Genomic DNA, 72,089 nt, shown 5'->3' with positions numbered 1-72,089 from the left:
CAAATGGAAATATTAAGATTTAATCACAGTGTATTTACTTACCAACTTGAAAATGGGCAAACATACCAAAAATAATGTGCCAACTTTTATCTTTTGCTTAATCAACTGAAAACGGTTCTTAGTGATACATGGCTTAGAAAAAAGTACTGGCAAAAAGAGTTGAACACTTTTAAAGAAATGCTCTTCATCAGTGCTTTTGATAGCATGGAGATGATATTCAGTGGAAAACAGCAGATCTTTGACTCTGGGTAGAAAGGCATTTAGAGCAGTACTGCCCTTCAACCCACCTGGAGGGGATCCTGTTAAAGGTCCTGCCATGTAGAGGGCTTCATAGTTGGAGCATATGGAAACTCAAACATGTTTTATTTCGTTTACATTTTGTAATAAGTTTTTGGAAAGTGTGGCAACTGTCTGAGCATTCAGGAATTGTGGTTGGTGCCCCCAAACTTCCTAGAAAAAAATGGGGTGGTTGGAGAAGATTATGGACTTCCTCTGGGAAACCAGAGAAAGAGTGGGGGCCTTGGTTCCAGTTGGTCCCTTCTCACTACGGCAGAGAAGGGTCCCAGAAAAACAGTGTGCCCTTCCTTCCCTCCACTGGGTCGTGTGCTTTGGGATGGTGCTGACAGCTACCTGGAATCCTGAGTTAGAAAAGTGAGGCTGGGGAAGGGGAACTTGTTCTTTCCAGTTCCTGGGGACCTGACCTGGTTCTGACAGGTCTGGGTCCAGTTTCTACCCTGCCCTAGCTTAGCAATTCCTCTGGTTTGCAGGAGGCAAACGTGGTCTGGAACAGGGAGTGCTCCTTCAGCTTTGGCATGAGGGTAATCCTTTTGGGAGCATTAGGTCTGGATGGTGGGTGTAGTTTATGACTTCCAACTATTTAGAAATGTGGCATTTGTACCTTCAATGCTATTTTTCTTTGAATATTTGTACTAATCCAACTGCAGATGATATTTCTCCCAATATTCCTGTTTGGTGGGATCAGTTTTCTTCTAATTTGGGGATGGGGTTAGGATACCTGAGAGCAGAGAAGTATGTAGCGCCAAGAATGTCCAAGAGTGACTGAAAAGGTATTTGGAAGGTATCAATTTTGCAATGAGTATTAAACACATCTGCAATTTCATATTTCAAGGACTGGATTTCACTGGTGGAATCCAGGCTCTGCATTTTACTGGCTGTGTAATATTCAGTAGTTTATATAACTGCTTCTTTACTTACAAAATGAAGAAAGTAATATCCACTTTAGTGGGAAAATTAAACAGGAAGACTTATGAAAACACCTAGCACAATGCCTAACATCTTGTAGGCACTCAATATGTTCATTCCTTCCTTTTTTTTCTTGCCAAAAGATGAACTGAAACAAATAGAAATCTTAACCTTTGTATGAGGCATAAGGATGGAAATATTCAACACAGCTGGGCTGTGTTGAAAGGAGATATTTGGTGTTATTATTCAAAGGAAATGTAGATCATGATGAGATTGCAATGGCTTCACTCAGTGAAGCACAGGTGTCATGAGAAAAAAAATTATTTTTATTTATGCCATAGTGAAACATTTGAGATTTTATGAGAAGGAAATTGAGTTGTTCTGTGTATTTATCAAGGACCAAATGACAGGAAATAGGATTAATGTAGTGAATATTTTGATTGGAAATAACAACAAAAAAAAGTCAGTGAATGAACAGCAAAGAGGAGTTGCATCACGTCTGACCCTTAGAGGTTTATGAGGGCAGAGAGCTCTGAGTACTGTAGGAATTTTATGATAAACTTCTTGGTTTATGAGACTTTGATTGCATTTTTTCACTGCTTAATAGCCATTGATGTCCATGATCACAATATTTAAAGGTTGGTTAATTTCTTAATATGTTCATACCCAGCAGTTCTTCCATTATTATTCCTTCTTCATTAAGAAACTGTGAAATATAGATGTAGAATAGTTCTTATTTGAATTAGGCATTTTAACATCAGATTAATGAAAGGGAGAATTGTTATCTGCGCCTTCCACACTACAGGTGCTGAAATGATAAATTCTAGCATTATACTACACGATGCCATGCACACGTGATGGAGTGTAACATGGCGCATGCTGACGGAGTGGGCTTTGTGCTTAATTTTTAGGTACAGATCAAGGCCAGAGGCTTCCTTCCAACTCACCAGTTTTGATCATTTCAGGTGACCTTCTCCTCTATCCAGCAATTCAGAAGTGGGGAAACTATAAATGTCATTATTTAAAATCAAGATATAATCATGAGGAAATAACTGTTCTCAAGAATATTTTAGTTCTGGAATTCTGTACTTAGCAGTGTGCTTGCACTTTGATATCAGTGTCTGGATTATCTTGGTTTGTTACATGGATTAAATACATTTTTTTATCCCCACATGATTTCAACTAAAAGAATTTTCAGATTTGGAGTACAATTTATGACTATAAATGTATCTCAAATCAGAAAATCAAATTAGTGAAAAATTATATATACATATACACGCATCACATAAACCTATGTATCCTTTAATTACTCTGGTATGTTAAAAAGTAATGTCCTAGTATCATAACTGAATTCTTTGTTCTTTTATTATACAAGTACTACAGGAATTGATTCTCATTATAAAATATTAAAACAATATAGAATACTTAGAAAAATGAGAATGCTCCCCTTCGCTTGCTTTTCTTCCCAGTTTCGCTTCCTTCCTAAGAGGTAACTAATGCTAAATATTTGGTATTCCTTTTTTGGGTTCCTTTTCTGTGTGTTTATACACATATATACTAACACATTTATTTATTTATTTATTTATTATTATTATTATTATTATTTGTGGTACGCGGGCCTCTCACTGTTGTGGCCTCTCCCGTTGCGGAGCACAGGCTCCGGACGCGCAGGCTCAGCGGCCATGGCTCACGGGCCTAGCCGCTCCACGACATGTGGGATCTTCCCGGACCGGGGCACGAACCCACGTCCCCTGCATCGGCAGGCGGACTCTCAACCACTGTGCCACCAGGGAAGCCCAAACACATTTATTTTTAAAGAAATTACATCATACTATATGTGTTATCCTTTGCATTGCTTATTTTTACCTAATAATGTATCTTGGAGAGTTTTTCATATCAGTACAAAAAAAATTGACCTTATTTTTTTAATGGCTCCATAGTAATAATAGTTTACTTAATCACTCCTTTACTGATAGAGGTTTAGCTTTCCTTCCTCCTAGCTTTCACTAGTACAAACAATGTTGCAGTGAATGTCGCTGTACATATATCTTAATATACATGGGTAAGAATTACTGTGGGATAACTTCTAGAAGTGGAACTGCTGGGTCAAAGGATATGCACATATTCAAGATGGAAGGATTCTGAGAAATGGCTTCACTGAAATCACCTGATTAAGTCCTTGAGTGCAGATTGTTGACATTTACTGCTGCTATCAGCGTGCATTACTCTCCCTAATGAAGATGGATTATATATGTCTGTGATGAAAGTTTAGCATGCTTAGTATCTTTAGAACTCAGGGATTTGTAACCGAATCCACTACCACTGAACTCTTAGGACAGGTGGACAACCAAATGAAAAGAGTAGTGGTGTGAAGATTACATGACAGATAGTACTGTTCACTGCCTCAAACTCTTACATCTTTCTGAGATTTCCCATTAGTTGTTAATTTCATTTTTTAGTTATTTTTAAGTATTTACTTGTCCCATAACATTCAGGTCTATTATTATTATTATTTTACTTTTAATACAATATTAGAAACACATTTTGTTTATTTGTGATTCTTGTTCACCAGTTATTTGGTGCTTTAAACTGTAGCCAAGGCTGAGCTGGGAAATACAAATGTACAAAACTGAGTTACATATTGGCAGAAGATGTCATAATCTTTGTTAACTTCAAAAAATCCTATGCAAAAGGACCTTGGGTTAGGGAGGCATTAATTACTTACCTTGTTGCTACTTAACTTTCCTCTCTATGCATATAGCATCGATCTTAATAAATATCTGTACCAGATCAACAAACTGTACAGCTTGTATGGGCAGGTTAGATCAATGATAAATGGTCATAAATACTTTAGATATTTAGGATATCTGTAGAAACCTGAGTTGACTAGAGATTATGATTCCATATCAAATTCACCCTGTCATTGGGGATGTCTTTGACAAGTTAGTCCAACTACTTACCTCATGTTATCAATGAAGGAAAAGATTTTAGAATTTACCCTGAGACTGAATGGCTGGCCTTGCTCTAAACTGCTGCAAAGAACTGAGCCCCATACGGACCAACCAGTTCACAAATGATGACTTTAGCACAAAGGGATCCTCACCTGAAATACTTTATATGTAAAGACATAGGACAGCATTGCAGGCAGACATCCCTAAGTTTAAATCCCAGCTCTGCTGCCTGCAAGCTGTGCGATCTTAGTTAAGTTACTTAACCTCTCTGAGACTCAGTTTTCACATTTGTAAAACTGGAATAATGCTATATACCTCAGTATTATTGTAGGAACTAAATTATATAAGATAAAATATGTAGAGCATCTGATATGTACCCAGCACATAACAGTCTCAATAAATGATAAAGTTATACTGAGTATAACTTCATATTTAATTCAAAAATCAGAATATTATTATTAGCTTGGATTCAACCAGAGATCCTCTTCATTCAAAATAATGAATTTTTTTTTAAGATGTTGGGGGTAGGAGTTTATTAATTAATTAATTTATTTTTGCTGTGTTGGGTCTTCGTTTCTGTGCGAGGGCTTTGTCTAGTTGTGGCAAGCGGGGGCCACTCTTCATCGCGGTGTGCGGGCCTCTCACTATCACGGCCTCTCTTGTTGCGGAGCACAGGCTCCAGATGCACAGGCTCAGTAGTTGTGGCTCACAGGCCTAGTTGCTCCGCGGCATGTGGGATCTTCCCAGACCAGGGCTCGAACCCGTGTACCCTGCATTAGCAGGCAGATTCTCAACCACTGCTCCACCAGGGAAGCCCAATAATGAATATTTTTGATTGGTTGGCTAATAAGTTTAATTATTTAGGCTTTCCAAATGATGAATTCAAATCCCCACATGACAGATATGATTAAATTATTGATTCTCTAAATTTAGTGCCAAAAATATTCACTTTAGTAATTGCCTAGAGTCACCGGGAAAGATACTATACTTATTTTTTTACACTGTTCCACTGTCTTTTTGATGTGAAAGCTGATAGAAATACCTAAATACATACTGAGTAATTATGAATGTGAAAAATGTAATGGAAATTTCTGCATATGATATAGTATTATGCAATCAATTTTTGTGTGAGTGATGAACAAAGAAAAGCATTAAAATTGAACACAAGTTATGCCAAATGAAGCTTACATTTTGTATTTTGGGGTAAGTATTAGAACCTAATCAATGAACACAAGTCAAATGGCTAATATAATTTCTCTCTGAAAAGCTGCACAATTTATGTTCAGAAAAGTTTATTTTGGGGGCTCATTTGCATCTGTAAATAACATTTTGCTCAAGCATGATTTTTCATTACTGAAACCACTAAGTTGTGACAGACTGGAAGCTCCCATATGAAGAAGCCATATTTATGAAACTCCCATTAACATTGCTATCACCTCAATGAGAACAGGGCTCTTTTGGTGCATGGGTACCAGTTTGGCATCTCATTATTTTAAAAATTAGCAAAACCTCATTAAACAGCTGCTTTTCTGTTTTTTGTTGACTTGTGTGAGACGCTAAATGACTCCATTCTTTGCCTAGCAGATTAAAAATTTTCAATCTGGTTTATATTTCAGGCTTAATTTTAATGTATAATCATCCAGGTAAATAGATCCTAGAGATTGGTGGTGTTAAAAATAATTTAAAATATGCAGAAGGAAATACATTCGTACTCAGTACTAGCAATAAAATAGTAGCCCTAAGGAATTTTGTGTTTTTCTGCAACTTATGTTAATTTTACTCTGTCTATAGTCCTTTTTTTTTTTGTGGACTAGTTTTAAGCACTTGGCAGTAACATTCAAACAGATTTTTACATATGCAAATATTTCAGGATCAATGTAAAAATAATGAAAATAGACAGAATTCTCACACTTTCAAACGTATGTATACCAAAATCTTTGTAAATCAGAGTAGCCATTGCCTTTGTACTGAGCCTTTATGAGTGAAATGGTTGTTGGGAATTTAAAGGCATTCAGTAAATGGTAACACTCTTCTCCACCTGAAGTGGGAACTATTTAATGACAGACAAGGAGCAGAGCATATGGGAGATCAAAATATCACTGTGTTACTGATAAAGTTGGTTTGGGAGTAGGTTGCCTATATTTGTGGGATTCTGAGCTTTCCAGATATGAATCTCAGAATTTGGCAGATCTGTCTTTCTAGACAGAGGCAGCATTAAACTACCAGAGGGCAGGAACTTTTTTGTAATTTTACCACACATCTTAGAGCCACCTAGATTACATGAGCTCTGCTGGCAGCCTGGATTACTGGAGAAATGCAAGGGGAAGGAACTGGAATTTGCATGCTCATTTTTTTCCTGCAAACTCACCAGTCAGATAAAGCATGCCATCCCTCTGTGATAGGATTGCATGTGGGAATAGAGCAGAGTCAGGAGTATTATATCCCTATAGGAGGAAGGAAATGTCCAGAAAGGGGGAATGTATGTGTCCTCCACCAACTGTGTTCCCCAGATCCATTCCTCTTAACACTTTGGGCTTAACCCTTAAGCCCATGGTTAACCTAGATCCATTTCCCTAGAGGAGATCAACAAGTGATCAAGGCAGTCCAGCTCCCCGTTCGTGAGGCTGCTTCACAGAACTTTGAGTGTCCTAATAGGACCAACAGGGCACAGTACACTCTGCTCACAGAAGGCACTGAGGTGAGTTTCATTAATAAACTCTACTTGAATTTAAATATAAATTCATAGGAAGATTACAATCCAAATATTAAAAATGACCACTTACCTGTGGTCAAAATTGTGTGGAAACAGACAAATTAGGAGTGTAGGATTAACAGATGCAAACTACGGTACATAAAATAGATAAGCAACAAGTATTTACTACACAGGGAATTATATTCAATATCTTGTAATAACCTATAATAGAATATAATCTGAAAAAAATATAACTGAATCACTTTGCTGTACACCTGAAACTGGTAAAATATTGTAAATCAACTACACTTCAATTTTTTAAAAATGGCATGGAAAAGCCACTTTGAACTTCGGCGACTACAATGGGAAAATAAATATCATATTTCAAGTCTTGCCAAGGCCTGAAGCCACCTGCTCCAGATGCACCAGAAACCTCAAACACATCATGCCCCCCAAGTCCATTCCTTGTCTTTATCTTGTGATTCCTGGCCAACACATCAGATGAGTGTTTGGGGGTGTCATAAATGATAAGTTTGTCTGAGTTCAGGAGACATTATACAGGGAATTACACGGGGCTTACACAGATGAGGTGCATCTGTGAACACACACTTGGCCCTCTCTGCTGTGCCATATGCCACATTCCTACCCAGGGATTGTTCTTCCATTTGAGCACTGGATTCTACCTTGTTCACCAACTCCAACAGTTCTCCTTTTTCTCTTTTGCAACACCAATTGCCTACTCTCTGTTGGACATTACAATTATTTTTGTTACCTTAAAAAAATCCAATATTTCTTGATCCTTCCAGCCACTGGCTGATTTCTTTCCTTTCCTTTATAACAAAATTTCTTGAAATAGTTGTCTGTACTCTCTGTCTCCAATTCCTTTTCTCCAGTACTCTCTTGAACATCTGAGGGATTTTGTCCTCTCTACCCCATCAGAATTGTACTTGTTGAGGTCCTCCTGGCTAATGTATTGCTAAGTCCAACTGCCACATCTTACTTTTCATCTTTTTCGATCTTCTACTAGCATTTGTCCCATTTGATTGCTGCTTTTTCGTAAAACGCTTTCTTCAAGAACACCTGATTTTTTCATTTCTCTCTTGCCTCTTCTTCTCAGCTTCTTTTTCTTGTTTCTTCTCAACTTCCTGACCTCTTAATGTTGAAGTAGCTCAAGGCACAGACCTTGGACCTCTCCTTCTCCCTATATACATTATTCCTGTGTGGTTGCATCTAGTTTCAAGACTTTAATTACCATCTATAAACTGATAATTTTTATTTCCAAGCCAGAACTCTCCTCTGAACTCTGGTCTCATATCCAGCTTCTTATTCAGCAGTTCCATTGGGAAGTCTAATAAACATCTAGAACTTAACTGTTCCAAACAAACTCTGGCAGCTCTGCAGTCCCCTGTGTCTTGGTTGATCACATCTCTATTCTTCTAGTGTCTCAGTCTTTAAAACTGTGGAGTCATCCTTGAATCTTGCTTTTCTGCCACACTCCACATCCAATCTGATAGGAAATCTTTCAGGTCATATCTTGAAATATATATTGAAGATCTAGCCACTTCTTACTACCCTCTCTGCCTCCACCCTTGTGGAAGCCCCCATCAACTCTCTACTGGATTCCTGCAGGAACTTCCTAATTGGTCTCTTTGCTTTGTACTTTGCCCCAAGCAAGAGGGAGTTCTGCAGCAGACTACAGCTGTGACATTGGCTTCTTCCTGGGTCTCCAGCCAGTCATCCCACCCTACATATTTTGGATTTGAGAGCCTTCGTAAATGCATAGGCCAGTTCTTTAAAATGAACGTCTTTCTCTGTATATACACATCCTCTAGGTCTCCTTTCTCTGAAGAACCTTGACAAAGACACCTGTGAAGCATCCACGTGAAGTGAGTAGGCAGTTGGACATAGGAGTCTGGAAATCAAGGAAGAGGTCAGGATGGAGGCATAAATTTGAGTCATCGGTGTATATGTGGCATTTAAAGATATGGAGTTAGGGACTTCCCTGGTGGTGCAGTGGTTAAGAATCCGCCTGCCAATGCAGGGGACATGGATCTGAGCCCTGGTTTGGGAAGATCCCCCATGCCGCGGAGCAGCTTAGCCTGTGCGCCACATCTACTGAGCCTGCGCTCTAGAGCCTGCGAGCCACAACTACTGAGCCTTTGTGCCTAGAGCCCGTGCTCCGCAACAAGGGAAGCCACCACAATGAGAAGCCCGCGCACCGCAACGAAGAGTAGCCCCTGCTCGCAGCAGCTAGCGAAAGCCTGTGCACAGCAATGAAGATCCAACGCAGCCAAAAATAAACTAAAATAAATAAATTTTAAAAAAATAAAAAAATAAAGATATGGAGCTAGATGAGATGTTTAGGGAGCAAGACATGGAGAAAAGAAGGGGACCTAGAACTAAGCCAAGAGGCTCATAAAGGAAACTGAGAAGACGCGATAGTTAGTCAATAGAAACATAGGGAGAGTACAGCATCCTTACAGACAAGCGAGGAAAGCCAAGAAGGAAGTCGGCCAAGAGGCTGGAGGAATATGAAGAGCAAAAACTAACCATTAAATCCAGCAAGATAATCCTTGGCAGCCTTGACCTGAATCCTTCTAGTAAAGTGACTTGGATTAAATAAATGGAGATAATGAGTGTAAGAAAGTAAGATAGCTGTAGAAAGATAGTATAGAAACCCTTATGAGGAGTTCTGCTGAAAAAATGGAGCTTGGAGGAGCATTTGGAGTCAATAAGGGTTGTTTGTTTTTTAATGTGAAAATTAGCGCATTTTTATACTGCGGGAAAGAGCATCAGGTAATTGTTAGGAGAAAGCAGGTAATCGCAGGATCAATGTCCTTGAACAGACAAGAGTGTATGCAGTATGCACTTAAATACATAAGGGGAGGTAGTGGCCATCACTAACAATAGGAGGAAGGCAGAGTTTATGGCAACTTAAATGGGTAGGTTAGTAGGTTTTCTGGTAGGAAGATGAGGTACTTTGCTTCGGATTGCTTCTACTTCCCCAGTGCAATGAAGGGCAAGGTAATCAGTTGAAATGGAAAAAAGAGAAGAGGATAATGGAGATTTGAAACAGAGAAAGAAGTATAAAGTTGTCATCTTGGATTGAGAGTGAATTTTCTAGGATTGCTGAGCAATGCTGATGTCCTACTTTAGAGTTTCAGTCATACATTTAACGTATGACCAGTCAGCCAATTGTGGTAAGTCATGGAGTAGGGGGACAATTGGGTGAAACTTGAACCTGTGTTTTGCCAGTTGAGAAAGTATAGAAAGAGAACAAGGAAATGGAGCATGTTTGCAAAGAGCAATTCTGGTGAGGCACTGCGGACTCTAAGCCAGGAAGGAGAGATATGAGAACGTGAAGTGGGGAATGGGCAGTGTAAAGTGGTGAGATCAGTGGACTCCAAATGCTGTCAGCCTCATAGAATTGCATGTCTGCATTGTAGTAAGGAGGCTGGATAAAGAGGAGAGAATGACATAGTTGGGATCTATAATGCCTGGGCTTCTTTGTATAAGGAAAAATAGTTTACTTTTTTGGGCCTTCTTGCTATTTCATCATAAATAGCATGGCCATCCAAATGACAAGGAGGTAATTTTATGCAGTGAGTTCTCCTTTCAGGACATGGGCTAATCCATTATTTGGCTTCTCACTGTTTCCCCTTCTTTTTAACTGGTTATTTTGGGATGACCCTTAGAGCAAATTATTCTTTACAACTCTTTGTACAGTTTCTAGTATTTTTGGCATTTACAGTTATCAGTTTACACCCTTTGTTTCCTACACAGATACATACAAATGTGGCTGTATTGGCTGAACCATATGACATTGCCATTTTTGTAAGTCAAAATGGCCAAAGGTTGGCAATTTCAGGTTTTAATAATGCATTTCTTAGACAAGCATATAAGTATGGAAAAAACAACATCCACGTATACAAAGGCCCAAAATTTAAAAAAAAAATTTTTTTGGAGTATAGTTGATTTACATTGTAGATGTAAATCAACTATATGTAGTTTCAGGTGTACAGCAAAGTGATTTTATGTGTGTGTATATATATATATATATATATATATATATTTATTTATTTATTTATTTAGATTCTTTTCCATTGTAGGTTATTACAAGATATTGAATATAGTTCCCTGTGCTATACAGCAGCTTCTTGTTTGCCTGTTTTATATATAGTAGTGTGTATCTGTTAATCCCAAACTCCTAATTTGTCCCTCCCCGCTGTTTTCCCCTTTGGTAACCATAAGATTGTTTTCTATGTCCATGAGTCTGTTTTAGTTTTGTAGATAAGTTCATTTGTATCATTTTTAAAAATATTCTGCATATAAGCGATATTATATCATATTTGTCTTTCTCTATCTGAATTACTTCACTTAATATGATAATCTCTAGGTCCATCCATGTTGCTGTGAATGGCATTATTTCATTCTTATTTATGGCTGAGTAATCTTCTGTTGTATATGTATATACCACATCTTCTTTGTCTATTCCTTTGTTGATGGACAGGTTGCTTCCATGTCTTGGCTATTGTAAATAATGCTGCAATGAACGTTAGGGTATGTGCACATTTTCCATTAGAGTTTTCATCCAAATTTATTAAAATTAAATTTAAAAATTAACCATGTCCTATTCTTGCCACCTTTCTTTTTATTATAACTATTTTAAAAGTATTAACTTTTTCTTTTTGAATTTCATTATAGGCTAATGGTTTTTCACAGATTTAACTTGCTCCAAACACTTATTATGATATTAAATTGTGGTAACAATCTTCAAGAGCAACTTTAAGTAGCTGCTTTGTTTAAAAAGTTTAAGCACTTTTTAAAAAGTATTCTTGATTTCTGGAAACAACAATGTATCATAGACCTATCTAGACTTATTCTTGACCCAAGACATGGATTCAGCTACTTTCACAATCGTCTGGTTCCTTTGGATGAAGAGTGGTTATTGGAGACTAAAATCTGGGAGGTAGGATGCATGTCAGATTGTTAAAAATGAAAACCAGTATTAGGGAAAATACTGCTGTTGTGAGGTCATTACTTAAGTTCTGAAGCCCTTGCTTCTATAGTCCTTAGACATCTAATTAACCACTTCTTTAGTGACAATGGAAGGTGTGACAAGATTTCTGATGTGGCACAGTACCCAGTGATATTACAGCATGAGGCATGAGTCTGGGAAAGTGTGGCTGAGGTGAGTGGAGGGTAAGATCCTTGAGATGGAAGGTTTCTATGAATGGAGAGTCCAGGGTGTTGAATAGATGATTTGTGAGACATCAAGAATGATGACAGATTAGTGGTAGATGGTGAGCCAGGAGATAAAGCTTCAGTGAGTTAAAAGGAGTGACTGGTTTTCTGTAGATGACTATAAGAAGATGGAAGAGTGAGTTGTATTGATTTGTATAATATAAGTCAAAGGATTGGGGATTATTGAGGAAGGAGGGAATAGAATGGAGCTGGGAAGAATACCTACACATCATCATCACCAATATGATGGGTGAAAACTGATATTTAATGGTTGTGCTTATACTCATTTCTTTGATTAATACTGAAGCTTAAAATATTACTTTGAAGTTTTCATCCTTTTGTGAATTGCTGGTTTATCATGTCCTTGGTCACTTATTTTTCTACTATTGATTTTTAAGAACATTTTTGTATATATTAGCATTGTTCAACTTTGTCTGCCATAATAAGTTCAAATATTTTTCTGAATTCTGTGTGTGAGTATGCACAGGAATTTGTTACTAGGATTTGACCTTATGCAATTGTGGGAACTATTTAAACTGTCTCTGTAAAGTGATTGTCTTTGGGTCTGAGCTGGAGCATGAATATGAGGTGGGACAGAGAAAGAACAAAGTAGAACTCACAAACAAACTCAGGAGCTGGCAGGGACTAACCAAACCTGAGTCAGTTCTAGCTGCATCGTACAGTGCTAGAACTAGGGTGAGGGCAGTAGGACTCCTAGAGGGCCAACTGAAGCAGGCACGCACTCTCAGTTTTGTGCAATTATAAGGCGGTACTTGCACGAATCTGAGAGTGAGCACCCCTTAACACTGGAGCCCTAGGTGCCTTGCTTTCCTCACCCTAGTCCTGTCCATCTCAGATCTTGATGGCGTGGTACCATGCAGAAGCTGGAGACCTTGGTCATGGCGAGGAAGTCACACACACCTGGCCCGGAAGTCAGAGAAACTGATGGAGGATCCGGGAGAAGGTGGAACAGTTGCAGGTCCAGCTGCCTCATACCAACAAAGGGAGTCAGCAAAGTAGTTATAAAGTATGTAAGCGTCAAAATGGTGGCTGCTTCACCTCCACCTTCTAAATCTCACCCAAGAAGCCCTCTTGTGACCCGCTCTACTAGGAAACACACAAGAAATGGAATTCTTTTTTTTTTAATATCTTTATTGGAGTATAATTGCTTTACAATGGTGTGTTGGTTTCTGCTTTATAACAAAGTGAATCAGCTATACATATACATATATCGCCATATCACTTCCCTCTTGCATCTCCCTCCCTCCCACCCTCCCTATCCCACCCCTCTAGGTGGTCACAAAGCACTGAGCTGATCTCCCTGTGCTATGCGGCTGCTTCCCCCAGCTATCAGTTTTACATTTGGTAGTGTATATATGTCCATGCCACTCTCTCCCTTTGTCCCAGCTTACCCTTCCCCCTCCCCATGTCCTCAGGTCCATTCTCTAGTAGGTCTGTTTAGTTATTCCTGTCCTGCCCCTAGGTTCTTCATGACCACTTTTTTTTTTTTTAGATTCCATAATTCAAAATGAGTCATGTACCACAATGTTTATTGCAGCTCTATTTACAATAGCCAGGACATGGAAGCAACCTAAGTGTCCATCGACAGATGAATGGATAAAGAAGATGTGGCACATATATACAATGGAATATTACTCAGCCATAAAAAGAAACGAAATTGAGTTATTTGTAGTGAGGTGGATGGACCTAGATTCTGTCATACAGAGTGAAGTAAGTCAGAAAGAGAAAAACAAATACCATATGCTAACATATATATAAAGAAATGGAATTCTTGGATATGTAGTTTGACCTACCCAAGTTGACACATCATGAGCAACCACAGAGGGCAACAGTTAATTCTACTTAAATTTATCTACTCATTCAATTAAAAGTCCAAAAATTTTTTTCAAACTTGACTAAATGTATCTATAGTTCATTTAGAAGAATACATGAGAAGAACTAGAAGTGTTCTTTAAATATAAGAAAGTGATCTTTCACTAGATGGCAAAACATATCATAAAACTATAGTAATTAAAACTGATGTTCCTGCTATAGGAAGAGACAGATTAATTGAATTATAGAGAGACTATGGAAAGATAACCATGTATATATGAGAATCTTATATATAATGAGAGGGTGTTTTAAATAATGGAGCAAGTGAATGATTTTTTTTCACTAAAGGATATTGGGACAATTGTTTTGCCATTTAAATTAAAAAAAAATCTTGATCCCAATCTTTATCCTCATATAGAATTCAATCCCTTCATAGATCCCAAAATTTAAATTCGAAAAGAAAAATCACATAAAATTATTAGGGCTGAGTATTTTTCTAAATATATCATGACACGGAAACCAGAAGTATAAAATTGACTATATAAAATTTTGACTATATTGGTTACAAATTTTGTACAGTTAAAAAATACTGTATACAAAGTCAAAAGACAAACAACAATCCAGGAAAATATTTGAACTAAACATGGTAGACAAAATTGATCATCCCTAATACATAGTTTTAGAAAAAGCTCCTTAAAATCAATACTAGAAAGTTAGGTGACCAAGGACATAATAAACTGACAATTGACAAAATTAAAAATTCAAGTTAATATTTTAAGCTTTGCTATTAATCAAATAAATTAATATAAGCAGCAGTTAACCATCATTTTCACCCAGCAAATTGACAATGATAAAAAGTTGATGGAAGTTGCTGTTTGCAACAGTAAGCTTAGTCTTAGAATAATAAATGAACTTGATCATGCATTGTTTTGAGAGTAATTAATAAAGATCTTCTGGAAAGCAGTTAGGTAATATGTACCAAAAACTTAAATGTACAGTCTTTTCATTCCAGGAAATCGACTTCAAATAAATTTTTCTTAAAGACTCAATTGCACAAATCTGCCAACACATATGCTGAAGCTTGCTTACGGAAGTCTTATTTACAATAGCCAAAAATTGAAGATAATTTAAATATCCATCAACCTAAATGTACATATTCAATAGAATTCTATGCAGCCATTAAAAATGTATTTAATAACATAAAAATATTTATACTATATTGTAGAATGAAAATATATTGCACAATATGATCCCATTTGTGTAAACTTGGACACACAATTTTACATGTACTTATGTATGTAAAGAGATAGAAGGAAGCTTACAAACAAAAAGTAGTTGTCTGAATGAAAGGCTGTCAGTGATTTTTACTTTGTTTTTTGTAATTTTCTTAACCTTTTTATTGAACAGTGAATATGTGTAATTCTTATAATGAGCAAAACAGCACATTATTTTCATTTCTAGTTAAAGTACAGCTACACTGAAGAATTATTGTTGTCATTTTTATTATTGTTGTTGTTGTTATTTAACTTCCTTCGGCAGATTTTCAAAGCTATAGATACTGTTTGGGGACTGGTAACATCTCTATTGGGTCATTTATGCCACTTCCTGGGATTCTATATATTCAATCCCTATGGCTTTCAAAGAAAATATGACCTGTCATAAACACCAAATGTACAAAGGCAGGATAGATTCTCCAGTATCTTCCATGAAAGAGCATCAAAAATAGATTTAGATTTGCCTGTCACTATCATGAAAAGTAAAATGGAAAGATTACTTGGTGTTTAACTTCAGACATCTGATATCAATTGGGCACAATCCCTCTCTCAGTTTAGAGTAGTTCTCCCTCAGCCTGCTTTCAGGACTAATCCCTTAAAAAAAATCTTAACAGTTTCCAGAGTTTGGTCTTTTTTCAATTTTCAGGGCATAAGCCTTTGGGAAAACTTTAGATCTAATCTTCCCTAGTGCCTTTCCTTTTCCAAAAAGAACAGAGAATTTCTTCACATGTGGGATTTTTGTGGTTATCATTTATCACTTTAGGCTTTCAACCACAAATTCATCCATTATTTTGTAAACTTCTTAGTCTTAATAGGAGCATTCTTAAAATAGTTTTCTAGACTGGTGCAACCTAAAAGTCATAGAAAAAGCTCTTGAATTATTAAAAATGATCCAATGATCCACTCCAATGATGTAAATAAACATAAAGTATTAGTATTAGACATGGTTCTTTGGGCATGAGTCATGTTGTAAAATATGGCATTCGTGCTATGTGAGAGGTGAGCTGCATTTAGACCCAGGAGAAGCAACAGGCATACCCGGACTGATTTTGCTAAGGGTTTAGATTCCCCCTCATCACCACCACTTACTCACCCCCTGACAGTCTTGTCTACAAGCTAAAAAGATTAAGTCTAGACCAAACTACTGTTAGTGAATACAATAATAAGACGAAAGATCACCCATTAGGAATGGCTTCTCAGGAGCCCCTCAAGGGCTGATTGTATTGGACAGCTGTGACGTGGATGAAGAAATTGAGATTTCATCATGTCTGCTCATGATACTAAATTAGCTAGGGCAAATAACACCTCCTAGAGTTTCCTTGATATATTAGAGAATGGTTTTTAGACCCCATTGCAAAACAGTTCACTTAGGGACTAAAACAAAGTCAGACAGCTCTGGGATGGAGAAAATCCACACAAATGTAGCCAAGTTCCGAGGGTCTTATCAATCACAGTGAGCACAAGGCTAGATGTAGCTTTTATGAAAAAATGCAAGGTAATATTTTAATGTATCCAGAAAGTCATTCATCATTGAACCTTGGCGCTGGTTTCTGTATTTTCTTTTCAGTGCAGGAATGAGAATGAATCTTGAAAGAGGATTCAAGTTGATTTAAAGATGAGAAAAATAGATCCTCTGAGAAGAAACTAATAATTTTGCTTTACTTGGATTAAAGACTGAGAAGATAATATCTTTGGAAGATATTCATTGTGTCAAGAGAATTTGGCTAGAATTGGGGAAAAGCATTAATCTAAATAAATACTGGAATAGGCCAAAAGGGATAATTTGGAGTATTTCTGTCCTTTGAGATCAGTTAAATGTCGAGAAGTAGTTATTTGTTTTGAGTAGCTTAGGTACCCCTAAACCGGAAGTCAAAGAGGAAATTGAAATTTTTTTCAAGTTCGTTGCCTGCTTGGAGATTCTAACAGACAATTTACTTATGATTGTATGTAAGATGGAAAAAGACAATGAATTTTTGAAAATATAATACATATTAAATTATGTTTTAGATAACATTCTTTTGACAAATCACTGGGTTTGACAGATATCTATTAATTTACAATGATCAAGACACTGTATTATTGGTTTTGTGAGCTAAGAATGTGTTAAATTCTTGGTCACTTTCCTACAGGAACTTAAAATTTAGAAGAGAACATAGGGCTTATATACCAATACTAATGTATCAAGGCAGTATGTGACAGATGTGTTATCACAAGACAATACCTAATGATATTAGAGTATAATGAAAAACAATAACTTCTTAAATGATAATGATGATATTGGGGTACGCGGGCCTCTCACTGTTGTGGCCTCTCCCGTTGCAGAGCACAGGCTCTGGCCGCACAGGCCCAGTGGCCATGGCTCACGGGCCCAGCTGCTCTGTGGCATGTGGGATTTTCCTGGACCGGGACACGAACCCGTGTCCCCTGCATCAGCAGGTGGACTCTCAACCACTGCGACACCAGGGAAGCCCACAATAAGGACTTTTAAACAGACAGGTACCCTGATAAAAACAGGGCTTTGGGCAGACAGCATTGCAGTGGAATGAAAGGAGGAGAAAAATCTGAATTACTACTAATCTATGAATAAAACTATAGAAAATTTATTCATTCCAGAGGCACATAAGGATTTTTTATAATTTGTGTAATTGTTAAGAATTAGGAGAATGGAACACAACAGAACATTATTCCAGAGATGAGAAAATAGTTTTCCTCTGTCATTCCAAATTCAATTAATTTATAGTGGATGCGGGGAGGGTTGTGTTGTGAAGGATTCTGAGGCCACATCCAGGAATAGCAGGAAAGAGTGCAGTGTCAGAGTGGAGTAAACCAGCATAAATGTCAGCTATATGTCATTCATGCTCTTTGCCTTAATGCCTAGAGTTGTGATGGGCATGGAAGATTTATGAGTCATTTTACTCAAGGCTGTGCTCAGGTCAAAGCTAACCCAAAGAGAATGCAGGACATAGAAAGATTACCACTATAATGAAAATATCACCAAACAGAGCCTCAAAAGTCCTGGATTTGAATTGAACCTTGCTGCTTACTACTTGTGTCTCAGCATAGGTACTTAACCTTCTGAGGTGCAAGAGTTGTTTTGTGAATTATCTCAAATGAGAACTACATCAAGTTTTTGTAAAATGTAAAGCACTATTGAAGTAAAAGTTTTAGATAATAATTTGCCAGATTAATTTAAATATTGTTATCAAATTTGAATTTGGGTGTTTTTGAGAATTCAGCTACTCAATAGCATGTTAGGCTTCAGCACACAAGAGTCCTCAGCTTTAGACCTCTTTTTGCAGAATTAGGTCATATAAAAGAAAAATCTATCCTTTTCCTGACAGGTAAGCCCTACATTTCCATAATTAAAAACTCTGTACCCTTCATAAACCCAATGCCTTGCCTAAGATTAGACGGCAATCTCTAGCTAAACTGCACATAGGTGACATGTTAGCATTTCACCAATAGAAATGCCCTTTTTTAGGGTCAAAGTATCCTTTGTTAATAAAACACTTGAGACTGTATCTATGTAATACCAATACCATTGGCAGTTCTGATTGGGTTTTAAAAAAATCAACTTACTAGGGGGAAAACACAAAATTGATTTGCCAGTTGAATAAACATTTAGACTAGTAACCCCAATTAAGCAAGTCCTAAGCTTATTCTCTCATTCCCAGTATAAACAAAACTGTAGTTGCTTCACTTAGTTCCTTAGCACTTGGGTAGTGATGAAAGGGTCATTTAATATCAGCAGTGACCTAGGACAGCAGAGGAATTAGCTGTTCCCTGATGCCATATTTGGCTTACTTAATGAAATATAAAGACGTGGTCCAAGTTCTAGGGGCAAATAAGATATTCAACCTGCCAAGCATGACTCATAGCTTCTGCATCTTTAATGTCTATTTGAGACGTTGTTATTAATACTCTATTTTTAGAGACTAACAAATCCTAAATAATTGTGATTTGCCTTATTTTTCTAGAGGTTTGTTACATACCCTCTAATTCTAGTATATTTTACCTGTCTGCACAAAACAGGCTTGACAGAATTTAGCCAATGAGCAGAGGCAGAATAGAACAGGGACAGTAAGATTCCATCTGTAGGCTTTTTGCCTCTAAGATCCCAACAGTTGATTAGAGTCTGACTTTTCCCCTGAACTTACTGGATTCGTGCAGGTTTAGTGTGGTAAAGGTGCAACCTAGAAAGTATGGAAATTAAACATGATTTTTAAAATCATGTATGCAAATTTTAAAAAATCTTCTAATATTGCAGCAGGATAGAGAGACAGTGATTTTCATTAAAAATGAATTCATTTCAAATATTTCTTTCTCTGTAATCCCTTCTTCACCTAATGATATTCTTTACTTCTTAACAATCTTTCCTCTTGGGAAGTAGCAACCTAACCATCATGTTTAATGACTGAATAATGTTTCATTATATGTAAATTCCATTTTATTATATTCCTTATTGTTTGTTGTTTGTGTCCAACTTTTTTGAGTCAGTAATAGTCCTGTTCCCACAGGTTTACATCAATTTCTGGGTTGTTTATGCTCCCACTGGTAGGATATGACCTTCCACACACCAACCCCAAGACTACTTGTAATCATTCTTGTTAATCTTTGCTCTTCTGGTAGATCAAAAGTAATATCTTGTTGTTTAAATTTCATTTGTTTCATTATTAATAAGAGTGTGAGCATATATTCCCGAGAATTCATTTCATTCTTGACTGTTTGCTTACTTGTTTTTTTATATGTTGGGTTGTTGATTATTTTTTCTTTAACAGTTTGTAAGGCTATGAACCCTACTTTTAGAATGTAAGCTCCATAATGGTAGAAACCTATCTGTTGCTTCTTTAGATATTCAGTGCCTAAAACAGTGTCCACCACACAGTAGGCATTCAATAAATACTTATTAAACATGTTACAAACAATTTTCCCTAATTTTTATGTTACATTTTACGTAATATTTTATGTTACATTGTTAATTGGTAACTTTGGAATTTAGAAAAGTTTTAAGTTACTGTTTCTCAACATCTTCAAACAAAATCTGCTTCTGAAAAACATGAACATCTCATTTCTACCTTTAAGATTATTTGAGAATTTCAACAAAATTTCAACAGCATAACTAATGCTTCTGAGCTCTGGCTCATGGGGGAAGGGGACATAAAGGCAGACTGGTCTCAGCTCCAGGTTACCACTTACAAACAGGTCAAATTATTCAACCTCTATGAGCCTGAGATTTCTTACCTGAATATTAGAGTAGTAATTGCTTCTACCTCATAGAATTACTGTGAGAATTAAATGAGACTCTTTAAAAGGAACTTAGCACAGTATTCAGAATATGCAAGCTGCTAATCGTGTTACTTGGTACTGATAACTTCACTAAATTTCAGTCTTCATCTGTGCAATGAAAAAAATGATGCACACTTCATATGATCATTGCCTGGCACATACTAAACACTCAGTTAATGACAGTTAAAAAAATAAAAAAGTATTTTTTATTACACAAAGTCAGAGTAATTTTAGAATTCACACACACAAAGATTCTGGTATGCTTCTATCCATGGGAAAGAGAGGACTCGCCTTTTGAACATGAATACTTCCTCTCCACTGAAAATGACAGATGATGGTTTTAAAGTTTATATGATAAAACCTACAAATTTTTTTCTTTGGAGGAATCTGCCTTTGAAGTCAAACTTACAAGTCTGTAGTCACACCAAATTAAAAATACTCACTAATCCTTCATTCTAGCTTTATAATCTTATTTTTTATATTTATCTTTAATTCAGCTAAAATACATTTGGTATAAATTATGAGGTGGAAATCTTAATGTTTCCAGTTGATTAGCAAGTTGTCCCAAATGCCTTTTTTGCCAATACTGCTTCAACTTTTCTTGAATGATTTTCAAAAATTATTGTAGTTTTTTCCCATATATTTTCTGCATTTATTAAGTTCAATTTAAGTATTTATTTTTGTGTTATTATGAATAAGGCTTTTACCCATTATATTTTGACTGATTATTTTTTATATTTAAAATATTATTGTTTATTTTTTAATCTGTTGTCTTACCCATAACTTTTAAAAAGTTAGTTCTAAACTAAATTAATTAAACATTAATTTTTTTCAATTCATTATTTGGTACTTGTCAGGTTTCTAATCATATTACTTGCAAACTACAATCACATTTACAACTTTTTTTCTTAAATGACTTTGACTTGAACTTGTAGCATTTTGTTAAATAATAATGATGATAATAAATATTCTTGATTCTCTTTTTACTGTCTTATCATTAAGCATGACATTGGCTGTTGATTATAAATGGATTTCCACCTCTCCTCTCCCCTGCATTAAGGAAATATGTCATATTCTTATTTTATTGAAAACTTTAATCATAGATAAATATTAAATGTCATCAAACATCTTTTTTGAAGTGTATCAATATCTAATTTTCCCTTTTTGTCCTTTATGTATAATGATATATTTTCACTTTGCTAACTAATGCTAATACTAAACAATGTTCACAGAACTATAATGTACCTCCTGTGGTGATACAGTTTTATTCTTTTGTTATACTGAAGGATTCTTTGCTAATATTTTGGAATTTTTACATCTATATTTAAAATACATATTTTTTGCCAATTTTTTTGATCGCACATCCTATTCAAAAGTGAGATTGGTCTCTATCTGCATCCTCTATTTGTCAGGTTTTGAAATCAAGGTTCTAATAGCTTATTTTAAAAAAAAATACTTGAAGTTTCCTTTTCCTCTCTGCTCTGGAAGTATATAAATAGTATGAGAGTTATTGTTCCTTATGGGTTTTAATGAATTTGGACAAAAAAACTATCTGAGCCTAATGCTATGTTTTTAATGTTTTTACTTCAAAAGTGTCATTTTACCCTATTATTTGTTAGTGCAAGTTATTTTCTTCTTTTTACGAACAAATTTTTATAATTTATATTTTTCTTGGAAATGTATCCCTTTCATTCAGATTTTCAAATGTAGTTGGAAACAGAATCTTAGTAGTGTGTGTGTTGGTAACTGGTTTCATTTAGCAAGGTTATACAAGAAAGAGAACACCACAGCAAGCATTAGCACGTTTGCAAGAGAAAGGATGGAATAGAGTCAGTCCAGAAATTTGGGATTTAGAGGGATTGGAAATGCCAGCTTCCTGTAGGCCCCTGAGATGGATTGAATATTTGTGCCCCCCAACCCCAAAATCATGTTTTGAAATCTAATCCCCAAGGTGATAGTATTTGGAAGTGGGGCCTTTGTGAGGTAATTAGGTCATGAGGATGGAGCCCTCATGGATGGGATTAGTGCCCATATATGAAGAGACAGGAGAGAGCTTCCTTCTTATTTCCTGTAGAAGGAGAAGATAGCCACCTGCAAACCAGGAAGCAGGCTCTCACCAGAACTTGACCTTGCTGGCACCCTGATCTTGGACTTCCAGCCTCATAGTCTGTGGTACTTTGTAATAGCAGCCTGAACTAAGACAGCCTCAAAGGGAAGAAGTAAAATTTTAAAAGTCTTTAGGTAACAAAAGCCTATTAATACTTAGCCTTGTAGAAAATATCATATTAAGGATATGCCCTTTTTTCCCAAGTCTGATGGTCTCAGGAAAGATACTTTAAGTTGAAGGGAAGAAGTGTGAGCATGAAGAAGAAAGAAGAAGAAAAATTGAGCTTGAGAAGTATGTCTAGCAATTGTGTGGGAATTATATGACCTTTCTATTGCTGTATAACAAATTACCACAAACTTAGCAGCTTGAAACTACTTTTATTATGTCACAGTTCCATAGTTGAGAAGTCTGGGCATGGCATAGCTGAATCCTCTGCCCAGGTCTCATGGCTGAAATTAAGGTATTGGCTGGTACTGCGGTCTTATTTGAGGTTCAAAGCCCACTTCCAAAAATCACTGGCAGTGGCAGAATTAAATTTTTTGAGATTGTAGGGCTTAGGTCGCCATTTCCTTACTGAGAGTCAGCTGGAAGTTGCTTTAGCTCCTAGAGGTTGCTCTCAGATCCTTGCCACACAGACCCCTCCATCTTCAAAGACAACAATGGATATTCTTATTCGCGTGGAATCTCTCTGACATTAGGAAAGGCTCCCTGCTTTTAAAGAGCTCATTTGATTAGGTCAGCCCCACGCAGATTGGCTCCCTTTTGATTAACTCAAAGTCAATTGATTAGTAATCTATTCATGGAAATGATATACCATTGTATTCACAAGTCTGCTTAAATTTAAGTTGGCATTTATACATTATACAAGGCATGTACACCATGGGGTGGGAATCTTGAGGGCCATCTTAGAATTCTGCCTACCACAGGAGCTGATGAAAATAAACAGGTTTGAAGTCAACTAAAGTTTTGAGGGAATTTTCTTGTCAAAGAAACCACAAAACAAAACAAACATTAAAAAATAACTTTTGAGCCTCCAAATTTGCATAAGCAATCAATGCTGGATGTCTATGTTGAGGACCATGCTGTTGAAGATAGCAGAGCCTCAGTCAACCTAGGTCTCCCAATGTCTGCAGGGAGCTGGTGCACAACCTCCCCCTGCACCCCTCTGGTCACCCTCCAGACTTTATGTGAGTAAGAAATGATTGTGTGGAGCCACTGAGATGCTTGTTTTATCTTCTAGATGTTAGCAGCACCTTAACCAATACAATACTGTGGGGGACCCAAAGTAGAAGGGGCTTTGGGTCCCCAGATGACCCAGTGGAACCAAAATATATATGTTCCCTGGACTGCCTTTTCTCCAAAGTCTATCCTATTTGAGCCTCTGAATTTTTAGGTCTCTCTTTCTTTCTTTTACAGTAGCTTAGTCTATTTTCCAACTAATAAATATATTCTCTCATAAATAATTTTTATACTCTTGTATTTGTACCATTCATTCAAGAAATCTTAGGAACTACCTTTATCCCTGCCTTGAACTGTTATTTACATTTTTTATACTTAATTAACTTTCTGAGTGTTTATAGCTTTCCTTTCCAAAATTATAAGCTCTTTAAAGAACTGGGACCATCTCTTATGTATTTTTGTTACATGATCCTTAATCCTGTTCCTTAGAAATAGAGAATTCAGTATATATTTGTGATTTATGGCTACTCTAGAAGGCTTGTATTCTTTTCTAGTTTCTTATAATTCAAGTTTCTGTCTCAAAGATACTCTATTTTCATTTCTTAAAACAGCAAAACAAAGCAACATGTTATTAATTGAAATTTTTAAAAAACCTCATTCTCAGTTCTCTTGGCCTCTTTATGTTATGAAAATAATATTTTTGCCTTAGGTAGTGAATATATTATAAGCTTCTCCAGCCACAAAAGTAGTATCTTGTGAGTAAAGACAATCCTAGAGAAATTCCTAACAGAGCAGCACCTAATTATTTTGAAAATATCTTTTCCTAGTCACTCAACAGGAGTGACTAGTCACTGTATACTGTAAGAGAGGGTGGGGCCTGGCAGAGGATGTTTAGGGAGGACAAACTGACCCAGAAAAATAGCACTTTTTTTTCTCTCAGATGGACAAAAACAAGCTTACATTTATTCTATGAAGTCTTTGGTCACATGAAATCAAATATTCACAGGAAGTTTTTAAAAATCCATTTTATTTCAATGTTAGGCTTGACTCTGTGGCTTTGGGAGGGAGTTGTCTAAGGCCTCCTGCTTGATATCATATGAGTAGATAGCTCTGAAGGACAGAGGACATGAATTTGGAAAGTAACCAAGAGCTCTCTGGATGGTTCTGGGTTCCCGCCAAGGTGGAGACAAATGAATCACTCACTCAGGGGACCAATACCTTCCAGGTACCCTGCCAGCATTCTTCATTTGCAACTGGTTAACAAAGACTATGCATGGTCAATAAAATGCTGCATTTATATATATAAAACTCACTTCAGGCAAAGATTCTAAATTTATAAGAGGTATAATTTACTGAGCTTATTGGATGTAAATTAGCTATGTGCCTATGATCTAAATAGAGAAAAGCAATAAACCATATACTTAACTTCTCATGTAACTTATTTTTTCATTAAGGGATATTTTGTTTTGTTTTCTGAGAAGAAAAAAATTTTTCGTTTGTAAAATTTGGTGGACAAGATGAAACCTAAATTTAGGCTTTATCTGGAATAATAAAAAAGTTTTGAATAACTATCTCTGGCTTAATGAGATGCTGCCTTCCAGTGAATACTGGTCTTATTTCAACTGGGGGGAAGAACTTATCTTTCTGATCTCTTAGGTTATATAAGTTCATTTAAAGTTAATTCATTGACTGCATAAGGTTTACTCACTTTATTTAGTAAGCACTAAAAGACTTTGGTATTTAATCTTTTCTTAAATATGGATTTATTATACTCTTTTGGTTTTCTTTTTTCTATTTTGTCATCTCTCATGAATATCTTAAGTGCCTTTTATCTGAATGTTATTTCAAGCTATAGTGCCACCTAGTGTTTATACACTTCCTTTCTTTCTAGACCTTCCTTTCTAAGAAAAAAAGTGATAAAGTTATTGTTACATTGGTGAATATTTTAAAGTAGAAAAGCAGTATCCTTTATTAATTTTTTCATACCAGTGGGATGTAAGTAAATCAAACTTATGTCCTAAATTAAACTAAACTTCTAACTTAGACTAAAGAAGCCAGTCAGTTATTTTTAGTAAGCTTCACATTGGTCATGGCTGAGATGCTTAGTATGCTACAGACTTCACTGAAATGTTTGGAATTCACAGAGCCTTACACAGTGTCAAGTCCAAAGCAGCTGCTTAACAGATGCTTAAAATCATAGACTGCTAGAGCTAGGATGTCCTAGTTGAGTGATTGGGGATAAAGGGCAATGGTGAATAACAAGGATCATTGTAAATACGCTGTAGTTTGTTTTTCTTTCATGAGTTTCCTCATCATTAGTTCACAAGATTTCAGATTCCAGAACCATAGTCAACTATTCAAAAGTTAAGGAGGACAGAATTTAAATAAAACATTTACCTGAAGCCAGGGCTGTGTCTAAGAAAATAATTGACCCTAAAGTTAGTTCCTCACACATATCATCCCTTTAGAAAGAGATGCCAGAATATTTGCTCCTGCTTTTTTAGAAGAAAATTTGTCACTTAGAATTGATAACAACCTTCAGCTCAATTTTAAATGTCATCTAAAGCCATAAGATTAGTTTGGAAACGTCTGACTATAGTTTTGGTAACTCCCACCTTCCTTGAGGTCGATCATTCTTGACGTTGTTTCTGTTGGTGTGTTTTTGTGGCAAGTGTAGAAAATCTGTTGTCCATACAGTAAAAATCCACAGAGTTGGTTTGATTGTGGCTCTGGTTATGTTCCTCTAAATTCTCTCAGCCTTGTTGTAAGCTTTGTCCTCCAACTGGTTTCCCTCATGGTGGTAATACAATCAATCTATCAGACCTGCCATCGCTGAGTACCCAGGAATCAGAAAGCTTCTCTTTCCTTTTCCCTGAACAAAGCTCAGGCAGGGCTTCATTCTGGTTGGACCAAATCAGATCATGCCTTTTATTCTGGGACAAGGTCAAGAGAATGGGATTATGCTGAATGGTTTGAGCCAATCAGAAGCTGTCCTTGGAGTAGAACTGGGGTCAATTATAACCAAAATTCATGCCCAAGAGACTCAAGGTTCTGTTGGGAAGAGGGACATGTACTCCACTCCTTTCAAAATCTCTGACAGTCCTACTGAACTGTAGATAGCTCATTAGTTCAATCACGGCTCCAATATATATATATATTGGAGTATAGTTGATTAACAATGTTGTGTTAGTTTCAGGTGTACAGCAAAGTGATTGAGTTATACATGTACATGTATCTATTCTTTTTACGGTTTGTTCACTTTGGTAATCCCAACACAGGGCATCATATAAGGTAGGCATTCAATAAATGTATATTTTAAGGTTAAAGAGAAGTTAAGAATGAATTCAATAATGGCTTATTTATATGATTTTAAATAAACAATAAACATGTTGGTTTGAAAATACCTTCCTAAATTAATGGATTGAGCAAGTGGTCATGTTGGAAATGGAGCATTTGGGGGTTATTTTTGCTATTGATTGTGTCAATAGCTACCATATGTTGTTATTACCCTATGCAACCAAACAGAAAGTTAGAAGGTTGATGCACGGAAGAAGCTGTGCCCTCAATATGGAGATTAAAGTATAGGAAGTGGAAGACAGCATAAAGTGTTCATGTCATTACTTTTCAAAATTTGTTTCAGATGTCATCACAAGAAGTCAAAACAGTAAATCTGGATATATTCATTGAAAATATGGGACTGAAAACATGTAGTCGATATCATTTAGCTGAGTCAGTGTCAATAAGTAAGATAGGAACCCAGGACTTTTCAGATTTTTGCTATAAGTCATTGCCTTTTTGGCAAGCTGCAGTGAATAAAACCAACCACATCTTTTCATTCCAGTCCAATGATAGGGCCACATAAAAGAGACTTTCTGTTAAGTCCCCATCTAAAATATCATACAGTCCATGTCCTCAGACACAAGACATTCTCTTCATCAACTGTTCTCATTCTAACCACCAACCAACACTTTCCCCACTGAAGTGTCTTTTGGCCCTTTAAATATGAGGGAAGTACACATTTGGGTAAAGATCAGAGTTTAGTTTTCTCAAGAAAGGAGATATCCATCTGTGTAGGTGGAGCCCTGAAGTGGTTTCCAAATTTGTTCTTCAGAGACCCAGGGTTTTGCATGGCCTCAGGGAGAGACATGATGAGGAAGTTACTAGTAAGATGTGCTTCCAATTCCTTACCTCTTTTATCTGTTTATAAATTGGGATTTTATATATCGAGAGTCTGTGTTTGGTTTTATTTGAAAAAAGAAATTTGTGGCTAAAAAGTTGGGACAGCCCTTGCCATTAATGGTAGTGGCCTGGAGGGCATAGCTGCAAACACTGATGAGATCATGAGATCTGAGTGACCCATGGATGCTACCGTCTGTCTGCATGCTAGCAAAACATCTGACTGAAAGAGCAATTTCAGCTCATTATCTAGATGGGTTATTTACCACTCAGATATATAACTGTATATTACTCTAAATTCCCAAATAAACAAATAGAATATTAAGTGATTTCTAATATGCAAAGCCATATGGAGAAATATATTATTACAGATCTGCCAGTGATTTCTGTGGAGGACAACAGAACTTCTCAAAAGAGCTGAATGTATGGGAAGGTGATTCTCTGTGGCATTGTGATTTAGGAGATTTAAGTTCTAGTTACTTGCGATTGTTACCAGAAATTCTTTCCGTTAAAAATCCACTTTTCTAGATTAGGGCGTTGTCTTCTGTTAAAATGAAAATAATTCCATGTAGAAGATATGATCTTTTACAAAATACACAATCCAGTTTCAAAAATATACTTTAAAAATATCTGGAATTACATTCATTTTAGTACACAAGTCCCCCCCTCCTTTCCCTTCAACAGCAGAAAATTGAATTTTGCCAAATCAAGGAAACTCAGTCACTTCCGGTTTTAAACTCAGTCTTTTGGGGAGCTCCCTAGTCAGCCATTCAGGATTCTTCACCCCCTGCTTCTTCCTTTCTCTTCGGAAGAATCTGGGTTTATGGAGGTTTATTTAAGAAAATGGAGGTGCATTTGAAGGATGCATGTCTGGTTGATGATCTCCGCCCTGAGAGGCCCTCACGGAGGTGTAACCATCTCACCAGGTCTTGAATATTGACTTCTACCTCTTCTCCATCTGCCGCTGATGCTTGCCATCCTGCCACCTCCTTCACTTGTCTGTTCCGTGCTCACTGCATCTCCTTGATTCAAGCAGAAGGGTTTTTTAGTCTTTCCGTCTCCTCAAACATTTTTCTGCCTTTTAGGGACCAGGAAGCCCTGACTAGTTTCCCCACCCCAAATGAAACTGAGTAGGACTCTGGATGGCTAACCTCAGGCTTATGGCTTTGACCAATGCTCTAAAAAGCGTGGTATATGGACGTGGTAATATACATAAATTATTAAAATTATTTGTAACTAGTTCTCAATGAGATAGGTACAGAAATTGGGAGTAAGAGTTTAGAAACTTCTTGTAGCCATTTGAATTTAATAATGAAAACTTGGGGCTTTACTTTTCATGTCTTTGGATTTTTTCATTTCGTATATCTAGCGATTCATTTTTATCATTTTACTTTGTTATTTTACGTATAATATTTTATTTTTATTACAAAAGTAACTGCTCCTTCACCACAGAGTTTGAAAAGCCTCGGCCTGGACCATTGCTTTTTCCTGCTCAAGCACCATGTTGAGCCTGACATGGGGCTTCTCTGTGAGACCTGGGATGCTGTGTCTGCCCACACAACCCGAGGCTGAGAGTGCCACTGACACACTAAGGGGAGAGCCACAAGCAAACCGAGAAGGTATCTTAAAATAGTACCTACCTCACCATCTGGATTTCCCTTGACAGAAACTACCTGAAAGTAGAAAGAGCTACATAACCTTGAAAAGTCATTTAACCTCTAGGGAGCCTCATTTTCCTCAATAGTAAAAAGAGTAAAGGAAATCTCATCTCGCTGATTGTAGTAAGACGTAAATGAGGAAACATATGTAAAATTCTTAACTCAGGGCCTGGCACAGAAATGTTAACTTCTTGTAAGTAGAATTTCTAGAACATATTGCATGTCAGCAGTTAAGTTCTCTACCTATGTATAAATATCCATTCTTATTAATCTTTATGTTATTTAAGAACATTTAAAATTGATTAATTACACAGGGCTATAATTGTAAGAATCAGAATAGTCACTAGAACTATATGAACAAAGTAGGAGAAAAAATGTACAGTAGTAGTTAAGCCAAGTGCCTTGTGTATAGTAGGTATTTAATTAATGATAGTGCCCCCGTACACACACACACACACACACACACACACACACACACGCATGCACACACACACATTCATTCACCAACACATGTATACACATAACTACACATTCATACACATCTACCATACTCGATACAAGATTCAGAAGCTGTTTATATTCACTCAGCAAAATAAAAATGCAGCAGACCTGGGCATCTACTGTGGATATTTTATTGATATATTTGATTTATGAATTTATTAAGTTGAAACAAGGCAAAAAAATGGCTGCTGCTTCCTGACGATTTTGTTCTTCAGCTTTCAGAGAGTGACTCCACAATTGCATCTGCTTCGGTTTTTTCCTGTCTTGCCACAGTGTGATTTTTGCAAAGTAATTATACTAACAAAGGATGGTTTAGACCTGAGAAGTGAAATATTTCTCTTAATGACTGCTGTTTTAATTAAATGTAACCCTAGGAGAACAGTGTTTAGTTGCACAAATGAAATGGGCTGAGCCTCGGAGCACTCTGAATCCAGTAGAGGAAATTGAACAGCAGAGTCAATTGGGCACAAGCTATGAGAAGAGTGAAACAATTTAGCAGGCAGACTGGAAGTTAATTATTTAGTGAAAATATAATACGTCATAATATGCCAAGTGCCCAAGCCACGTGGGACAAATACGTAAATGCGGTGACTATTGATTACTGCCAAATTAATGCTTTGGTTATTTAATCAGTTCTGTGTTTGTTTTTAGCACTTTAAAATCAGTTAAATCCCCTACAGTGAAAAAAAAAAGGTTGGAATTAATACAGACCAGAGCCATAATCAAATTTCAAAGTAAAAGATTAAATTTGGGTCGTAAAGTCCTAGAAAGCATGGATTTACAATTACTATTTGGGTTAAGTTTTTCTCAGTGGCATAAATAAGGTCCACACACAAAGTAACAAGGAGAGTAATCATCTTCCCTTTATACATCTCTTGAGCCTCAGATCCAAACGTGGTTCTGGACAAAATATACTTTCACATAATTCTGGGAATAAAGTGTACGAGGAAATGAAAATGATGGAGACAAGAGAGTCTTACATTATTAGAAACCTGTTTTAAAATGTTCCCAGGAACTGTTTTGATTTGTTTTATGGTGAGACATGCAGATATGGAGATGACTAGCATGAAGGAACAAGTTTTCTACTTACAGATCCTTAGAAGCAGGAGGCCAGGCATGCCATGCAGGGCCACATGAGGAAGCACCAGGGTCACTCAGGAGGCAGAGGGAAAGCAAGGAGAAAGTGTGGGCCAAAACCTTTGTTATGGTGTCTATAGAAGGGAATGGGCAAGGCAAGGTAAGCAGGCTTAGGATTAGCTACTTTGAATAATTTCAGTGGTCTCTGGGGTGTATGGGATGTCCTGAGTTGTCTGATGCCTGGTCCTGAGGTGATTAGGGCAGGGAGGGTAGTAGCTTGATATGTGAGAGTCTGGAAAAGGAGGTAGTTGGGGAGCAAGGGTTCTGGATGTTGGTTTGTATATGAAAGTCACACTTGCAGGCAAGTTCTTTACAATCTCTAGGAATTGGCCAGCCGGGGAGGGCCAGTCCCTCCATGGCAAGTGAGGCCCCAGAGCATTAAGAAATAGAGAAAATACAAAAATATGGTTAACACAGGACCTTTCATCCTCTGTGTTCTGGGGATATTCAGACTCATAAAAGTATTGAAAACACCAGGACTGGCATCCCTCAGTACGTCACTCAACGGTGCTAAGGGCTGTCTTTATTTTTTATGCTCTGCTAACCGTTCAAATATGCTATCTGAGCTGTGCTGATCCTGACCACGCATTCTTCTAAACTGCAGATTATTTTGCAGCACTTCTGCTAATCATGTTTTTTCCAACAGCAAGAAGCCTTCAAAAGTTAAATAATGAGAAAATGGCTCTTTAGACACCAGTGATTCTGCTGAAGTTCTCTTAAAAACTCTTCATTTATGGAGAAATGCCTAGGAAGGCTGTCCACTGAGGGTGTCGGTAAAGGTATTAAGAGATCAAGCATTGTTGAGGAAAGATGAACATCCCATTGTGACACAAACAGAATACATTCTAGAAATTAAGGTCTTCACACTTCAAAGAACTGAAGAAGTAATATCTTTAGATTGAAATAGGTGGAAATGGTTTTCAGATCACTGTTTTATACTTCACACATGGAATAAATTATGAGCCAAACTGTTACTCAATTTATAATATCAGAGGTGTATTTTACTTTCATGTATTTAATGTGATCACTCTAATGCCTGTGGTTACATTTGTGCTAAATTTACTGTTATAAAATTTGATTTTCAGCAGAGTAAGTTTAGCAATAAAATGTTCTCTGTACCCAAGAATAAAAGGAATGTCCTCAGGCAATAAGGTAATGGTATTTTTCCTTAAAATTTGTGTTTTTCAGTTTACTTAAACTAAAAAAAAGAAACCCAAACAGTTTACCTATTTCTTCCACACCTCAACCCGCACCTCTGGCAACCAGCAATCTATTCTCCGTATCGATCAGCTTTTTGAAAAAATATTTTTAGAGTCCATGTATAAGAGAGAAAATACAGTATTGTCTTCTTCTCTCTGACTTATTTAGCATAATGCCCTCAAGCTCCACTCATGTTGCTACACGTGGCAAGATTTCATCCTTTTTTTAAGGATGAATAATACCCCATTGTATATCTATATCACATCATCTTTGCCATTCATTCACTGATGAGCACTTTGGTTGCTTTCATGTCTTGGGTATTGTAAATAATGCTGCAGTGAACATAGGGGTGCATATATCTTTTTAAATTAGTGTTGTCATTTTCTTCAGGTAGATACTCAGAAGTAGAATTGCTGAATCATATGGTAGTTCTATTCTTAATTTTTTGAGAAAGCTCCATACTGTTTTTCACCGTGGCTGCACCAATTTACATTCGCACCAACAGTGCAAGAGGGTTCCCTTCTCTCCACATTCTCACCAACACTTGTTATTCCTTGTCTTTTTGATGATAGCCGTTCTGACAGGTGTGAGGTGATATTTCATTGTGGGTTTTTTTTTTTTTTTTTTTTTGCGGTACGCGGGCCTCTCACTGTTGTGGCCTCTTCCGTTGCGGAGCACAGGCTCCGGATGCGCAGGCTCAGCGGCCATGGCTCACGGGCCCAGCCGCTCCGCGGCATGTGGGATCTTCCCGGACCGGGGCACGAACCCGTGTCCCCTGCATCGGCAGGCGGACTCTCAACCACTGCGCCACCAGGGAAGCCCTTCATTGTGGTTGTGATTTGAGTTTCCATGATGATTAATGATGTGGAGCATCTTTTCGTGTACCTGTTGGCCGTCTGTATGTCTTCTTTGGAAAAATGTCTATTCAGGTCCTCTGCCCATTTTTAATCAGATTTTTTTTGTTATTGAGTTGTATGAGATCCTTATATATTTTGGATGTTAGCTCCTTATCAGATACGTGATTTGCAAATATTTTCTCCTCCTCAGTAGGTTGCCTTTTCATTATGTTGGTGGTTTCCTTGCTGTGCAGAATATAGTGTTTTTTTGAGTCATTGTGTTTTCAAATGCATTTGGTTATAATAAACTCAACCACACATGGTAAAATATGACAACTGCTTTTTTATTGTTAGTATTTTCATCTGTAAGTAAGTTTGACATTTAGCCAACAGTTGTTCTTGTCAAGATGCCGAGAAGTGAAAGACATCATAAAAATGGTTTCTTTCTCACAGAAAATAACACTGTGTCGATCATGTTTAAATTTCTCTGAAAAAATAACAAAGAACCAGTCCTCTGTTTTCCAAGGGAACAAATACTGGTGCTTCCCTCAAATGGTGGCTATTCCTCGTCCCACCGCTGCGTGGTGCTGCTTGCTTTTAAATTGTGTGTGTGTGTGTGTGTGTGTGTGTGTGTGTGTGTGTGTGTGTGTGTGTGTGTGTCTTTGCTTTTTACATTTAAGAAGCCTGATGTTAAAAGCATACCATACATTCTCATTTGGAAACATCAAGTGCTGGGATTCTATTTACTGAATCCGGGCACTCTATCTGACTATGGAGATTCAACTTTGCCAAATGATGAATAGTTATCTTAAGTCTGAAATAGCATGTATTTCCTGCTAAACAAATGCCCAGCATGATGGTAGCAGAGCTCAAACTAACCATATTGCGAATTCGTCTGATTTCACACAGACATAGATTTGTTATAGAAACATGACAAAAAAAAGGCCTTTCAAAATCTGGAAGCATTTAACTTTGTTTCTTCCCAACTGAGACTCCTTATGTTTCACTATTTTACTGAAAGAATGATTAAACAAACAAATAAGACTGTTCTATATGGGTGATAATGTAGACTTGCTAGTTAGAGTTTGGTTAAAAAGAAAAAAAAAAACCCACAAGCCTACCTGAACTGGCTTAGGCAAAAAGTGAGGGATTTAAGGGCTGCAGGAATAGGTGAAGGAATCAAAGGAAGAAAATACAACCTCCAAGATGGGTGCTGAGAATCAGTCCTCAGGGAACAGTGGAACTGCTGTCTCTATTGCTCTGAAGCCACATAGCCTCTTACCTGTTTTTCTCTCTGAACTTCTTCATTTACTACTCAGTGTGGGTTTTCCCATAACATTCAACTTGCTTGTGGCTTTCACTTGCTGTGTCACTAAGTCTGGCTCTGCTTCTATCTGACCTTTCAGCTCAACCCTCAACCTCCAATTTTTTTTAGTGTACCCGTGTCTGTGGTCAATTTCTTGGTGGAGAGAATCTGGCCAATCAGCAGATTGATAGGCCTATGTGACATGGCCATCCCTGGTCCAGGAGCCTTGGTGGCTGGGGGAGCAACGAGGCCACCTTTCTGTTACATAGTCATCATGAGACCCTTAAAAATGCTAATCAATTATGCAAAGTTCAACAAAATGTATTAAGCCATCAAACTGAAATGAAGAAAAAGACCTGAGTAGTATTAGAATACTTCTTTAAAAATATTTATTTATTTATTTTTGGCTGCATTGGGTCTTCGTTGCTGCGCACAGACTTTCTCTAGTTGCTGCGAGCGGGCGCTACTTTTCATTGTGGTGCGCGGGCTTGTCATCACGGTGGCTTCTCTTGTTGCGGAGCACAGGCTCTAGGCGAGTGGGCTTCAATAGTTGTGGCGCGTGGGCTCAGTAGTTGTGGCTCACAGGCTCTAGAGCGCAGGCTCAGTAGTTGTGGTGCACGGGCTTAGTTGCTCCGCAGCATGTGGGATCTTCCTGGACCAGGGCTCGAACCTGTGTCCCCTGCATTGGCAGATGGATTCCTAACCACTGTGCCAACCAGGGAAGTCCAGTATTAGAATACTCTTGATAATATAGTTCATCCCCTTATGCTGGAATAAGATCATTCCCAATATGCATAAATCCAGATTGTCTATTCAGAGTGCGGCATCACTTAATGTAAAGAAATGTATTAGGGAAACTCTTTAATTTTTACCTCATGGGACTTTTTTTTTTTTACATTTTGTTTTTTAAAAATTTTTATTTTATTTATTTATTTTTTAACATCTTTATTGGAGTATAATTGCTTTACAATGTTGTGTTAGTTTCTGCTCTGTAGCAAAGTGAATCAGCTATACGTACACATATATCCCCATATCTCCTCCCTCTTGTGTCTCCCTCCCACCCTCCCTATCCCACCTCTCTAAGTGGTCACAAAGCACCGAGCTGATCTCCCTGCACTATGTGGCTGCTTCCCACTAGCTATCTATTTTACATTTGGTAGTGTATATATGTCCATGCTACTCTCTCACTTTGTCCCAGCTTACCCTTTCCTCTCCCCACGTCCTCAAGTCCATTCTCTACGTCTGCATCTTTATTCCTGTCCTGCCCCTAGGTTCGTCAGAACGATTTTTTTTTTTTTTTAGACTCCATATATATGTGTTAGCGTATGGTATTTGTTTTTCTCTTTCTGACTTACTTCACTCCGTATGACAGACTCTAGGTCCATCCACCTCACTACAAATAACTAAATTTTGTTTCTTTTTATGGCTGTACCTCATGGGATCTTACCTTATTTAAATACAAAAAGAAAGGGAGGGAAGCATTTCTGCAAAGGCAGAAATAACCTAGAAAGGACTTCATGATAGGGAATATTCTTTGGCATCAGAAATTTTATTCCCTATCTTTGGGAAGACAGCATGGAGGGGGCATCTAATGATTGGAATGATTGGGTTATTTGCCTATTTGCCTTAGGAGTTTGAACTAAGGATTTGGGGACAGAGGGAGTATTCGTTTAAAGAAAGATACCCTACTTTAAAAGAATTTCCAAAGAAGGGCACCATGAGTATGGCTGGGTCCAGATGGTGAATCTGGCGCTGCCTTCTTCTCTACATCCCCCCTTCTCCAGGTTCTGCCCTGGTCCCACTGGCCCGGAAGTGGGGATGTGGGGAGGAACTGTGTCCTCAGCGTTGGGATGACAAAAAAGGTCAGGGACTATGGTTGCTAGTTCCTTCTTGACATTTTCTTTACCCTTGAATATTGATGGTAGAAAGAAAGGAAAATATATACAGTGTTATTAAAAATATAAGCCCATTGAGAGAAGCAGGGCTATGGCCTTTACTTTAGATACTTTCACTTCCGTGAGAGAAGAGGCATCATCCACTTCTAAGAAGAATTCTAAGAAATCGGTGATTCTAATTCTATCCTATCGCTAACAAACGTCATGAACTCAGGCAGGTCCCCTCCTCAACCTGGGCCTCAGTTTTCTTTCTTATTAAAAAAAAAATCAAGTCCCTTCCGGCTCTAATCATCCATGTTTTTATATGTCTTGTTATTCACATGGTGCTCTATTAAAGTGGCTGAACCCATCCCAAAGCAGATGAAAATCACGCATTACCAGCTCAAATCAGGATGGATAAGTTCTGAGGAGAATATGCCAACTTTAGATTTATAGGAACCCATAAAACAAACAAACAGCATCCGCCTCTCAAATAGGTTGTGCTTTGGTCAAGCATTTGTTTTGAAAAGGGGGAAAGAGAATCCAGGCAATCACTTGCTATTCAATGGAGCCAAACCATTTCATCACCCCCCTTCCCCCACATACACACGATCCCGATCAAATTTTTGCACATCCAAAGCCTATATTTGGAGGCAGGAGAGCACAAAGACCCTGGAGCCAGGTTGCCTAATTTCAAAGCCAATCTCTGCTACTTGCTACTATATGACCTTGGGCAAATTACTTAACCTCTCTGAGCCACATTTTCCCATCTGTGAAATTGGGATAATAATGGTACTTTCCTCAAATGGTGGTTGTGAGGATGAATAAAAGCACCCAGGATAGTGCCTGGCACATAGCAAGTGCTCAAAAGCATTGCTTATGATTATTACCTATAAGTATGGGTAAAGATGGGGTTAAGAATCAGTGGGCTTTGATATGGTCTGAGAATGCTTTAAAATGAAGAAAAATAAATTACAGACAAACTTTCTTCAGCTTCCTGGAGGCATCTTTTTTTCCATGGTGGCATGCCCCCAAAGTTTGTTCTTGCCACCAAAACATCATCTGTGTCGTAAGTAGCCTCTCCTCTTCAGTAAGTTCCAAGAACCAAGGATGGAAGGACCTTTGTAGGCAACCCCAGTGATTGCCTATGCAGGTGGGCTGCTCAAGGTTTTATGCATCCCCCAGTTTAGCCTCTCGTTTCATAGATGATTGCCCACCCACATTGGAGAAAAGGATAGGAAGATGGCTGAAGCAGCCCCTGTTCAGGGCAGGGCAGGGCAGGGCAGAGCATGGAGAAAGCTGTCTCAGAAACTCAGAGGCTGGGGGAAGAGAGAATACAGGAGAGAGCACCGTATAAGCAGGGTAGAAGGAAGAGGCAGAGAAGCAAAGAAGTTATAAGAATTTTCCACAAATAGCTCCCACAACAGGTTGCGGTGCAGGTTGTGAGCTGAGAAATGTCTTTGGAGCTGGCGTCTGTCATGTTCTCAGTATTCCCAGCAGCTCAGATGGACGGTGTCCTAGAGACCCAGAGAACTGCACGACTCATAAGGGCCTCACCAGGAAGATGCCCAAGAAGGCAGAAGATATGGGTTGAGATGGGTTAATGCGTTAACAGGGAAGGAGATGTGAAAAAAAAAATGCAGCCGCCAACTGCTGACTCACTTATAGGTACTGTAATTTGTTTGGTGTTTTATTCAGTGTCTAATAAAGCTGGTTATCATTTTGTCCATATCACTTCGGAGTTAATTCTCGGACATCTTTCTGTTAAAAATCCTGATGGAAGTGCTCTAATTAGTTTTTGAAGGAGAACTACCTGAATGTGGCTGGATCTCTAATGATCAGCAGCTGGTGGCTCTGCTGGGCCCTGGAGAGAAGGGCTGCCCCTAATTGGATTTACCTGCGTGATTTCATTATCAGAACAGAAGTAAAGAGCTGTTATCCAATAAATATGTGAAATAAGGCCAGGTACACGTGCACAAGAGACACAGTCAAACCTAAAAGCTTGTGCCATCAGTTGTATTTATAAAGTTATGATTTTAACATGTAAGGCTGGATAGAGTTTTAGTGATCACCTAGCATAAATCCTCATTTTTTATTGAGTTATAATTAACATACAATATTATATTAGTTTCAGGTGTACAACATAATGATTTGGTCATCACAATAAGACCAGTTACCATCTGTCACCATACAAAGTTGTTACAAATTTATTGACTATATTCCCTATGTGTACATTACATCCCTGTGACTTATTTTATAGCTGGAAGTTTGTACCTCTTAATCCCCTTCACCTATTTCATCTGTCTCCCCACAGCCCTCTCCCTTCTGGCAACCACCAGTTTGTTCTCTGTATCTATGAGTCTGTTTCTGTTTTATTTGTTTGTGTGTTTGTTCTGTTGTTTAGATTCCACATATAGGTGACATCACACAGTATCTGTCTTTCTCTGGCTTATTTCACTTCGCACAATACCCTCCAGATCTATCCATGTTGGTGCAAATGGCAAGATTTTATTCTTTTTTATGGCTAAATAATATTCATATATTATAAAATATTCATATATATTTATATCTATATAAAATCTTCTTTATCCATTCATCTGTCAATGGACACTTAAGTTGCTTCCACAGAGGTCCAGAGTAGTTCAACGCTTGCTCAACGACACTGAGTCCAGTAGGCTGTCTGTGTCCTACTCAGGGTCCCTTTCCACCTTAGCCCACTGCCTCTCCCGGATGCCATTTAATCTGTGTCTTTGCGGGGAAGGAGTTATCTCTCTTTGTTTTTACTGTGTAGGCTGGAAGACTTCATTTTAGTAAAACATAGTAATGAAAGTTACTGTTGGCTATTTCCTAAAAAACAGTTGTCTTAGAAAGAGGGTTTCAAAGATAACCTGCAGTTTGTAGAGTTCTTTATTATTATGTATGAGTCAGATGCCCACCTTGAACATCCCAAGAATCATTTCTGATGGAGAACAGAGGCCGTGGGTAAGGAAGCTGAAGCAAAAGTGATGACATTTCGTCAGAAAGGGAATACGTTGATGAACGAGCTGGTGCAAATATATGAGAAAACGCACACTTAAAAGCTAGAGAAGAGAAGGTGGGTTTGCTTGTCTAAAAATGGCCACGTTAAGTGTATGAATAGGCCAAGTTACTTATACTTGTCGGAGAGAAAAGGTAGCTTATCCACCTACTTCCAGGGCAGCAGTGTCTCAGTGCTCTGTGACTCTTCAAGTTTGTTCAAGTTTCTAAAATAGGATTACCAAGGAGTCTGACAGCAGTGGGAATAATGAAGTGCCCAGAATAAGCAGTGAGGTGGCTTAGGTCGTGTTGTATGCAGTGTCATGGATAAGAGGTGATTTATCCCTTTCATCAGCCAGGCTCTTCACAGGCAAGGAAACATTCAAACTGTGGCCACATCCTAGATCATAAATGAAAGTCCAAAGCAACAAAAAGCACCCTTGACCAAATATAACTTAAAATTAGACTGCATTCGGGCTTCCCTGGTGGCGCAGTGGTTGAGAGTCCGCCTGCCGATGCAGGGGACACGGATTCGTGCCCCGGTCCGGGAAGATCCACATGCCACGGAGCAGTTGGGCCCGTGAGCCATGGCCGCTGAGCCTGCGTGTCAGGAGCCTGTGCTCCGCAACGGGGGAGGCCACAACAGTGAGAGGCCACGTACCGCAACAACAACAGCAACAACAACAAAAAAGCCTCATAAATTAGGCTTTTATTATACCATCACAAAATTCCTAAGAGGCTTTATTTATTTTAATTACAGAAAAATAAAAAGATATTGCATGCCTGTCTTTACCAAGAAAATCTCTTAATAAGATCATTAAAACAACTTCCTAAATCCACTGTGCTTATTTTTTTTAAATAAAATTAAGGGAAATGCTCTCATAGCCACCTCTGCCCTCTGCTGTAAATTGACCTTGCACATGCCTGTCTGGTATGTGAACCGTGAAAAATTGGGGGGAACTCTTTCAACCCTATCTCTTTACCCGCTGTGTTAGTTAACATCTCCAATGAATGATAACTCTGTACAAGGCACACTGCAACGCCACTAATTCATGAGAACACGTTTTAGAGATTCGTAGGTAGATGGAGGCGATGAGGATCCGTAAGGGTAAGTTGAGGACAGCAGGTCTATGTTGCACCCATTGTTTTTCATATGACAAAATAATAAGGGACATACTGCCACTGCCAATAAAACAATGTTCTAGGGATCTCTTTTCCTAGCTCAATGATTAGTTCTAAAGCCAGCTATTTGCTGTTGCCAATATTATAAAACTACTAAAAAGTTTAATAATTTCTTCCTTAAGCTTTTTTTTTTGGTAAGATTTTTAATGGAGTAACAGAATGAATGCATGATTCAACTGCCAGGTCTTTCTCTCCGTTTTTCTTTTTTATACCTAAAAATTAGACTGCCAACTTGGTTTATCTAAAATCAAAGTCTTTTGACTGTTTAGAGATTGTGAGTTTAAATGACTGTTTCCTCATCCACTATAACTTAGAAAAACACAAAAACAAAACTGAGCAGATTCTTTTAGAACTTCCCTGAAATGAATTTAGGTGCTGTAGACACCAGAAGTCACCGCTCAAAGGACAATATGAACCAAGGTTAATCGTCACCAGAAATAAGAATCTTGAAATGGAACTAGAATAAACAACCGATGCTAACAGGATGCTTTTCACTCTGTGGTTGCCCACAGGGTGCTTTCTGGTGTTGGACTCCAGGTGTTTGAATTCTGATCTGCCATTTCCTACTGTATCACTCTGGGCAAGTTGTCCCATCTCGTTAAGTGTCAGAGCAAAATGGAATAATAAGAGCAACTTCCTTATAGGGCTGGGAGGACTAAATGGGATGAAGGCTCCAAAGCTTCTAACCCAGTACCTGGTTTACAGTTACCATTATGCTATTATTATCTAAGGTTGGTGATAGAAATTCATATGATGAAGTTAGCGGCTTATCTTGAAATTCTTATTACTCTAAATATCTGTATCATACTTACCTTGTAAGTCATATTTTATTTCTGTTTTCAGATGAAGAAGAGAGATAGGACAGATAATATGTAATTAATTAATTTTGTCATTGAGTTATATCTTAAAATATTTTTTAAAGTGTTTCTACTTTTGGGACATGATGACATGATTTGGAATGTGAATCACAGTATCTGTTATGTCTTGTGACTTAACCTGTCAAGAAGCTCAACAACTGCATTTTTCCCTTCTTTTTTTTTTTTTTTTTTTGCAGTACGCGGGCCTCTCACTGTTGTGGCCTCTCCCGTTGTGGAGCACAGGCTCCAGACGCGCAGGCTCAGCGGCCATGGCTCACGGGCCCAGCCGGTCCGCGGCATGTGGGGATCCTCCCGGACCGGGGCACGAACCCGTGTCCCCTGCATCGGCAGACGGACTCTCAACCACTGCGCCACCAGGGAAGCCCTTCCCTTCTTTTATTTTTAGCTTTGCAAGGTAAGTTGAACATTTTGCTTTTAAAATTTCATTTGAAAGAAAAATGTCAATACTATGCTTTTTGCAAAGATTTGGCCTCTCTCTTGTATGGTAAAATCTATTCAATTCAGCCAATTACTTTATGGCCAAACTATTTCTCCATACTGGCAAAATGAATGTTGAATCAGACATTTATACTGATAATGATAGCTAAGCTAAGTTACAACTGCTAATAGCTAAGAGTAGCTAAGTTACAAGGGCTTTGTTCGGGAAGAAGAAACCTAGCCAAAAGAGGAGGTAAAGAAATCCCTGCCAGAATGAAATGGGAGCTTATTCCAGTGGATTTTGCATTCATTTCATCACTGTTTTTGCGTTGCACACATATAGAAATGGAAGTGGTTAATTCCTGGAAATGCTGCTCTGGGGAAGGGATGAAGATGGGCATCCACTGCCTGGCTCCTCCCCAGTGCCTAGAACTCTCTGAGCAATGCCACTGGTAATTACTAGTAGTGCTTAACCACTCTCCAGCAAGTACCTCTCTTTCTCTTCTCCTTTTTTTCCCTCTCATTCTTCTATGTCCTTGATCAATAAATACCCACTCTCTAAATGGGAGGGTCCAGCTCCCGTCCTCAATAAGCTTCTTATTGAATTAGATGTGCCCTGCGTTGAGCTCCATAGACTCCTCCACGTGGCTGTCAATGTTCAATCAAGAAAATCTGGGGCTCCTCAAATTAAACTACATTTTATGGGTCTTATAAGTACCCACTGGGTAGTGCCTTTGTAGTATAAGAATATGCAGAAGGAAAACGTGTATTTGTCCTATGGTTACATTTTCTAAGGGAAAACTAAAAATATGCCATTTTATTTTCTACTATATAAAACAATGTTTCCGACGGAAGTGGATTCAGCAATCCAAGAGGGTGTTTGTAAGTGCCAGCAGAGTTCCAGGTTGCTTGGCAATACACATGGAGACCAAAAAACCACATATGGCTGTCATTCCGGGAGATGCTCAGCTCAGAGCAGCCCAGAATAAAGCTTGTGAATGAGGGGTGAAAAATGTGAGGGCGCCACTGTGTTTTATTCTTTAAACAAAAACAAAATAAACAAAAACCGAGCCATAAGTGTATTATTTTCCCTCAAAAGGGAAAACACCAATAATGGGGTTTAGGGTCGTGGTGCCAAGTTCTCTCAAGTTATATACCACACTGATGCAAAGCAGATGAAATTTCTTCTGTGGCTTGCAAATGAAAGCTTTTTAATGGGGGAAAGGGAACCATTTCTGCCCCATAGTTGTGCTGAGGCCTCAGGTTCAATAGAAGTTCAAGTCTTCCTTTTCTCAGCATGCCGGAAGCAGGCATCTCGGTAAACACCATGCTTAGTGAATTCATGGGGACCATACTAAAGGGTTAATGAGAAGGGCTTCTGAAAGCCAAGAAATACAAAAAAATCCTCCAAGTGAACAGTCTACTGTATAAGTTTATTTTTTTAATACATCTAATCTAATTCTAGTTCTACATAGAACTAAATCTCACCAAATGGGGACTAGTCAATAAAGAGTACCTTTAGTAATACATCTCATCGTCTTTTCATTTGTAGATGATAATGAATTTGGCAACCATCCTGCCCCTTTTCATAAATCTAAGAGTGAGATCCCATGCATCCTTAACTCCTCTGTTTTCTGAGCAGGGGATTTTTTAGGCCACTGTTGTCCTAGTTACAGCTTTCACGCTGAAAGAATTGATAGCATTTGAAAGAGTTGGAAAGGTTAAGTTTTGTCATTCTCTTTCTGTGATTATATCTGTACTTTTAGTTATTTATTAGTTTCATGTCAATTTCAACTTCAATGAAATAGAGTCCTATCTTCTTTCTCCAATGATTTTATATTGCTTATGGGAGGTAAAGGTGAGGAAAGAAGAGGGAACTGCATGATAAAGTTCATGTGAGTCCAAGCAGGCACCAGTGAGGAAAATGTGAAAGACCACCTCAGATCAGTGTTTGTGTCACCTGATTCTGAAATGTATGGCTTAAGAGTGTAAAGTGCCGTTAGCCATCAAGATGTGTGTCTCCATGTTCTGCAATATCCCAAATGGGAGTACTGTAGTTTACTTCAGTTTCTTTATGGATTAAAGATACCACTGCCAGGCAACTCTTGCTTGGTATGATAAATCTCCAAACGGAAAGGAAGAATCCTCAAGGTGGCAGCACCTTCATAGCTTTCAAATCCTCCCCTGGTGAGGTTTTTAATTAGAAGTAAAGATACGGTAACTACATAATAACAATGGATCCAGAAATAAACATCTAAGTGACACCACCAATCTGGAACTCTGCAAGAAGTATTAAATTATTAGTGATCTCTTCTAGTCTTGGATTAAATATACTTGTTTTGGCTTTCCTATGAAAATACTCCCTTCCAAAGAAATATTGCAAGTTTATAGACTTGAAAATAAAACAAAGCATAGAGTTTCAAGAACGAGGCTGTGGCCTGAGACTTCCACGCTAACGTAACACTGTGTGTCGGCCTGTTTCTCATCACCGCCTGGCCTTTCCCGTCCTTCACACCAGCCATGCTGTTCTGCTGTGACCATTGCTCTGATTTCCATGTCCCTGTGCTTAAGAAAGAAGCTATTATGGGAGCTTTGAGCCAAAGCAATAACAGTAAAGAAATGATTTAAAACCAGGAGCAGGAAAAGAGAAGGAGTGACAGCTCTCCTGAAGGCTATGAAGGTGAGAAGATCTCCCCTGATGGAAACAGCTTATTATGTTCAGGCAAAACCGCATGCTGTTCAGTGAAAAGCTCTCTTTATTTTTGGCATTTGCAAATGAGCCCATGGAAAATATCTACTCACTGAAAACGTAGCTCAATCAAGTATCTTTTCTGTAGAAGAAGAATATGGAGGAAAGGTTAGCACGTCTCACAACCCCTAATATGGCTCCATCTTTCCAAGTTCATGAACCTAGGTTGCTACAACATCAAAGCCAACTAGGCAAGAAGGGAAATATTTAAAAGCTAGCTGTCTCTCCTACGTACCACTAAACTAACACATATGATTTTTTAAGAACTGGATTTACTGAATTAAATGAACTGACCTTGAGAGACCATAATTTCAATTTTGTGTCATCTCCGAGACAGTTAAGCCACTTTGTGGGTGACACTACTGTCTGTCATTTACTGTCTGTCTATCAATGTCTCAGTCACCCAGGCTCAGAATCTGAGCTTTACATACTGGCCATCCATTCAAACACCATCCGCTGAAAAACCGTTATCCGTCAGACACTGTCCTAGGGCCTGATCTGCAGCACTTTATTTTCCTTTGAACCCTATCATAAATCAGTCCTTCCCTCATGTTCTCAGTTTTGTTTTTCCTGTCTAGTCCCATGGACTCCAATCCCTTAATGAATCTATTACTGCAAAAGCCCTAAATTTTCAGGTTTGCATATGGTTAATCTTTGAGTTTATTCTGTACCTCTGCCATTTGCTTGCATGATTCATTTTCACTGCCATAACCCCCTTGTCTACGAGATCAATTGAAAAGTTCCTTTTTCTGGGACTGAAACTTTCTTATCATCTAACCCCTCCTCATGGTAATAACTTTTTTCCCCAAGGCTCTTCACTATGTTCTATACCCACCCTGCTCTTTTGCCCACTGGCATTTCGCTCAGGTTGGTTTCCCTACCCTCTTGCCAAGCTCCAGACCTCCCCTAACATCCCTTTTCCTTTCATTGCAATCTCTCCTGTAACATTTATTATTTCTACTCCATATTCTACCTTGTCTTACTTTCTAGTTTTTAAACCTTTGTTGTTTTCCCAGAAAGATTATCTTCTTCTGAGAGGCAGATTCTGGATTTTTTATTCATTTTGTCTCACTGTGTTCAGTGCATAGTAGGTGGTCAAGAAATGTTTAGCAAATGGAATGATTTCTCTATAACGATTGGAAATTACTAGATTAGATTTCTCTAATCTCAACTAGGGATGTTCATCATGGTCATTAAATCCCCAAGGGAACACCTTTTAGAAAGACTAGATGTCATTCTACTCAGGAAAGATTCAATTTAAGAATGTTCCTAATAGGTACTAGAAAATGTTGAATCCTTCATGTTGTAAAAGCCACCTTTAGAGGATTACATGATTGTTAATGTAACAGAAAAAGCTTATACTTGGTTTTCATTTGTAACAGGAAGGTCAGGTTACTGCAACATCTTCTGTGTTGTTATGACATGTTAATACTGGACAGCCTGACCTCTTACTCTAGCTTAATAATTTTATTTTCTCTAATAACACGGTCTCTATAATGGTGAATTATGATATTTAGAAATGTTTTGAAGACTGCCTGGTATAAAGTGGGTAATTCTGACCGCCAAGGACACTTCTCTGCACTAACGTAAAAGATCACAAGACAGTTGCCCTTTGCCATCATCCCAGCTGACTTTGGAGAGCATAGTGACACAGCAAACAAGCTTTCCTTCATGGGACTTGTTAAATGTGTATCTTGCCTATATCTGAGTGTCTCCATTACTGATATTGACTCAGCCTCCTGGGACGCGGGAGAAAGGGGAGAGAGAAGATGATTCGGTTAGTATTTCCAGCTTCACATACAAGTGGTTGCTTTAGAGACATATTTATTTCTGAAGTCGTCTCCTGAAGAAAAAATAGATAGCATAATTAGATATCTTAGGAAAAACATAGGATATTTAGGAACTAACCTTTTTAAGGGTGTTTGTTCTGTTACCACTTGGGACTATTATATATTTCATACTTGGTATGACTACCTTTAATTATAGACAGCCTTCAAATTTACAAAGATTACCTTCCACAGATAAGGAAGGTAACATAGACTGAACACCTGGTACTGCACTGGGATTTACAAAAATGGTCCACAGTGAAAGGTAGGAAAAGCTACGAGCAGAAAAGCCTGAAACTGCCCCAATTCAGTTTTTCTGCCATCTTGACTAAATGGTCTGTTTTGCATAACTAGCATATTCTGTGTTCTCTCAGCGTTAGCAACCAGGAAAATCTTTGCAACCTGCATTTTCTAGCATTCGTGAGAATTATTCCCTGTTCGGTGAGCTTTAATGACATGCTTGTGCTGTAGGCTTCAAAGGGTGCACAAGATGGGAGGGGCCTTCCTCCCACGCCTGTACCCTCTTCTTGAGGGCGATGGCAGGAGGGGGCTCACCTCTCTCCCTGAGCACTGCCCATGCCAAACTAGAGCAATAGAGGTAGATATTTGACACAGCCGAGAAAAGGGACCGTATAATAATAACGTCCTGGCATTATGCTGAAAGAAGTGGTCATATTATAAGAAATACGGGTGTGTCTACCTATAAATAGTTTACTACAGAGTACCTGAAGAACCTGCCCTCAGCCTTCCCAGCTCTTTGAGAAGGAGGTGGAAGTCAAGACGGTGTAATGTAATTGAAATCCAATACCCTGGGGTGGAGAGATGAAAAGCGTGTCTGGTATTTTCGCTATGAACATCTTTGCTGCAAGCTTTCTTCCTGCAAAACTAATTGGCCATAAGACAGTTTTGCTGTAAAAGATAAAATAATGAAGGACTTCCTGGTGGCGCAGCGGTTAAGAATCGCCTGCCAGTGCAGGGGACATGGGTTTGAGCCCGGGTCCGGGAAGATCCCACATGCCGCAGAGCAACTAAGCCCATGCGCCACAACTACTGAGCCTGCACTCTAAAGCCCGTGAGCCACAACTACTGAGCCCGCATGCCTAGAGCCTGTGCTCCTCAACAAGAGACGCCACTACAATGAGAAGCCCACGCACCACAAGAAGAGTAGCCCCTGCTCGCCACAACTAGAGAAAACCCACGCATGGCAATGAAGACCCAATGCAGCCAAATAAATAAATTTTTTTAAAAAATATTTATTTATTTATTTATTTGCGGTACGCGGGCCTCTCATTGCGGAGCACAGGCTCTGGACGCGCAGGCTCAGCGGCCATGGCCCACGAGCCCAGCCGCTCCGCGGCATGTGGGATCTTCCCGGACCGGGGCGCGAACCCGCGTCCCCTGCATCGGCAGGCAGACTCTCAACCACTGCGCCATCAGGGAAGCCCAATAAATTTTTTTAAAAATATAAAATAATGAAAATAAAATAGAAGAGAGACATTAAAAGGGACGTAACAAAACATGAAAAATTAATAATGAAAATTTCAAAAATTTTATTGTGAAAAATGAAAATACAAAAAATATTTGAATACACTTAAAATATATGTAGATTCATGGTTATAGTTGTATTCAAGTATATCTTAGGAAAGCAGTGATACTTCCTTTCTCAAAGTTGATCATTAAGGATTCAGGATCTAATGATAGATGTAAGTTCTTTACGATATTAAAAAACCTGCTTTAAGTCTCTTTAGATTTCCCTGAAGTAAACTGAGCAGAGGAGGGATGCTGGTATTTTTTATCTATATGTCATGTGTATAATTGGTAGTACATATCTGGACTACATTTAAATGCTCCATCACATGCCCAGTCTCTATATTTCACCAAATCGTCTAAGCCAGATTCTGTGCCAAACACCAAAATTCTGTCTACACGATGGTCTCCACTATCAAATAGCAAAAAAATGTTCACCATTTTCAAGAAACTTGTACTTATCAGGAATCAGTAACCATTGCTTTTTGGGATTATAGGAGGAGCTTCATCTTCTTTTGCCCCCAACTTCTAATATTGTGTGATAAATTGGGTAAAGGTGGCATTGGAGGGCACGCTGCTGTGTCGAAATCAGCCAAAGAATCACTGATTAATTCTCTTGAAGACTGTTGTCGATTACTAGCTGCCTCTTTTATAGTTTTTATAGTTCTGTAAACTTTTGCTTTTAACGGGTGAGAGGGATTTGCTCACTGAAGGATTTGCAAACTGATATGTTATTTTCTTCTAGTCTAATGTAGTATGCAGGCTGGCTTTACACTATTATTTCACAACTCCAGTAAGTTTTCTTATCACTGTGTTTTTATTAAGTCGATATAAGTAGTTGTTATCCACTATTTGAAGACTGTCATGTCTCCTCGTCACTGTCTTGACCATTATGAGGCCTAAAATGTATACACTATAAAAAATGGGAGTACTGTATTTATGGAGACATGAAACCAAACTGTCAATCAGTTGCAACCTGACTGTCAAACCAAACTGTCAAACCAGTTATCTTCTCTGTTACAGCAAAATTGCCTTATGGCCAATTGGTTGTGTGGTGAAACTGCTTATGGCAAAGATTCTCACCGTAAGGATACCTAGAACCAGTGAACAGGTGGTCTGGACTATCAGGGGAGTTGAACAAGAGGGAAGGAGACAGAGAAGGAGAAAATCCTTGACACGGAGCTGAGATGGAATCACTTTGGAGTGATGGGCAATTTAAGAGGAAAAATACAAAGTTGTTTTGCTCCACCCTCCAACTAGATGTAATCTTGTTTATCTAATAGTATCATCTCCTGTCTGACAATGTATTCTCCATCCCTTCCAAACATTAGGATATCAAAAATACACACACAGAAAGAGAAACAGAACTCATAAAGTGGCCGGTCACTGGAAGACACAATCTATGAATGAAACGCATGCATTTTCCACAGATGCACCTGGGTGGTATTTCACTCACAGCACTACCTCTTCTTTCCTGATGTCATCGCTCAGAACCTAGTCCTCTTCATGACCCCTTTCAGGAGCTCTATACTCTACCTTGCACACTTCCATTATGGCAGTAGTTGTACGCTGAGGGGGTCCCAGAGAAGACGTGTGTGGAGGAGAGTCTACCCATTCTCTCCTAATCGTTTCTACTTTGCTGTTCCTCTGTACCCTCAAAGTCTACAGGTTTTGCAGTCTTTAAGATGTATAAAAGTCATGTATTCTTTCTTCTAAAAAAGTTTATTTCAGGAAATGTATGTTTAAAACTCTCTTACCTACTCTGTAGACTGCCTGGGGAGATGGGCAAATAAAAAAGTGGAAAACATACCGGAAAAACTCAACAGACAAGGGCAATACCAGCAACAGCTTAGTTCTGCAGAAGCTGCTAGTTGTGAAGTTTTTCGTGGCTCTCTCTCTCTATGGGGGCCTGAATTGCTTTCTGATGTCTGCCTGAATTAACCCCTGGTTAGTGAAAGTCAAGACCCATTTGCATGAGTCAAGAAAGAAGTTGTTCTCCTGAACTTGTGGTGGCCTTCAACCACGCAGGAGCAGCCCAGAGTTTCTGGTGAGGTGAGAACGCTGATTTTCCTGCTGCTTGTACCACTCACCTTTTCACACTCCAGAAAACCTGGCAGAAAACATGTTGGTGCTCAGGATCAAGTGACTGAATTAAGGTTTCCATGACTCCCTACCTACTTTTGATGCCATTTTCTATCACTGGTGTAAGTGGAGAAAAAACTACGTGGAGAGAAAGCTGTGTGACAAAGAGGGTGTTCTAGTTTGACTCATATGATGTGAAAAATGACCAAGGATTGCATTTAACTCTGCTCTATAAATCCCATATTAATTTTCAAATGTGTCTTCTACCCGAATGACAGTACTTGAAAAATAAACTTTGCCCTCTAAACCATTTTGGAAGCTATTTCCTTTTGATATTAAATGTTGGAAGACAGAATAGACTAGTAGATGACACCCACTTACCTCTGGGCTGGTACCCACTTAGCTCTGTGTGACCATGAGCAAGCTATTTAACCACCTTATGCCTCTGTTTTACCATCCATAATATGAAGGTAATAATAAATTCTACTTTATAAAATTAGTGTGAGGGTTAAATTAGTTAATCCATAGCAATCCAGTAAGAACAGTGCTTAGGACATGTAAACATTCAAAAACTATTAATTTATTTAGAGGAAATCTGAGACCCATTGGGGTAGAGGTGGCAACATGATTTTTGGATCTTCCCAGATACCACGTAAAAAAGAAATAGACAACTAGATAGCAAGATAAAAAACCCATGAGCAGCCCAAAAAGGTGACAAAGTATCCCCATTAACTCCAGAATACAAGGAGATGGGAACAGATTACCAATAGCCGCAAGACCTAGATGTTTTCGGCTTCCATGTGGGGGGAAGCAGAGGGAAAGAGCAGACGTCTCTCAGACCTGAGAATAGGGGAGTCCCCACACCATCAACAGACATTCGCTAAAAGGGCAGAATACCCATTTGAGAAACTCAGAGAGACCATGCCCAATCCAATAGGAGTGCAAACAGCCTATGGATAAGGACTGGAGGGACTGGAGGGACCGGAACGGACCAGCCCCCGTGAGCTCTCAACATGGACTAGTCATGACTCCATTCATAACAGAAGAGAAACAATAAGATATGAATAAAAATTGAGGACTGAGACAATAGAGATGAAGGAAAGAGAAGGTCCAGATAAAAATGGGGCAGGAAAAAGAGCTAGAGAATCTCAACAAAAAGAAAAAAATCTGCCAATTTTTTTCAACACTACATAAGAACATGAAGAGAATCTGTGCAGTTATTAACTCTGTCTTGAAGCTTACTTCTTTTTAAACATTTAGGAAACTAAATTTACATTAAAATGAGCAATAGTAAGTTAAATACTATATACACATTTAGAAGCAAAAAATTATACTATTTCAAAAAATCTTTTAAAACTTGAGAATATAATACAAGAGATAAGTGAACAATGTAAGTCAGAATGGGAAAAATTTAGACATGAAGTGACAGAACTCAAAAAATGATTAGAAATAAAAGATAATTTTTTTCTTTAAAAATTTTTTTGGATTTTTTAAATTGAAGTATAGTTGTGTATAATATTATATGTTCAAGTGTACAGCATAGTGATTCACATTTTTAAAGGTTATACTCCATTTATAGTTATTATAAAATATTGGCTATATTCTCTGTGTTGTACAATATGTCCTTGTAGCTTATTTATTTTATACATAATAGTTTGTACCCTTAATCCTCTACCCCTATATTGCCACTCCCCACCTTTCCTCTCCTCGCTGGTAACCACTAGTTTGTTATCTCTATCTGTGAGTCTATTTCTTTTTTGTTGTATTCACTAGTTTGTTTTATTTTTTAGATTCCACATATGTGATATAATCCAGTATTTGTCCTTCTCTGTTTGACTATTTTACTTAGCATAATACCCTCCCTGTCCATCCATATTGTTGCAAAATTCATTCTTCTTTATGTCTGAGTAGTATTCCACTGTGGGTGTGTATACATATATATACATACACACACATCTTTATTCATTCTCTGTTGATGGACAGTTGGGTGAAAAGCTAAAAGCTTTTCCTCTAAAATTAAGAACAAGACAAGCATGCCCACTCTTGCCACTTCTATTTAACATAGTATTGGAAGTCCTAGCCACAACAATCAGATGTAAAAAATAAATAAAAGCTGTCCAAATTGGAACGGAGGAAGTAAAACTGTCACTATTTGCAGGTGACATGATACTATATATAGAAAACCCTAAAAAACACTCCACAGACACAAAAAAACTATTAGAATCAACAAATGAATTCAGTAAAGTTGCAGGATACAAAGTTAATATACAGAAATCTGTTGCTTTTCTATACACTAATAATGAACTATCAGAAAGACAAGTCAAGAAAACAATCCCATTTACAACTGCATCAAAAAGAATAAAGTACCTTGGAATACACTTAACCAAGTAGGTGAAAGACCTATACTCTGAAAACTGTAAGACATTGATAAAGGAAATTCAAGACAGTGCAAATAAATGGAAAGATATCCCTTGTTCATGGATTGGAAGAATTAATATTGTTTATTTGTCTATACTACCAAAACCAATCTACATATTTAATACAATTCCTATCAAAATACACTTGACATTTTTCACTGAATTATAACAAATAAAGCTAAAATTTACATGGGACCATAAAAGACCCTGAACAGCCAAGGCAATCTATAGAAAAAAGAACAAAGCTGGAGGTATCATGCTCCCTGACTTCAGACTACACTGAAAAGCTACAGTAATTAAAACAATATAGTACTGGCACAAAAACAGACACATAATCAGATCAGCTTCTCTTAAATCCATTGTTCACAAAGCTGTACTACTTGAGCCTCTATTCTGTTTCCTGATGGTCACTAGCTTGAGCTTGAACCCAAACCAGCATTTCTCCTTAAGGATTCTACCTCTCTTCCTCCACTCTGACAATAATAGCAAACACCTCTCAAATTTTTCTAGGTAAGTTTTCTAGGCTCCACACTATAATAACTCAGAATTAAACTCCCTGGGCTCTTTGGGGGCTGCTCACAGGATCTAAGTCTTTGAATCTTGTGAGACTTGGCCATGAATAATCTAACGGATCCTTTCACTCAGTAGTTGCCCAACTCACCACTGAGCTGCAGCGTCAAATCCAATGTGATCACAGAGATCCACCCGGCAGGCCCGGAGGAAGCTGGTCAGCGCTTCATTTTCCAGCTGGATGACTTGGTTCCTCACGCATCACATCCCTCCTGCCGGGCAATTTGCACAGCACCATGGAGTTCCGGTTATTTTTTTTAAAGCCTTTTGGATATCCTCAGGAGCTGCTGTGGAAGTTTCAGCTGCACAGGAGATGAGTCTGAAACGTCAGAAATAAAAAATACAGGATGAATGACTAGAAAAATACAAACTCTAGTTCTTGACCTGGTAATAGTGTAGAGGGAATCGTGAAAGTGTTAAGCGGGAGCAGTGATCCTAATATAAAAGGAAAGCTTTCTTCTTTATTTCCCATGGCCTTGAAGCTGTAGTTAAGGAACAACTTTGAAATGAATTACTTTGGCTATATGATTGCATTCTTCTTATGTGCTTGGCCAAGACACCAGCTGGTCATTCAGAGTTCTAGTAGGTGCTGGAGAGGGCACAGAGGAAGGAAGGAAACTAACATTTATTACATGCCCAACACTGTGCTAGACACTTCCCCTTTACCGATGGGGTCACTGGGGCTCAGACAAGTTACCTCATTGCCGTGCTTTATAGTGTCAGAGCCAGGTTGAAGTGCAAAGCCCATATTCTTTCCATAACAGCATTGTCTACTCTTAAGGAATTTTAGAGGCTCATGCTTGACTAGCTCTGCCCAAGCACCCTAAGCCTCCATCTTAAATGTGAGCAAATAACCCCAGATCTTCAAAACTTAGGGAAAAGCAACCACAACAAACCATGTGAACGTGTTAATAAAACTCAGAGGAAAGATGAAACTCAGAGGCAAATAAAATTTCCCTAAAATCTACCAGTATCCTCAGAAAAATAAGATTCATGAAATGCATGAATAAATGCCACAAAAAGAACTTTCAGAGAACTAACTAGAATTCTTAGAAATTAAAATTGTGACGACAGAAATGAAAGGCTCAGAAGAAGACTTACGAGATGATGTTCAAGCAGTCCCCCAGAAAGTAGAACAAAAAGACAGCAATAGGAAAGAAAATACAGTAGAATTAGAGGTTCATGCAGGAGATCCCCAAATTTTTAAAGTATGAGTTCTATAAAGGGAGAGCAAAGAAAATAGAGAAAACTAATTTTTAAAAATGTGTCAGAACTAAAGGTCAGGAGTTTCATAACGGGAAGTGTCCCCGGCGTGCCCAGCCCCAGGGCTGGAAACAGACCTTCCCTGAGGCACCTCAAGAACCCACACTCTCTGGCACAAAATGGAATGTGTTAGATCCGGATAAAGAAGAATGTCTGCAGTTAGCAACACCTACCACAGTGTGCCTATCGTTATTACAGGTGTTGCTGGGTCCTAAAAATAGGTGTGAAATGTAATTTTACCCTCAAAGAAGTTTCTCTTGCAGAAGAGATGCTAGCAGAGAGCTGGGAGAAACAAGGAGAGACTGGTAATCATCAGGTGGGGAAGGGCAGTGCTAGCAACAAGTGTTTCATTTCAGTTGCAACAGAACTCCAGCTCCAAATAGAATGAGTGCAAAGGGAAGTTCTGGCCCATGTAACTGGGAAGTCTGGGGGGGCGCTGCCATGAGCACAGTATGAGGCAGGAACTCGGGTGCCATCAGGATCTGTCTCTCTTGCTGTATCTCAACTCTGCCTTCTCTGTGTGATAGCTTCATTCCACAGGCAGAGTCTCTTGATATGGTGGAGAGATGGCTGAGGGCATCTATAAGCCTACATTCTCACAACGTATGATTCAAGGTGGAGAGACCTTCTATGTCCTGGTGCCCTTAGAGCAAATCTCATGGAAGACTGTAATTGGCTCTGCTTCATTCCACTAAATTACTGCGCTGGGCGAGTGGCTAGTCTGATTAACCATCATAGGTCAAGTGCATCTCACTGTGATGAAGAGATGTCACTGACAGCCCCACTTGGACCACCTGGAGAGGGGAAGTCAACTTTGACAAAGAAAAGAATGCTGCTGGGGAAACAGTATATATCTACTAGGGAAGAAGAGGTGAGGCTGCAGACAATATGTAAGGTACAAATGTAAGTAATGACAATGTAAGAGAGATTTGTTTTTATTAACAATTCCCTGCAGCTCTGCTCGATATTTCAATGGAGCACCACAGTGGCTCTAACCTGTTGCCTCCTCTACAGTTTTTAGAAGTTGGGTTCTCTCCCATATCTCTTTCCCTAACTGCGACTGCTCCAACCAGCAGACTGTGGATGAGAACAGAAAGGATAAGGAGTTGCCATGTGGGGAGTTGATGTTGCATAACTGAAAATAGTCTTTCTCAGGTTATTCTTCAAAAACGTTCAGTTGCTCAGAAAAGAATTAAGTACCCACTGTGTGCTCAGGATGGCCATAGGCACTGAGGATACCAACGAGAGCAAAGGAACAGTTTCTGTCTTCGAAGGTCTTAAACTTTAGTTGGGGGTTGCTATGGACTGAATGTTCGTGCTCCCCAAATTTGTATGCTGAAGCCCTAATCCCTAATGTGACTGTATCTGAAGGTGAGGCCTTTGGGAGTTAATTAGGTCATGAAGGTGAAGCCTTCGCGATCATTCAGGAGTAAGAAGATATACAAGAGAGATTCTCTCTGTCTCTCTCTCTCTCTGTCTGTCTCACTGAGCAGTTATATCTTCTGCATGTGAAGTTACAACAAACCAGGAGGAGGGCTCTCACCAGACATCGAATCTGCAAGCACCTTGGTTTTGGACTTCCTAGTCTCCAGAATTGTGAGAAATAAATGTTTGTTGTTTAAGTCACCCATTCTGTGGTAATTTTTATTGCAACCCAAACTGACTAAGACAGGCATGAAAAACATGTATACAAAGCTAGAAATCAATTTGAAGAAATTTATAGAACTGTGGCCAGTGTTCCATAGCCTATAACTAAGTAAGGGCTCTTGTCAGTGGCAGGAATGAGAGACATTATGCTTCATGGGGAGCTGGTGTGCCGAGCGTTGCCTGCTACCAGTGCCCAGCTCTGGGGCATCAGTTGAAGTTATGCAGTATTTGACAACGCCTCTAGAATATTTCGCCTTTATTGCAGATACAGCATATCTGTAAAACTACAATTCATCTGTGTATTTGCTTCCTTTCAGTAAAGTCTATCCACCTTCTGAATTTCTATGTTGAGAGCCTGTCAAAAGGGCAAGAGACCGTCTCTGCCCTAGTGTTCTTGTATGAAATCTCATGCATGGAGGTTATGCAGATGTAGACTGCAGCCTGAATGCCTGGTTCTATCTTTATCACTCAGTTGCTACGTCAGTCTCAGCAAGACAATAATTTCCCCGTGCCTCACCTGTGAAATATGATTAATAGTATCTACCCTTAGGGCTGTTATGAATATTAATTAATGTAAATAAAAGGACTTAGAATCACACGTGGCTAATAGCTGACACTGTATGTTAGATAGTATTATAATTTTCCCAATTATTCCAACAGCATAATGATTCTCTCAGTCTTTTTGAATGACTATATATATATATTTTTTATTGAGTTCTGTCATGCCCTCTTTCACAATATCTCTGTCTTGCATTTAATAAACTTTTATTTACCATATAACATGTTCTAGCCAAACTGTGGAGATTAAAAAACAGAACCCTCTTATTAGACATTTCCTCTCCATTCCTATGACTACAGCTATGAAATTTGGACTGCCATAATCAGATCAGCTTCTCTAAAATCCATTGTTTACAAAGCCATCCTACTCAAGTCTATTCTGTTTCCTGATGATCACTAGCTTGAACTTGAACCCAAATCAGCACTTCTCAGTGAGAATTCTACCCCTCTTCCACCACTCTGACAACAATGCTGGTCCGATGCCATCTCCAGCCATCAGTAAGCATACCATGCTTCTTTCTTTCTTTTTTTCCCTTTGTCTTCAATTAGATTCTAAAACTCCTTAAGAGTAGACAATGCTGTTATGGAAAGAATATGGGCTTTGCACTTCAACCTGGCTCTGACACTATAAAGCACGGCAATGAGGTAACTTGTCTGAGCCCCAGTGACCTCATCTGTAAAGGGGAAGTGTCTAACACAGTGTTGGGCATGTAATAAATGTTAGTTTCCTTCCTTCCTCTGTGCCCTCTCCAGCACCTACTAGAACTCTGAATGACCAGCCGGTGTCTTGGCCAAGCACATAAGAAGAATGCAATCATATGACCAAAGCAATTCATTTCAAAGTTGTTCCTTAACTACAGCTTCAAGGCCATGGGAAATAAAGAAGAAAGCTTTCCTTTTATATTAGGATCACTGCCCCCGCTTAACACTTTCACGATTCCCTCTACACTATTACCAGGTCAAGAACTAGAGTTTGTATTTTTCTAGTCATTCATCCTGTATTTTTGTTTTTTGGGGTTTTTTTTTTGCGGTACACGGGCATCTCACTGTTGTGGCCTCTCCCGTTGCGGAGCACAGGCTCCGGATGCGCAGGCTCAGCAGCCATGGCTCAGCCGCTCCGCGGCATGTGGGATCTTCCCGGACCGGGGCACGAACCCGCGTCCCCTGCATCGGCAGGCGGACTCTCAACCACTGAGCCACCAGGGAAGCCCCATCCTGTATTTTTCATTTCTGACGTTTCAGACTCATCTCCTGTGCAGCTGAAACTTCCACAGCAGCTCCTGAGGATATCCAAAAGGCTTTAAAAAGAATAACCGGAACTCCATGGTGCTGTGCAAATTGCCCGGCAGGAGGGATGTGATGCGTGAGGAACCAAGTCATCCAGCTGGAAAATGAAGCGCTGGCCAGCTTCCTCCGGGCCTGCCGGGTGGATCTCTGTGATCACATTGGATTTGACGCAGCAGCTCAGTGTGAGTTGGGCAACTACTGAGTGAAAGGATCCATTAGATTATTCATGGCCAAGTCTCACAAGATTCAAAGACTTAGATCCTGTGAGCAGCCCCCAAAGAGCCCAGGGAGTTTAATTCTGAGTTATTATAGTGTGGAGCCTAGAAAACTTACCTAGAAAAATTTGAGAGGTGTTTGCTATTGTATTAATATGAGCCAAAAATGCCAAAAGAAATACCTTTCTGAGATGTATTTTCATGAGCTGAAAAGACCAGATATGAGTCTCAAGGGAGGAATTCTTTGAATCGAATATATTGAGCATCATATTAAAAAGTATACACAGTAATTTTATCATATATTGATGTAAAAATGTATCTTGTATCTTACCTCATGTAACAACCTTGATAGAAAGTATTACGGAATAACAACATGACGCATAGATGGACATAACGTGTCAGTTACTCTTGAATTAGCCTTACTTGAAGTCACTGAGAGTAAATGACACAACATCTGATGTTTTACTCTAGATGTTATTCTACAGAAGAGGTCCTTTCATTTAACATAACCCAAATTCAGGGCCATACAATTCACAGGGAGAATATGTAAGGATTTTTACATATACACACTATTATATATAAAACAGATAACTACTAAGGACTACTGTATAGCACAGGGAACTCTTCTCGATACTCTTGTAATGATCTCCATGGGAAAAGAATCTAAAAAAGAGTGGATATACATATATGTATAACGGATTCACTTAGCTGTGCAGCAGAAACTAAAATGACACTGTAAATCAACTATACTCCAATAAAAATGTGAAGAAAATATTTTTTTCATTTAACGATAAATCTATTTTATCGTAAAAGGAGATTCAGGAGTGAATCCTATGAAGGCAGCGTTGAGTGACAAAGGCAAGTGCTAGAGGACATCAGAAGACAGGATATCCTTTCCAAAAAGCAACTAAACTTAAACAATATATCCTTTAGGCATATGCATGATAAAAGGCCTGCGGATGACAGATAATGACAAACTTCAGGACAGTAGCTCCTGTGCATTGGAGCCAGGGGCTGGAGCACGCGGGTTGGTCTAAGTCATTAGCAATGTTCCAGGGTTTGTGTGGGGCTGTGTGCTCACAAGGGCTCACTCTGTTATTGGATAAATAAACAAAGGCATTAAAATGAGACTGTGCAGGAGCCGATAGTGACAAATGCGTTTCAAACTAAGAATTTGGATCAACCCAATTCAGTACACCTGAGGTTCATTTATAAAAAACTTTAATTTTTAATGAAATAATTCAGGAGGAAGGCACAGGAATTATATATTTTTTAAGTTCAAAAAAAGTTGTCGGGCTTCCCTGGTGGCGCAGTGGTTGGGAGTCTGCCTGCCGATGCAGGGGACACGGGTTCGTGCCCCAGTCCAGGAAGATCCCACATGCCACGGAGCGGCTGGGCCCGTGAGCCATGGCCACTGAGCCTGCGCGTCTGGAGCCTGTGTTCCGCGACGGGAGAGGCCACAACAGTAAGAGGCCCGCGTACCGCAAAAAAAAAAAAAATTTAGCTACGTACGTCTTCATCACTAGCTCTGAAATCATATCAGTGAGGTAGAAGATAATTCTCCTCAAAGCAGCCAGACCTGGACCCACACACTGTACTGGGGGATGGAGGTGGGGAGGGGCTGGGAGGGAGAAGAGGAGGATGAAGTAAGAGAGAAATGAAGTCTGTTCGTATAGATAGGAAAGTGTCCAGAATACAAAGGCACAAATCGAAAAGATCCATTGGTTGACAGTGGCCTCATCGGCAAGGCCATTGCATAAGACATACACCTAACACGAATATGTAGTTATTTACTGAACACCTATTACGTATGCTAGGAAAGAGATACGGTACCCTCTCAAAGAGGCTTACAGCCTGATGGTCAAAGGCCTAAAAGATTATTAGGTTCAAAGAGATCATTACCTTCCCCCATCCGAGAAAAGAAATAGGGAATAAATGGTGAACATATCAGACTGTCAGCCAGTGATATTTGTTTGGCATAAAGACACCAGACAGAAGTCTGGGAAACTTGATTCCATTTCCCAGAGCAAAGTAACCACCTTTTCCCCCTGCTGGTCACAGGTCTTTCTCCCCCGTAGTTTGGAGGCACAAACTGAGCCACAAGGCTGATAGAACACTCTTTGAAACGTGCACTTTCCTCTTCATGTCTATAGGATTTGTGTAGCTCACATCACTGGGTACCTGCTCTAGCCAAGGCATAGAGTTGTAGATGAAGGCTTTCCAACAGGCATTGAATTAAAATGGAGCCCGTTTTCTTTGTCTTTTGTTTTTCTGGAGACTACTGTCAACTAAAGCAGTTTTTAAAATCCAGTCTGTCTGATTTCATTCCAACCAGTCTCAGCATACCCCTTGTGAACATTTAGGTTTGATTTTGATTTGTGATGCCTTGCTAGGAGCATCTGTCCTTGCCGCTTGTGGGTGCCCTCCCCCTTCGGTTTGTCATATATACTACTTAGGATCGGGCCTGATGGGCATCTGTAACCAGCACTTTTCTGTTCACACACGGCATCTTTACTGGAACTGCAATCTGTTTTGCAATAAAACTTACTTTCTGGTATTTACTGACTTTAGCCTGAAAACCAATTCCAGTAATGAGGCTGAAACCATGGCATGATTGATTTAGAGGGGCTGATGTTAGCTGCTTAGATCGGCACGTTCTAGGGACCTTACATGAAATCGTTTTTCTACCAACCGCCATCACTTTATGGTAGGTGAAAAGCAAGGTCCACAGAAGCCCTCTGACATACTTCCAACTTTCGATTATTCATGGTAATGAGGAACAGGCAGGCTGCCCTGCAGTTCCCAGTGGAGCATCAAGTCCTGATGGCCTAGAAATAACAGCAGTCTCCGGCTCCGTGTACCCAGAGGTCAGTTAGGCATTTGTCAGGGGTACTTTCTGCATTTTTCCAGGGTAGTAGGTGGGAGCTTAGAGTAGTAGCCACCTGCTGAACTACCCATTCATCCCCACTGGCCTCCAAAGATGTCAAGATTCTAAAGAGCGCTCCAAGAACCACTTGGAGTTCCAGCATGGATGCAGGCCAGTTCATCTGCTCTGCGGAAACACTGGCAGCCCTGGCATCCAATCCTATCCGAGGGAGGCCTTCCTCCATCCTCTTCTGCAGCTTTTTTCTCAAGGGGAGGCAGACCCACTGACGATGGAGGCTCTGAGGAGTGGTGCAGCAGCTAGCAGCGGGGAGAACCTGCTGTGTGAGGTGGGGCTCAGAAGGTCAGGGATGCAGCTGGTGAAGGGGGCAGGTGGGCCATCCCAAAGGGAACGAGTCTGCTGGCTGCGTCCCTGGGGGAAGATGTGGAGAAAGTACTTTCTCTTCACTTGCTTTTGCTTCTTATTTTGTAGTGTCTCAAAGCACTGTCGTGGCCCAGGACATGGAGCTAGCACACTTGTTTAAGGATTCCTATTTCTGTTTTCTTTTGGAAAAACCATTAAAAAGGTTTTGTGTCCCATAGTGGGTTGGATGTTGGGACAGATGCGTAAAAACCACTCAGTGGATTCAGGAAAGACACTGAGCCTGGAAGTGAATAACATGCCAAGAGGTGGTCTTAGATTTCAAATAAAAATTGAGGAAAACACTTTTTCAAGTGAAAGCTTATGGGAAACAGCCTATTAATTAGTGCAAATGAACAAAGTGATCTGGGTCATTGACAGTGAATTAGCAATGCCATCTAAGCTTGCACAGGCATGTTTTCCATTGATTGTTTGATCCTAAAATGACCCTTGTCAAGTACGATTGACAAGGTAACAGAGAGGTCGTGTGACTTGCCCAGATCACACAGCCAAGGAGAGAGGCCTGGGGAGGCAGTCTACATGGTGAAAGGGCACTGGTTAAGAATCAGAAGGTCTGTTTTCTGATTTGAACGAACTAATTAATTTTGCACAGTAAGCAAGTAAATCACTTAACTGCTCAAGAGTTTCCTCACTCATAAAATGAGGAAGTTTGTGAGAAGATTAGTTGTCCTCAACCCTGTCGGCACTTGAGATCTTTCCTCCCCACTAGAGATTTTTTAAAAAATTTTTATTGGAGTATAGTTGCTTTAGAATGTTGTGTTAGTTTCTGCTGTACACCAAAGTGAATCAGCTATACATATACATATATCCCCTCTTTTCTGGATTTCCTTCCCATTTAGGTCACTGCAGAGCACTGAGTAGAGTTTCCTGTGCTATACAGTAGGTTCTCATTAGTTATCTATTTTTATACATAGTATCAATAGTGTATATATGTCAATCCGAATTCATCCCAACCCCCCCTTTCCCCCTTGGTATCCATATGTTTGTTCTCTATGCCTGTGGTTCTATTTCTGCTTTGTAAATAAGATCATCTATACCAATTTTTTCAGATTCCACATATATGCATTAATATACAATATTTGTTTTTCTCTTTCTGACTTACTTCACTCTGTATGACAGTCTCTAGGTCTATCCACATCTCTACAAATGACCCAATTTTGTTCCTTTTAATGGCTGAGTAATATTCCATTGCATATATGTACCACATCTACTTTATCCATTCCTCTCTCGATGGACATTTAGGTTGTTTCCATGACTGGCTATTGTAAATGGTGCTGCAATGAACATTGGGGTGCATGTGTCTTTTGGAATTATGGTTTTCTCTGGGTATATGCCCAGTAATATTTTAAAAAATATTAAATCCCAGACGTTAGACTTGACCCTAGATCAACTGAATCTAAATCTTTGTGTGCTGAACCCTTAAACCTTGTTTGTTTGTTTGCTGGTTTGTTTGCTTCCAAGCTGCCCAGGAAAACTCCCAAATTGGATGATTTTTGAGGTGACTTCCAGCTCTTACATTTGACATTAATCTGTTTCCGAAGCCCCCTATTTAGAGCCAGGTATTTTTATTTACTTATTTATTTTTTAGGGGGGTGGTATAGTTGTTTTACAATGTTGTCTTAGTTTCCACTGTAGAAAGAAGTGGAATTCCCTGTGCTATACAGCAGGTTCTCATTAGTTATTTATTTTATACATATTAGTGTATATATGTCAATTCCAAACTCCCAAATCATCCCACCCCTCCTTTCCCCACTTGGTGTTCATATGTTTGTTCTCTACATCTGTGTCTCTATTTCTGCCTTGCAAACTGGTTCATGTGTACCATTTTTCTAGATTCCACATATATGCATTAATATACAATATTTGTTTTTCTCTTTCTAACTTACTTCACTCTGTAAGACAGTCTCTAGGTCCATCCACATCTCTGCAAATGGCCCAATTTCGTTCCTTTTTATGGCTGAGTAATATTCCATTGTATATATGTACCACATCTTCTTTATCCATTCGTCTGTCGAAGGACATTTAGGTAGCTTCCATGTCCTGGCTATTGTAAATAGTGCTGCAATGAACATTGGGGTGCATGTGTCTTTTTGAATTATGGTTTTCTCTGGGTACATGCCCAGTAGTGGGATTGCTGGGTCATATGGTAGTTCTATTTTTAGTTTTTTAAGGAACCTCCATACTGTTCTCCATAGTGGCTGTATCAGTTTACATTCCCACCCACAGCGCAGGAGGGTTCCCTTTTCTCCACACCCTCTCCAGCATTTATTGTTTGTAGATTTTTTTTGATGTTGGCCCTTCTGACGGGTGTGAGGTGATACCTCATGGTAGTTTTGATTTGCATTTCTCTAATTATTAGGGATTTTGAGCATCTTTTCATGTGCCTCTTAGGGCCAGGTATTTTTAAGTCCATCTGCTTCTCATTGTGTCAGTTCTTGCAATGTGAAAACTTGGTGAGAGACTCATGGACTTGTTTACTCACAAAGCAAAAATGGGACAGGAATGCGGGATGCTGATGCTTATCCCGCTATTATTTCCTCTAATATCCCAAAGCCTTCTGAAAATGTCAATCCCATGTAAAGTAAGAACTCACCTATGTAAGAGGAAAACAGTAAATTTTTGCTGAAACATAATATCAGTTTAAGGAAAAGTCAAAACAGAGCAAGGAACAACTGTCATTTTTTAGTTATAAGTATGTATAACTAAAGTATACATACTTATGTATACATACATAAGTATGTATCTGGCAAGAAGGATGATCTTTAGGAAGAAATAGAACTTAAAACGGTGCCAGCTCATTGAGGGAAGAAATATTAACGCTCACATCCCTAGGGACACTAGTCCTTTCAACAAGAAACTAATAGTAATTTTAAGGATGTATAAATTTGATTTATAACTTATTGAAAATGCTAAAAGCCTGGGGAACATTTCATTGTTGTACTTTTTCTCAACACGCGAATTTTAACCATCTGGCATTATTTGCTAGATATCAACAAGAAAATTTTCTGAATGGAAGAATATGCCATTTAATGGGGAATCTACATTATATTTTAAAGTTAGCACATAATTTGCTCATCGGAAGGGAGCTCTTTTTTGTGCTGTATTTTTAACATATAGTAATTACACAGATGCTGGTAAACATGCTTTAAGCATTGAAAAAAGAAAAAGCAGTGTTTCTTGAAATGTGTTTCTTGGAATACTATTTCCATCGGGGAGGAAAAGTTTTTCTGAGTAACTGTGGGAGAAACTTGAATAAGTTGTACAAGTTACTTTACAGCAAGTCTACTCTGTCTGTAAAATACTAACGCTCCTTGGACATCTCCAGTGATGAGAATACAATGCACCGTTTTCTGATCTCAGAACGATTTTTCTTTTGTGAAGTATCCTACAGGCTTGGGATACTTAGAAGAACTTTGGAAAACAATGAACTAGAACTAGAAAGATGTATCCATCATAATACTTACATGGAATTTTTCCATTGTAAAGCATCTCTGTTGAATTTTGATATTAAATGTTTGCATAAGGTTACAAAGATTAGAGCAGAATAAGTCATTCTCTGTCTACTTCCAATGTATTGAATGTCTTCCACAGAAACTCTCAGAGGTGATAACCCTAAACACCTACTTAACAACTGAGATGTCATGAAGATAGTACAAATCAAGAAACAAAAAGAGCAGGGTTGCAGAAGGAATAATGGATGCAGTGAAAGTTATCAGTAAGTCACCTAGCAAGGGGCAGATAAGTCAGCCTCTTATCAGTTAAAGTCAGAAATAGTGTGCCATCAGAAGACTCCTTAATTTAGGGAATGATAAGTATCTATTCAAAGAATGCTCTGTATTTATACTTAGCTGTAAAACAGTTTCGGGTGATGAAAAATATATTTGTAAAACTAAATTGAAACTCAGTTTTGTTTTGATACCATTACCAGTTTAATTAACGACTACATAAGTGATGAAATTATGGGCAGCGTATTTTAAATTAAGATTGCCAACCTAAATGTTCGAGAAATAAACACAATTTATGCTTGTTCAGATTTGGCAGGAAGCATTTGAAACTGGTGTATGTTTTGCATGCAACTTTTCCCCAGCTCACAGAGTTCTTCCCTGGGGTTAGGAATCACAAGGATGAGTGAAATCTTCAGATAATTCAAAAGTTTAATTTTAGTTCACAGTTCCAATTCCCTCCTGTAGTAAATCATATCACTGCTGCTAAAAAGTAGGAAACATGACTAATTTTAGTTTTGTTATTTTTCCTACTCCTGTTCATACATTAATTTAGTGAGCAATGAAAGTCCATAAAGCAGGGGCACAGGGGAGAGAAGTTTACACACACACACACACACACACACACACACACACACACGAACATCAGGGAAAAGAGTCTACTGGCTGAGCAGTGGTTGCCTGAATTAAAAGAGTACTGGCAAAGTTAGAAATCAAAATCAATGTTGACCGACTGAAATGCCCCTTTTGATGGTATTGTTGAAATACCTAATGAAAGAATGCCCACTTTTTATTCGCAGACCCGGACTCCTAGGAAAACACACACACACTACTTAAACTAAGAGAATCAATCAGTTTACATGTGTTAGTAACAATATTCTGTGTGTGGGGCGCTCTGGATCATTCTTTACCTTAAATAAAAGGAACTGGAGGATTCCAGAAGAGGACTCTGAACGCAGAATCATATTGCCAAGCACCAAGTCGGTCTGTGGCAATTGTCACTGCGTGGACAAAAGGATGACAAATTGAAGAAATGGGGATGTCCGTTTCAGCGTTAGCCTGGTTCTCGTTTCTACGGTTGTTCCATTATGCCTGACTTCTTCATTTTGTGAACTTCCAAATACCTCAGTCCCTCTAGGACTAGGATCTTTCTTCCCTGCCCTCTATTTTGTCTTGCCCCTGTCCCCTACTGATGGAATTCCCTGATGCCAATTGCTTTCCCAGCTACCTGGTTTCCGAGTCCTGCCTACTCTTGCATCCTGTGTTGCAGTCTTTCTTCTATCATCCTCTGACCGCCGTCTGTACAGCCGATCAAATCCACAGCCACTGATTTCCTGGACGCCCCTCTAATGTTCTCCCACTTCCTCCCTGCTTGGTCTGGCCCCATAGTTCATCTCTGTGGCTCCAGCTTCTCTGTACACCCCCAATGCTGGAGTTAACTGAACACGTGCAGGGGTCCTGTCCCAAGGTATCGTCATGAATGTGAATTTATTGAAACGAGGTATTTTAAAATAAATACTAACCGGTTGTTCCTCTCCCCCAGCCCCAGTGCCATAAGCACCAAGACAAGTGCGTGGACTTACTCATAGTTCATGAAAAGACTCTTCCCATACACCCAGGCCATATAGCCAAGGGAGGAGCTCTGTGTAATGGCAGGTTCCTAGAGGTTCTAGCTCAGGATATCTGGTGGGAGGATTCTGAAGCACAGCCAGGCTCAGGAACTCCAGGGCTACGGGTCATAGTCTTCACATTGAATTGGCTTCCAGACACCAGCTGTGATTCATCTGACTGAAGCAGCTTGGATCTCAGAGCTGCAGTTTCCATTATATTTTACTTCAGGTATTCTGTTACATCTTAGACTTTCAGAAAAAAGTTTGAAAAGAATCTCACTTTCGAATACAAAATGGTGCAAATGCTGTGGAAAACAGTATGCCATTAAAAATCGAATTACCATATGATCCAGCAATTCCACTTCAGGTATATACTCAAAAGAATTGAAAGTGAGGTCTTGAAGAGATATTTGTACACCCATGTTCATAAAAGCACTATTTTTTTTTTTTTTTTTTTGCGGTATGTGGGCCTCTCACTGTTGTGGCCTCTCCCGTTGCGGAGCACAGGCTCCGGACGCGCAGGATCAGCGGCCATGGCTCACGGGCCTAGCCGCTCCACGGCATGTGGGTTCTTCCCAGACCGGGGTATGAACCCATGTCCTCTGCATCAGCAGGCGGACTCTCAACCACTGTGCCACCAGGGAAGCCCCCATAGAAGCACTATTCACAATGGTCAAAAGATGGAGGCAACCCAAATGTCCATGGATGGATAACTGGATTAAAGAGAATGTGGCATAATACAAAAGAACATTATTCAGCCTTAAAAAGGAAGGAATTCTGATATATGCTACCACATGGATGAACCTTGGGGACATGATACAAAGTGAAATTAGCCAATCATAAAAAGACAAATACTGTATGATTCCATTTATATGAGGTACCTAGAGTAATCAAATTCATAAAGACAGAAAGTATCAATAGAATGGTGGTTCCAGGGCCTGAAGGAAGAGGGACGAGGGGAGTATTGTTTGATGGGTATAGAGTTTCAGTTTTGCCAAATGCAAAGAGTTCTGGAGATGGATGGTGATGATTGTTATGGCAACAATCTGAATGCACTTAATACTAATGAACTGTATACTTAAAACTGGTTAAGATAGTAAATTTATGATAGTAAATTTAAGATTGTAAAAAATGTTAGTGTGTATTTTACTGCAATTAAAAAATTTTTAAAGATGCTGCTTGCCAAAAAATATTTTTAAATGAGAGAAAAAAATCCCACTTTCCTGGGTTTTGGTTCCCAATTCCTAGATATTGTGTTGCTATATATACAACTTTCAAAGTCAAAATGAACTTTCTAAGCTAAGAGACTATATTGTTGTCAGATTTTGCTCAAATAGTATGACATTCAGTTGAGCAACCGCCATATTCAAGGCACTCTATTAGGTACTGTTGGGGGCAGGGTACTAGACTGTATAGGAAACAATCTCGGGCATGGGGAAATTTAAAGTCTACTTGAAGGGGTAAAATACATACACTAGTAACTACACTGTGGAATTGGAGGCTGTATGAGAGAGAAAATCAAATGCGATGGGAGAACATAGAAGGAGGAGGTCACAGCCAATTTGGGGGATAAGAGATGGCTTCATGGAGAAGGTGACAGCTGATTTGAGCCTTAAGGGCTGGGGAAAATATTACCAGGCAGAAATGGGGTGGTCTTTCCAAACAGAAGGAGCAGTCAGTGGAAAAGAGTGGGCAGCATTCTGAGGACAGGGAATTGGAGGCAGTCAGGCACGGAGGGTTGGATCCACTTTTGACCGAATTTGAGGCAGTAAGAAACCATTAAAGTTTTCTGAGTTAGAAGAATCACAAAAAAATAAAGCTCTTTAAAAAAATTTTAAGATGTAATCTGCAGCTGTTACCTTAGAATGAATTTGAGGAGAGCAGGTGGGATATCAGCCAGGAAGCTATTACAAAGACTGTGAAAATTAAGACCCCCTGGAATACAGAGTGACTGTAGACATCAAAATAAGGGGAGGGGATGAGCTATCATGAGAGGCAACAGAGATAACCTGGAGGGGTGGAGAGAGCACTAGATTGGGAGTCAAGGGTCCTGGGTGTAATCTCAATTTTACTAGCCCCTTCTTTGTATAAGCTTGAAAGGTCGCTCACATCTCAGAGCTTCAGGACCTAGAGACTGTCATACTGAGTGAAGTAAGTCAGACAGAGAAAGACAAACATCATATGATATTGCTTATATGTGGACTCTTAAAAAAGGGCAAAAATGAACTTATCTACAAAACAGAAAATAGAGTTATAGATGTAGAAAACAAACTTATGGTTACCAGGGGGTAAGGGCGGGGAGAGGGATAAATTGGGAGATTGGGACTGACATATACACACTACTATATATAAAATAGGTAATTAATAAGGACCTACTGTATAGCACAGGGAACTCTACTCAATACTCTGTAATGGCCTATACGGGAAAAGAATCTAAAAAAGAATGGACGTGTGTATATGTATAACCAATTCACTTTGCTGTACACCTGAAACTAACACAAGATTTTAAATCAACTATACTCCAGTAAAAGTTTCAAAAAAAACTTGCGGAGTAGACGGGATAATTTCAATGGTTACTTCCAGCACCAAAGTTCCAGGATTCTAAATTGAAGTTATGGTTTGGGTTCAGTCATCTCAAGACGACTGGTGCCTGCACCCTGATGTCAATAAAATCACCAGGGAGGAGAATGTCATGGAGGAGATATGAACCATCATTGAAGACTCTTATCTCCCTTCCCTGGATACGGTAAACAGGCTACGTCTCGCACGATTGTGTTGACAAGGGGAAATGACAGATGAAAACAAAGAGAACGGGCATTTGGGTTAGGGATTCCCACGCACGATGCTCTCTAACACTCAGGTTACACTTTTTCTCCCACGGGAAGTTAATGAAACTGTCTGACCCAGTTTATTTTGTGTCTCTCCGGAAGGTCTGTCTGTCCCTTGTGATGCTCTTTGTGTCCATACCACAGTTGTGAGGCAAATGGGACTGGCCGTTGGTCTGGCAGGAGGGCAGCTCCAGGGAGAGCAGCTGAGCTAGCAAGGGCGTGTGTCTGTGTTTCATGGCCCCGTTCCTCCTGGCTGGGATGATGGTACCACCATCACGCTGGCAGGTGCAGGACCATTGTTTGCGTCGTCCAGCTCTGCAACAATAAAAGCTGGGCCAGGGAAATGGCAGCTGCTCAGCTGTGCAAGGCCATGGCAAGGGATTGTTTCTAGATGACTTTGCAGCTGACATCAGACACAAATCATTATTGTTTATGAAGAAGCTTTCTCCTGTCATTTAGCATTCCACTGTTGGACAAAAAGATTAAAGGACCAAATGAACACAGTATTTGGTTTGGCGCTGTTCTTATCCAGAGTCTAAAATTTCAAGAAAGTGAAATCTGGAGCCAGCTAATTCGTGCCATGTATTGCTGCTTTTAAGCTTCCGCATTAATGAACTGTCTTCATCCAACTACTAAAGTGGGTCCAACTGGCCAAGACTTCCTTCTTTGAGCTAACAAAGTATTTATATACATTCATTTCACCCCAGTGGCAGTAACACCCTACCTTATAATAGTTTTTCACTGTTGTTAAAATATTGATATGGGCCCTATTTCTTCTCTCAAGTAGGATCTCATATCTATTCCAGTGTAACAAAAATGTCATTCTTAGTAGATCTCAATAAAAAGTCCATTTATTTTTGCTATTCCTGAAATCCCTTTCAGAACATTAGACTTAGGAGGTTATGAAACTGGCAGTTTGGGTTAAAGAGGATCTACTATACAGTGAATTCCATAAGGGCAGGGAATCATTTTCTATTTTGTTCATTAATGCCTAGAACTGGGCCTGACACATAGTAGGTGATCAATCATTATTTGTTGGATGAATAGAATAGATGGATCGTGATGGTAACCTGACCTTCACAGCAACCTGATTACAGGTCAGAAACTTCTAGAAATTTATTAATATTGCTAGACTAAATATTCAGGACATACTGTCTCTTTCAGAGCTAGAGTTCTCTTTCAGCATCCATAGTTGTGGTCCAGTAAAGGCTTGTTTCAAAGGAAGCCCCTAGTAGATCTCCTAACTCTACGTTCGTGATGACAGTGATGTAGAAAAACTCAAGGGAGCTCAAAAGGCTTATCATAATATTTATATCTAGGGACAGCTTTCCTGGTGACCTCGCAGAAACACAGTTGAGAATGAGGCCTGGCATACTTTTGTGTACTTTATGTCTAGAGATAACAATGTTTATATATATATAAAATATATAAATATACGTGTTCATATATAAAATAATGTACACCCAAAGAGTTCTAATGTCCATTTGTCCTAATATTACTTAGCTACTTAACATTCTAAATTTCGTTATATAAGAGATAAAAGCTATTGATAAAGGTGATTCGTTCTGCCAAAAATGGTTTTTATTGTATTGTTTTAATATTTACTTAATTTAATGTTAGCCTATTAAGTTCTATGTCTTCCCAGCACCCAGAAGTCCAGATCCAGAAGGAATATTTTCACTCAAGTATATTTAGCAACTGATTGAAAATCATCTTTTCCAATTTCACTGTTAAGTAGATTCATATTAAATGTATATATCAATTTGAAGACCAGCTTAAATCTGTTCTTCAAAGTGGCACTTATACAATTCAGAAAATATTGCAGTGGATGAAATTTCTTTGATACAATAATTTTTAGTGGGATATACAACCACCCAGAATCTTTAGTAGAAGTACACAGGTGTCCAGAAAAAAATAACTGGTACTTGATAAATTAGCATACAAGTCTATGCAGAGATGTTTCAGGTGGGATAGAGAGGATCATAGTCTTAGAGGCTAAAATATACATGTTCTTTACTATTGTGGAGAATCAAAGCACAATAGATTCCAGACTGTAACAGCACAGTCAGCAAGGTAACCCAAGGAGAAAACCTATTGAATGCTAGTAAAATGGAAGAATTGAATGTGAATTACAGGAAAATACGTGGAGACAAAGAGTCCTGCCAGTATAACCTCTACAGGATGAGGAGGGACAGTATGGCAATGAATAAAGCCAGAGCACTGAGTGGAGTGTCCATGTGCCTGAAAGTTGGATCTGAGGGAAAATGTGACATGAGAGCCATCACGTGAAGTCATCAAAAGCAAAAAAATGCCGACGGGTTTCTTGTACTACAAATCTCTTCTGTTCAGCTGAGAACCTCTTGATAAATCAGTGTGTGATTTCATCCATATAAAACTGTGAAAATCTTATCCTTGGAGGAAGAGGTAAGAATTATAAGTATTGAGATTTCCAAGAGTGAGGAGTATTTATTAGGCAATGGGCGATGGAAATCAAACATGGTATTTCTTAGGCAAGTTCTGGGTCATTAAGTTGTC

This window comes from Orcinus orca, chromosome 12 (assembly GCF_937001465.1).
Source record: "Orcinus orca chromosome 12, mOrcOrc1.1, whole genome shotgun sequence".
Taxonomy (NCBI): domain Eukaryota; kingdom Metazoa; phylum Chordata; class Mammalia; order Artiodactyla; family Delphinidae; genus Orcinus; species Orcinus orca.
Note: the sequence above shows the minus strand (reverse complement) of the source record.